Source organism: Erinaceus europaeus, chromosome 3, assembly GCF_950295315.1.
Source record: "Erinaceus europaeus chromosome 3, mEriEur2.1, whole genome shotgun sequence".
Lineage (NCBI taxonomy): Eukaryota > Metazoa > Chordata > Mammalia > Eulipotyphla > Erinaceidae > Erinaceus > Erinaceus europaeus.
Genome location: NC_080164.1, coordinates 72882826 through 72943985, shown reverse-complemented (window position 1 = coordinate 72943985; position 61160 = coordinate 72882826). Strand labels below are relative to the sequence as shown.

Genomic DNA, 61160 nt, shown 5'->3' with positions numbered 1-61160 from the left:
TGCACCATGAATCCACTGCTCCTGGAGGCCACCTTTCCCCCCTTTTGTTGCCCTTGCTATTGTAGCCTTGTTGTGGTCATTATTGTTACTGTTGATGCCTTTCGTTGTTGGATAGGACAGAGAGAAATGGAGAGAGGAAGGGAAGACAGGTAGGGGGAGAGAAAGACAGACACCTACAGACCTGCTTCACCACCAGTGACGCGACTCCCCTGCAGGTAGGGAACCAGGGGCTCAAACTGGGATCTTTATGCCGGTCCTTGAGCTTTGCGCCATGTGCACTTAACCCGCTGCACTACCGCCTGACCCCCAATAAATAATATTTTTTAAAAGTGCAGTGACAGCTAAAAACAAACACCTACACACACACACACACACACACGGATAATCCTGAAGGAACAGAGATGTCAAATACTGAAGTTGAGAGAAAGAACTTAAAAGTTAAAGAAGCTCTACCCACCCCACCCCCCAAAAAAATAATAATAACACAAAGGAAAAAAAGCACTAAAACAAATGAAAAGATAAGAGAGTTATGAGATAACATCAAGATAATCTCACAGGGATACCAGAAGAAAGAAAGAGAAATTTTATCTGAGAATTTCCCCCAACTGTAAGGAGAAATACCATCATGATCCAGTGGGCTTGGAGGGCTCCAAGAAAAATGAAGCCAAGTCTAAGTTCACCTAGATGCATAGTAGTTAAAATGGCAAATACCAGAGATAAGGTTGCTAGAAAAAAGGGAACTACTCTAAGACTATCAGCTGAATGGTCCAGGTGGTAGCACAGTGGAAAAGATACTGGAATTTGAAGCATGAGGTCCTGAATTCAATCCTTGGCAGCAAATGATGCACTAGTGTTCTCTCTATATCTCCTCCTATCTCCCTCATTAATAAGTAAGTAAAACCTTAAAAAAAAAAAAAAGAAGACAAAAAGCTGATTTCACAAAAGAATTTACAAAAGCTAGAAAGGACTGGCAGGATATATTCAAAGTACTGAATGGAAAAGGCTACTGCCCCAAAACAGTTTATCCTGCTAGGTTATGAATCAAGCATGAAAAAAAAAAAAAAGCATGAAGTTAGGGGGGCTGGGTGGTAGCACACTTGGTTGAGCACACATGTTATAATGTACAAGGACCCAGGTTCGGGTCCCCAGTCCCCACTGCAGGGGGAAAGTTTCACAAGTGGTGAAGCAGTGCTGCAGGTGTCTGTCTCTCTTCCTCTCTATCCCTCCCCCTCTTGATTTCTGGCCATCTCTACCCAGTAAATAAAGAAAATAAAACTGAAAAAAAAAGCATTAAGTTTTTCAGACAAACAACTGAAGGATTGCCAATAATCAGACATGTCACAAGGACTCATGAAAACATAGAAAAAGCCACTAACGAAGGGTGGGGGGAGGGAGAGGAAGAGAACTCACTTTCCCCATAGGGGGAAAACAAAGCCAGGAAAATAAGTAAAGTGGAAGAAAAACTATGGACAGAACTGAGGTTAATAAAAGAGTATGAATGGGGGAGGAGGTGGTCCAGCAGACTTTGGTAGAGGGATATTGATGTTTTGGTGGGGTTGTGGTAGGGTAACACATTTTGAGATGAAAAATTGTACTTCTAAAACATTTACAGACTTGCAAACAACGTTGCTTCAAAAACAAAACTACTATTAAATTTTTTTTTAAAACCAAAAGAAGTAAAGAAAGTTGAGAAAATGACATGGATAAAATGGAAGTAACAAAAAGAGAAAGTATTTTTATTTAGTTTAGGAAATGGTTTATTGGTTTGAAAAGTAACTCGAACTGGAAAGACAAACTGGGTGCTAAGCTTGGGGTTGGGGGTAGTTCTGATTTTACACAGAACACGATTAGGCAATACAGAAAATGTGACTTAACTATCTATACACATTTAGATGTTTTCCAGGGAAAACCATGCAAATTGATGTGAGGGAGGGACAGGTATGCATGGTTAGGAAACACATAACAATCATATATGTAAAAAAAATATTAAAAGCATTCAAGGCAGATTTTAATAGGCTGGAAAATGAGCAAACTTGAATATAAGACAAAAGTTATTGAGGCTCCATAACAGTAAAAAAAAAAAAAAAAAAAGGTTTCCAAATTTAATAGTAGACATAAAATATACAAGAAGTTTGACAACCCCCAAATAAGAAAAAATTAAAGCAGGCAAGACATATAATGAATCTTTCAAAGGATAAAGAACCATGAAAGCAGTGAAAGGACAATTGTCATATCCAGTGGATCCTCAATAAGACTGTAAGCAGATTTCTCATCAAAAACTCTGGAGACCATCAGGTAGTGAGTGAGTGGATCAATATACTCCAAGTGTTAAAAGAAAAAAATTGTCAACCAAGAAACATATCCAACAAAACCATCTTCAGAGATGAGGGAGAAATTAAGGCACCCCCAGATAAGCAGTAGCTGAGCAAATCTGGATTTGCTGTGTAAGGAGTCCTATGTGGTGAAATTGAAGCACACTAGGCAGCTGCTCAAAGCCAAATGGAAAAAAAAAAAAAAAAAGAAGACAAAGTCAAGATCTCAACAGTAAATACATGGACAATTATGAAAGCAATGGACATCTAACATCACAAATGAACCAACTATTGATAGAAAAGGGGCAGCAAAGAAACCCAAAAGTCTGCATAATTTAGGAAGCTAATAATGTATTCAAAATAATTATTTAATTTTGTGTTATCAATATCAAAAGAGGTGAGGACAGAGTTGCAAAGAATCAGAGGATTTTTATTATTGTTGAAGTTAAATCGATATAAATTTAAATGAGTGCTATAACTTTAGGCTGTTACATGCAATCTTTATAATAACCACAAAGAAAATAGCTATAGGGCAAACACAAAAGCAGATGAGAAAGGAATTTAAATTCCACAAAAACAAACAAAAAGAACCCTAAATAATGCAAAAGATGAAAGCAGGGAGTTCTTCTCATTGCCATGCATGAGGACCTAGGCTTAAGCCCCTGGCCACTACATAAAAATGCCTGCAGGGGAGGAAGCTTCATGAGTGGTGGACTGGTGCTTTGGTGTCTCTCCTTCACTCTCTATCTCCCTAACCATCTCTATATGGAAGGAAGGAAGGAGAAAAAAAAAGAAAAGAAAGGCTACTGAGAGAGACTGAGTCCCAAATAACTCTGGTGTCAAAACAACAACAAAGTAATAATACAAAGAAGACAGTAGTTTCCAGAAGTGACGGACATATGAAGTTATAGGGCATGTAGAAAATAAATAGCATACTGACAGAAGTTTCTCCACATCAGTAATTGATTTAAATGTAAGATTAAACTCTACAATCAAAAGACTGGCAGGATGGGTAAAAACATACAACCCAATGATAAGCTCTACAAGAACAATCAAGATACAAAAGTCAAACAGGTTGGAAAAAAAAAAAGATTTTACGCCAAAAAGCAACAAAAATAGACCAACCATATCAAATAAAATATACTTTAAATTTAATAAAGATTACAAGATACAAAAAAGGTGCTATATATAGTAACAAAAGGGCCAACACAGCAGGAAGATACAATAATTATAAACATTTATATAGCTAACAATCATCAAAGTACATAAAGTATAAATACCACTTAAAAGAGAATGACAGCAGACCTATCAAAGAGAGTCCTGGGCAGAGAAAATGACCAGGTATATAGGGAGACATTACATAATAGTAAAAGGGTCAATCCACCAAAAAGACATGGAAGTCCTACGGGTGTATGTACCAATTAACAGAACTGCAAAATATGTGAAGAGAAATTGGTAGAACTGAAAGAAACACAGACAATTCCATAATTACAGTTGAAAACATTTCAACACTACTCTCACAACTGATAGAACAACTTGACAGAAAATGATCGATCAAGGATAGAACTTAACACCAACAAGCAATAGAATTTCATTAACATTTACAAAACATTTTGCACCCAACAGTAGAATATACATTCAAGAGTCTACATGACATATACCAAGATAGATCATATATCCTGGATCTTAAACAAACTCCATAATGCTGTAACACAACACACCAACTAGAACATTGGCTAAAATTAAAAGGTCATATATTGTGGCCTGGAAGGCAGCACAGTGGATAGTGTTGGACTCTCAAGTATGAGGTCCTGAGTTTAGTTCCTTATGTTGCGTGTGACAGTGATGCTCTAGTTGTCTCATCTCTCTCTCCCTCTCTCATCATGCACTCTCATTCATGAACCATTTTTTTCTTAAAGGCCATGTATTATAGATTATTTATAAATAATTCTACACACAAATATGTGGAAAAGATTACTGGTTACTATAGGAGAGAAATAGTGAGGAAGCAGATGTGTGTGACTCTAAAGTGGTTGTATAAAGGAGATCTTTGTGGTGATGGAATGGTTCCTTTTATTGTGACTGCAGGGATAAAATGTGTTTAAATAACACAGAACTACCCATACACATTATATCAGTGTTAATTTCCTAGCTTGATATTGCACCAATTACACGAGAAAGAACATGAGGGCTCTCTATAATGTCACTGCTACCTAAAGAAAAAACCTCAAGTGGACCAGGAGGTCATTAAGAGCATCAGATTTACATACATGAGATTCCAAAATTTAATCTCTGGCATCACAAATGCCATAATGATATTCTGGCTTTCTCTCATGTTAATAAATAAATCTTACACACACATACACAGGATAAGTTCAGTGGGAGAGAGTATGCTTCACAAGTGTGATGCCTTGTATTTAATCCCAAGTACTCAAAACTCCAACATTCATATCTAACTAGCAGGGTCTTCATTGTTTTTAGCTGTGTGTGAGAGACTAAAGCACCACCCCAGTATCTAGAATGTTCCACTTTGGTCTAGGTTTTCTAGTTATGTGTGCTGGGGATCGAATCCAGAATCTCATGTATGGAAGTCATATGCTCTACCACTGAATCAACTCCCTAGATCAACAGTTTTTGTTTTTTTAAATCTCTTCCACTCTTTTAAAGGTATTAATATAAACTTCATGACTTCACCCTTTGATAACTATTATTATACTGAGGTTGGAGAAGGCAAGAACCAACCCTTAAGTAGAACTGAGCCAATCAAACTGTGTTCAGATTTTGAACTTAAAGAACCTTGCCATCTACAAAGGGCTCTGCAAATTGAAAAGTCCTCTGACAACAGGATCAAAACTGGTTCCTGGCCAAGTCCAAATCAGTTGAGGATACAAGGCAAACAATAGAAACCACGAGACTCCTAGCCTGTGGGAATACCTAATGAAAAAACACCCCTATAGAACTAATTTGGGTGAACAGATTTCTGCTTTTTGTTTACTGATCCTACACCATATGCTTAGAAAGGGAGATAGGAACTAATAAGATAGCAGCTCAGCTCTAGAACACAGGATTTGCATGCTTGGGCCCCAACGGCGCCAGGCTCGACTGCCGGTACCACTATATGTCAAAGCTGAGCAGTATTCTAACCATATGTACTGGGTTGTTGGAAAAGTTATGGTGCATTTTTGCATAGAAAGACATGTCATGACATCTCTGACAACCATATATATTTACACATACAGCCTGGGAGGTGGCACTGATAAAGATTTGGACTCTCAAGCACAAGGTCCCATGTTCAATCCCTGGCATCACATATGCCAGAATGATGCTCTGGTTCTCTAATAAATAAATATTTTTTTAAGACAGAGAGAGAAGAAAGGGAAATCAAGATGTAGCAGATGCTTGAAGCAAATCTACTAGAATTATGGCCTTCACCCACTGAGGGTGTAGGGATCTTAGCAGCACTGAAAGGAGAGTCCTCTTGGATTCAAATTCACAAATAATCTGGGAGTTGGAATTCATTCATTCATCTCTAAGTGCTCCTTCTCTTTCCCTCTTGTCTGCCTGTCTTTCCTTCTGAAATTTCATTTATTTATTGGAAGGGGTTGAGGAATATTATGTACAAAGGGATTTCAACCACTTAAGATCACCTGATTCAGGTCTAGCCAAGAGCCAAGTGTGACAGCAGCAATCACTCTAGGCCTGCTGGGAAGTAAACTGAAACATGAAAGTCAAGCCATCTCCTCACCTCTAAAGTTAATCTCTGCTTTTGGTTTCCAACCTCAGAAACCTACACACTGCAGAGTACAACAGACACTGGCATCAGAGTATCTGGGTTCCAGTTGGTTCTGCTGTTGCTTCTGCCATGAGACTTCCCTGTGACTCAAGTTTCCTTACGTATAAAAGAATTACAGTACTCACCTCACAGCTCCTGGCATTAATGCGATAACTGACTTTCTATAATACTTTAGCTATCACTTTCTATGTCTTCTTAATTAGATGATTTCTAGGATAAGCATGAGAAGTCAACTAAGAACAAGTTGAAGTAATCCAAAGAGATTATTATTTTAATTGTTTTAGTTAATGTAAGAATAGGACCATCACAGAAACTCAGCTCTATAATCCATTCAATCTAAGACTATTCTAATGGAGAATAATTCAAAGACAGAAAGTCTTCCTCCATCAGGCCTTTTCTCATAGCACAAAGACATCTTCCATATAGCATAAATATGCATATATAATGTAAGAATTAAACTAAAGTCTTGATCCTTTTACATTTTCAGCCAGTGATAGTATCTTTGACATCATGTATTCCAAGCCTGCTAAAGGTAGAAGAAAGATCCCTTTTACATTTCAACAAGTACAGAATTGGGGGAGCATCTCTACAAACCTCAGCCACTCTGCCTTCAGTCTGTACTTCCAAAGGGAAGGATCAACAATCTCTCAACTCTCTTCCCGTTTTGATATTCTCCAAGGCTTAAATCCAAATTTCAGAAAGTCATGCAGAGGAAGCAGTTTAGGACTTACAAAGGACTTACAAAGGATATTAATTTATCCTTCCCCCTGCACTGTATATACCAGGTCAGGATCTGGAGCAGCTCCAGCAGCAGCAGTCTTGTTAGCACTATCTAGGCTGTCTGCTCCCCTAAATCAAGAATAGTTGTTCAGGGATCTCTGCCTGAATGATTCCTACATGTTTCATACAGTTGTACACAGTCTGGCTGTTACTGCTTTTGTGCTGTTATGCTACCTATACAGTTACCCATTACCTCTGGCTATCTTCAGATTTCATATAAAAATAAATACATAAAAATTAAATGCCTCCTAAGCTTCAGAAATCAGTTATCTACCAGTTAATGCAAGAATGCAGCTGCATTCTGTCAGTCATTACTGAGACCAGTTCTGCAGATGGTCAGGAAGAGAGAGTATGGCAGTTAAGAGACTGTTCCCACTCCAACCACACAGACCCCTCCAAGAGTGTCTGTAGCAGCCCAATCTGTCTCACCTGAGACTTCTGCATACGAGACACTTCTTTCTGGCTGGCTGCAACTCAGACTGGCAGAGAAGATTCCTAGACTGAACACAGGTGGTCTACTTTGGGCAAACACCAAACCAAATTAGGATCCTGGACAATTCCAATATAACATGCTGTGAGCCTTGTCTACAGAAACGTATGAGCATTTTGGGTGCCTTATTTGTTACACTGGCTGAAAACATTGTAGAGTATGGAAGGGAAGGGAACCTGCTCCAAAGGATAGGTTCTAAGTCAAGTCTAAAACTACCTTTATACACAAGTATTATGAGGTTAGATGGGGCTCAGAACTCTATCTTCAATTTCACTTCAACAACCTCTATCCCCAGGGTACAGGTTGTTATCAAGAGCCCTGCACAATAAAGTGACTTCTAATAATTTTCCCAGTTCTAAGCACGAAGACAAAAATTGTTGCAATGGAATTAGAAGAAAAACACTGAAGTATGGCCTTCATTGTCTTGCTGCCTAACCTTCCTGGGACAGTAATAATGTTAACTTAGCTGGTTATCACTACTTCGCTTCTCATCTCCAGTTAATAGTTCCTTAGATCCTAGATGCAAAGTCTTAAGTCCGAACTTGTCAACAGAGGACTTACTCGTATGTCCTTCAAATCACTTGCTACTGTTTCACTCCATGCCTGTGTTCTAGATGCAGGAACTACCTAAAGCCTGATGAAAGAATGTAACCAGTTTTCACCTCCTGGTCACTACTTTCTCCACATCTCTAGTGGTCAAAGGGACAGAAAAGTAGTAATGGTTATCTTTGCCCTATAGTAGATTTAAAATGAGACATTTCCAGGTCTCAGCAGTCTACGGATTTTCTGATATGGCTCTTGAGTGACAGTTGCATGAGGCATAGTCTTCCATGGCAGCTCAGTGAAGATGATAGAAATGTCCAAAACAAGCCCCTCTGGCAATGAACCACCAGTTAGTGAACCTGGATAATATGCATCTTCAGCAAACAGCTCTCCATCCTAATTCCTGTAATCACAGATCATGAGGCAGGTGTTTCTCAAGTAGGCATGGGGTAGCACAGACTTCCAAAAAAACTCCTTTATGAAATGCAGTGAGAAGTCCAACACTGACTTTGGGTGCATTCCAGCTAATGCTGGGGAGAAGTGACTTTGATCCATGTAGGGATCTGCATGAGGAAACGGGAGATTCTGGGAACCAGATCTGTAGATGCTGGAGGACACTGCTCTCCTTGCTGGCACCATATCACCTAGTGTAATGGCTTCACAAGGCTCAACCCTGAAGACAACTGGCAGGGAGGCAAATATGACTATCTTCAGACAAACTGACAGCTCTGCAGGACAGCACATGTGTCCAGGGATCACCACGCAGAAACCATCACCAACCTGGTAAAGAAGAATACATCTCATGGCATCTTCAGGGTGCTGGAGGCAGACGCTATGGCAAGAGAGGTAGTAAACAACAGTAAGAAATTTGTCAGGTTAATAGATTTCTATGCCCTTCCCCTATCACTCCATTCCTGAGAGTTTACTATCAAGAAGTAGTTCTCAATAGAGAAAAGCACAGTGACATGTGTTCTAGTAGGCAAGTGTTAATATAACAATGGACTCTACAATTAGAGACTGATATGCACTTTTTTTAAAAAGAGCACCACTCAACTCTGGCTTATGATGGTGCTGAGGATTGAAATAAAAAAATAAAAATTTATTTTAATGAGACACACACAGAAAAATACAGGAAGAGAGACCAGACCAAGCACTACTCCACTCTGGTTTATGATGGTGCTAGTATTGAAATTGGGGCCTCAAAGCCTCAAGTATGAAAGTCTTTTTTGCATAACCATTATGTATCTCCTCAGCCCTGGCACTTACTACTTTTAAAGGCAAATGAATTGTGTCCTCTGAGCCTCCTTATTCTAATCTGTAAGATATGTATAAGTACATACTTTTCAGTGTTGTGAGATTTAACGAAATAATATGTATTAAGCATTTATAATTTAAAATGTATTCAATTATAAAAGTTAGCTGTTATTGTACATAAAGACAGGAAGAAATGTAGGAAAAATAGTTGAATTGTTAATGATGACAGAATTAAAGTGATGTCATAAAATTATTGTCCTGGTGGTCCAAGAGGTGGTGCAGTGGATAAAGCATCGGACTCTCAAGCATGAGGTCCTGAGTTCAATCCCCCGGCAGCACATGTACCACAGTGATGTCTGGTTCTTTCTCTCTCTCCTCCTATCATTCTCATTAATACAGAAATGTTACTTTAAAAAAATATATTGTTCTGATAACATATTTTAAGTTTTAGACCTATCATTTTAGTTTTTGCCTGTTTTAGGGTGGAGAAGAATGTGACGAATTGCTGAGTCCTGCAATTCAGAAAAAGTGAAGTAATTTGTCCAGGATCACATAGTTGAAGACGGAAAGACTGGCCAATGTTTTCTCTGATATCACAGGAAAGTCAGCATTATCACAGAATAATCAGCAAGTCTTAATCTAATAATATCTCCTTTGTCTGTAAGAAAGAAACACCACAATAGCCTTCCTAGTAATTATACACCCATTTTTTAGAGTTTTTTTTTTTTGGATCTGTTGTAATAGACTTTTTTTTAAAAAAAAATTTTTGTTATTGGATAGAGACAGACAGAAATTGAGAGAGAAGGGGGAAGTAGAGGGGAAGAAAGACAGAGAGACACCTACAAACCTGCTTCACCGCCTATGAAGCAACTCCCCTACAGGTAGGGAGCTGGGGGCTTGAAACAGGACCCTAACCAGTCCTTGCACTTTGCGCCACGTGCGCTTAACCCGCTGCGCTACCACCCGACTCCCTATACACCCATTTCTACTGAGATGAAAATGCCACTAGGTGGAAGTCAGATGGTTGGCTATTCTTCAACACTAACTTAGTGCTCCCTGAAACCACAGCAAGCTAAAAACAACCTAACAGAGGTGATAGGTATCACATGGGGGGATCAGTGGTGTCAGCAGTGGCAATACGGCATCAATAGAGGTTTATACTGCCCAAGAATGACCTACAAGGATTTGTAGGTCACTTACATCAAGTCATCAAAGAACTAATAATTTCTGTGCTATTTAAATATTTCAGAATGAGAAAGACAAAAATACTTCCCATTATATTATACAATTAGACAGAAAAGAAAACACAACATTTCATCTTCTGTTATCTATCATGGGCAATTTCACTTTATAGATTGTTATTTCTGTAATGTTTGAAATAAGCATAATTACTTTTGTGACTGAAAAAGTAATAAACGAAATAAACATTAATCCCCCCACCCAGTAGACGGCAGGGAGAGGTGTTTATAATTCCAAAGACTGTTAGGTAATACTCTATGTAATACTTTCCCTTAATGAAAAAGAAGCAAAAAAGAACTTCTAGAGGGGGCCGGGTGGTAGCACAGAGGGTTAAGTGCACATGATGCGAAGCGCAAGGACGGGCATGAAGATCTGGTTCAAGACCCTGGCTCCCCACCTGCAGGGGGGTCACTTTACAAGCAGTGAAGCAGGTCTGCGGGTATCTATCTTTGTCTCCCCCTCTCTGTCTTCCCCTTCTCTATTGATTTCTCTTTGTCCTATCCAATGACCACAGCAATAACAATAACAACAAATGATGGGCAACAAAAAGGAAAAAAAAAAGTCTCTAGGAGCAGTGGATTCGTAGTGCGGCCAGGCATCGAGCCCCAGCAATAACCCTATAACCCTGCAAGCAAAAATAAAACAAAAACAAAACTAGAACAGTGGGACTCTGTCACTTGCCAATAGCACTCATTATCCAGTTCCTAGACAGGGTTTATAAGGTGGGAATGACAAATAAGGCAGCCATAGCACAATATCTTTTCCCCACAAAGGAAGGTTTTGGCCAAAATAATGAGTACTGAAGGAAAGCACAAGCAATACTGAACTTAAACCATTATTTTTTCTTTAACCTCCAATCTTTGGGTGGCTCTCAGATTGTATTTTAGAAGAGAATCATTTTATTAAAAAAATGGAGAAAAAAAATGAATGGAATCAGATCTAAGAGGGACTGATGGTGACTTCCTGGGTTATAACTATTTAAGTCCAATTGCCAGGTTCAAGCTCCCACTCCTCACCTACAGGGGAGAAGCCATGAGGCAGGTTTTTGCCTCCTTATTCCCCCCACCCCACTCAACTTCTCTGTCCTGTCAAAATAATTTAATTAATTAATTAATTAAATGAAAAAGGGCCAAAAGGAGTAATAGATTTGGCACTGAGCCCCAGAAATAATCCTTTGGGAATGAAAAAAAGAGCAACATTATTTCCTTAAAAAAAAAAAAAAGAGTGGGAATCAGGTGGTAGCACAGTGGGTTAAGCGCAGGTGACACAAAGCGCAAGGATGGGTGTAAGGATCCTGGTTCCAGCCTCCAGCTCTCCACCTGCAGGGAGTCACTTGACAGGCCGTGAAGCAGGTCTGCAGGTGTCTATCTTTTTCTCCCTCTCTCTCTTCCCCTTCTCTCTCGATTTCTCTCTGTCCTATCCAACAACAACAACAACAATAATAACTACAACAATAAAACAACAAGGGCAACAAAAGGGAATAAATAAATAAATATTAAAAAAAATAAAAGTGACAAGCTGGAAATCTATTGGTCACAGACAAGAGTATTAGTCAAAAAGCTTCTACCAGCAAACTCTAAAGGATGAAAGAGAGTAAGAGGAGAAAAGGAATGAGAACAGAAAGGCAAAACAGTATATACCTGGTAGTACAAAGTCATATATTTAATTCCCACAACAATCCATAGAGTATTATAGAAAAGGAGACTCTAAGGCTTTGGGGTCCTGGTGCATGATGGTGGAAAAGGACCTAAGATGGAGGTGAGAGTGTTTTGCAGACACCTGTCACAGGGAGATGAGACATTTTACCCAAGTGTCAACAACTGTATTGTAATCCATTAAACCCCCAATAGAGAAAGAGATAAGAAAATAAAGAGATAAGAAAAAGCAGAAAATTAGACTCTAAGAGGTTCATGACCTGCTCAAAGTTATAATCCCTCAAGACTAGATTTGAACCTGGCCTGCCTATAAATCCAACATATGGGCAGGTTCTCCAGTCAATTAGCTGGCCCCAAACTTTCCAACATACCTTGTGTCCATACTCTTTCCAAGAAGACTTACCTGTGTGCTAGAGGGCAGCACATGGGAAGTGGATTCCTCTGACAGTGCCGCTCCTGAACCCATAGGGCTTAGTGTGGTGATTCTGCTTGGCTGACCACGCAATGTCAGAGTGATAGTAGTTGGGACCTTCAAGCCTGAGAGAAAAAAGGTTTTTTGTTACAACCTGGAGTTTTTTCCTGCACATTATATACTCCTCTCAGTCCCCCCACCCCCACCCGACACACACAAAAGTTGGGTCATCTATGTCCTTTCAGTCCATCTGAAAGACAACAGAGTGCACACAGCTGAATCCCAAAGGGTCACTGTGAGGACCCAGTTGGGCTAGGTTAAACATCACATCTTGCCCAGGTGTGATGTGACTGTTCTAGAGGATGGTCCCATATCTCCAAGCCCCATAGTTCTCATGAGAGACTCACCTGATGCTTGGTTAGAGATCTGAGCCAGGCCAGGGAGGCTGCTTGCCAACTTAGCGAGGCCCCCATTGGTCAGCAGCTGGTGGATGGCTGTGGGTTTCCCACCAGAATTGGCACCCAAGGAGGAGAGAGTGGTGGCTACAGGAATGGTACGGACAATGGTGCTGGTGCCTGTGGTGATGGTACCCAGGCTCTGCATAGGGGCAGGCAACTTCACACTGGTGGCCTGTGGGACACACAAGTCCAGGTGATCAGAAGTTGTTGTCCAACAGCAACATTTAAGTGCAAAGGGTCCTCAGCATATTATTAAAGGCTACCAAGTATTGAGTGCCTACTACAAGTAAGGCTCTCTCCCAGGTCTGTGGGACTATGTGAAAGCTTGGTAGAGCTTAGGGAAGCTCTCCCCATCCTTGGATGGAGGTCTGGAAAGACACCCCATTGGTTAGCCTCTCTCCATAGAGATGAGCCAAGAAGGAAAAGTCTTCCAGACTCAGCTTTCCCTTGTTAGACTCTCAAGCTCACAGAAAGCCTACACCCTCTCTCACTTAGTTTCTCCCTGCTAGCAGCAGGCCACATGGCTGCCTGCTTTTAAGGTTCATTCAACGTTCACACATCCACCTCACTTTTGATCACAAAGGAGAAGACACTCCATCAAACACCTCCCCAACACCAGACAGTAGCTTCAAAACTCTTATTTCCCTATGGTCTTTGATATCTATGACTTATATCAAGCCTTGTTTATCGTCTCTCTATCTCACCTTACTGGTTTAACCCCTATGTTTTTCTCAAATGCCTTTAGATAATTAACCCACTTGCATCATGGAGAATAATTGTTTTGACCTTTATGTATCGCATCAATTCTTGTCATACCAGCCCCCTACCATAGGGGCAAGCTGACCTTTAAGAAACCTGTAGTTTCTGACATATTTGAAAAATGTTCTTTGTTTATTAACTTTCTATATAAACCCAAGCCCACCCTCAAATAAATGAGTGTTTGTACTAAGATACTCCCCAAGTCCTCTTTATCACACAATCCCTAGAGCTGGTGATAGGGCCTCGGTAAGCTTACCTCCTGGCTGGAGCCACCCCACGTGAGCCCCAGCACAGGTCTTTTTCATACTCAGTCCTCAAACAACTCTGTGAGGGGGTCATTACTATTATCCTCATTTTATAGATACAGTAACAAAGATACAGAGAGGTCAAGATACTAGCCCAAGGTCACACAGCAAATTATAGAATCTTAACCTTTGGAAGCTTCCAGGTAAGAGCTATAATGAGGTGAAGTCAGGCTATGTTTTTCCTTGACCAAAACTTCAGTCCCCAGTTTCTTTGCCAAAACCAATTAAGCTTGAGGAGGCCTCCTCCCCAGTCCTGCCCAGCCCAGTGGAAGGCAGATGTGTACCTGTGGGGCTGGACCTGGAGAGGGATTTGCTGGTAGACCAGAAGTCTTGCTGCTGATATCCTGCAAACTGAAGCTGAGACCTTGGAGGAGGCTGCTGGCTGATGTGGCCCCTATAAGAATACACAACAGCCATCATTAGCATAAACTCAATCACTTTTCCCAAGAGTAAGCATGCTTGCCCACTTTTTTTTTAAAGAACTTATTTATTTATTCATGAGAAAGATAGGAGGAGAGAAAGAACCAGACATCACTCTGGTACATGTGCTGCCGGGGATCAAACTTGGGACCTCATGGTTAAGAATCCAATGCTTTATCCACTGTACCACCTCCTAGCGCTAGCCCACTCTTAACAACCAACACACACATACACCTGCTATACTGCACACATTACAGTGTGCTAGGACCCAAATTCAAGTTCCTAGTCCCTGCTGGTCAAGCTTCATGAGCAGTGAAACAGTGCTACAAATGTGTGTCTTTCTCTCTCTCTTCATCTATCTCTCCAATTCCTCTCAATATTAATTTAAAAAGGGGGATTGGGGCTGACATAAGTGGTTGATTATACACATTACTATGCACAGAGACATGATTCCTCCTGTAGGGAGGAAGTGTCACAAGTAGTGAAGCAGTGCTGCAGGTATTTCTCTATCTCTCCCTTCCCTCTCAATTCCTCTATCAAAGAAAAAAGAAAAATGGTTGCCAGGAGTGGTAGGTATATGGTGCAGGCACCAAGCCCCCAAATCAACTGAGAGCAATAGAAATAAAATAAATAAAAATTAAAAAGATGTATTTGTTATAATTATTATTTTAACCAAAGCACTGCTCAGCTCTGAATTCTGGTGGTGCTGGGTATTGAACCTAGGACCTTTAGGGCCTCAGGGATGGAAGTGTTTTTGCAGAACTACTAAGTTATCTCCTCAGCCATTATTATTATTAATCAGAGAGCTGAGATACCAGAGCACCGCCCCATCATATATGGTGCTGAGACTTTGATCTGAGCATCATGCAAGTTCTATGCTCTACCACTGACTTAGCATTCCAGCCTTTAAAGACAAAGAATTCTAGGGAGTCAGGCGGTAGCGCAGCTGGTTAAACACAGGTGGCACAAAGCACAAGGATCGGAGTAAAGATCCCAATTAGAGTCCCTGGCTCCCTACCTGCAGGGGAGCCGCTTCACAGGCGGTGAAGCAGGTCTGCAGGTGTCTGTCTTTCTCTCCCCCTCCTCTCTCCATTTCTCTCTGTCCTACCCAACAATGACAACATCAATAACAACAACAACAATAATAACTACAATAACAAGGGCAACAAAAGGGGATAAATATTAAAAAAAAATAAAATAAAATAGTGGTCCCGGAGGTGGCGCAGTGGATAAAGCATTGGATTCTCAACCATGAGGTCCCAAGTTCGATCCCCGGCAGCACATGTACCAAAGTGATGTCTGGTTCTTTCTCTCCTCCTATCTCTCTCATGAATAAATAAATAAATAAATTCTTAAAAAATAAAATAAAGACTAAGAATTCTGAATGCCTGACTTGTACTTCCATATACAAACAGACCAATGGCCTCAAATCAGAGGAAGATGCTTCTGAAGAATGTCTGCAGTGCCTTGATTCTGCTGGCATCAGATAACTAGCTTTTCAGGATAAGATAGGGTTAGAGAAAGTTAATCAAGCATAGGTAGAAAAAATTATCTCGGGAGTCGGGCGGTAGCACAGTGGTTAAGCGCAGGTGGTGCAAAGCACAAGGACCAGTGTAAGGATCCTGGTTCAAGCCCCCCGGCTCCCCACCTGCAGGGGAGTCACTTCACAAGTAGTGAAACAGGTCTGCAGGTGTCTATCTTTCTCTCCCCTTCTCTGTCTCCCCCCTCTTCTCTCCGTTTCTCTGTCCTATCCAACGTTGATGACATCAATAACAACAATAATAACTACAACAATAAAAAGAAAACAAAAAGGGCAACAAAAAGGGATAATGAATAAATAAATTAATTAATTAAAAAAAAAAAAGAAAGAAGTATCTCAGGGCCCGGTGGTGGAGCACCTGGTTGAGCGCACATGTTACAGTGTGCAAGGACCCAGGTTCAAATCCGCAGTCCCCACCTGCAGAGGGAAAGTTTCACAAGTGGTGAAGCAGGGCGGCTGGTGTCTCTATTTGTCTCAGTTTCTGGCTGTTTCTATCCAATAAATAAAGGTAATAAAAATTTTTTTTAAGTTTAAAAAAAAAAGAAAAAAGTATCTCATTTTGCTAATACTCACTGTGACACTATTTCCATGTTTTAAAACACCAAATTAAAATGCAATACATATAGCTCCCAGCAATTATTTCTTCTTCTTTTTTTTTTTAACCAGAGCACTAATCAGCTTTGGGTTATGGTAGTGCAGGGGACTAAACCTGAGACCTTGGAGCCTCAAGCATGAGGGTCTCATATATATATATAACATTTATTTATTCCCTTTTGTTGCCCTTGTTTTTTTGATTGTTGCAGTTATTAGTGTTGTCATTGTTGTTGAATAGGACAGAGAGGAATGGAGAGAAGAGGGGAAGACAGAGAGGATGAAAGAATGATAGACACCTGCAGACCTGCTTCATTACTTGAAGCGACTCCCCTGCATGTGGGGAGCCGGGGGCTTGAACCGGGATCCTTACACTGGCCCTTGCACTTTGCGCCACCTGCGCTTAACCCACTACGCTACCGCCTGACTCCTAAGCACGAGGGTCTCTTTGCATAACCATTATGCTACCATTTGCTATCTATTCCCGCCCGTAATTATTTCTTCTTATAGTCTAAAATATACTTCAGCAGTCTATAATATTTACTCACTATAAATGTGGAGGCCAAGAATTCTCCCCTCTTGAAGCTAATTCCAGTTTCATACCTAAACTCTATGATAAGATTCAGACCTAAGGCATATTCTCTAGATTCAATGCCAAAGATGCTTTCCCAGAACCACCCTTCAGCAGAAACCCAAAAAGACCTTGCCAAGAGGTGGGAATCCTGGGCTACCTGGTAGGGTGCTGCCAGTGGAGGTGGCCACCAGGCGGCTCTGGAGTGTATGCAAGGCACTGGGTGTAGTGCTGCTGGAGACCACAGAGGAGGCTGGGCTGGTTGAGACTCCCCCTTCAGAGGCATTCAACCTGGAGACAAAGACAAGAACGCCATTACCTAAAGACCAAGGGCAGCAAATGCCAGCAAAAAAAAAAAAAAAAAAAAGACCCAGAGTGGAATCTAACAAGGATTTCAGCAATGGACAAAAGACTAGAACCTCAGTTTCTTCATCTCACCTTCTGAAATGATATCTAGATAATCTAAAAGTCAGGTCAAAAAGGGCTTTAGGCCTTTAAGCAAGAGCTAGGGAACATTTTGTAAACTTTTTTTTTTTTTTTTGGGGGGGCAGGGTTAAAATGAAATCTGAGTTTACCCAAAAAGAAAACAAATCTTCCATTCAAAAAGAAGTTACATTTGGAAAAGTGGTAGAATCTACATTTTACTATATTCCCAAGGCACTAATTAGACCTGAAAACAAGTAAAGAGAACGAAAGGAACAGAGCCCACAGAGACAGACCATGAAATACTCACTTGGCTGTGGTGAGAAGTCCTGTGAGTTCCTTGGCCCCTGCAGAAGCTTGCCCCAGTGTCATTGTGATAGGCTTTCCTCCCGTGACTAAAAAACAGAAATCCCCAGAGGCATTGGTCAGTCTGTTTTGGTTCCTATCTTTCATGCTAAATGCAAGATAATATGAACAGGGGCTAGGTGGTAGCACACCTGGTTGAGCACACATTACAAAGTGTTAAAGACTCAGGCTCAAGTCCCTGGTCCACACCTACATGGGGAAAATTTCATGAGCATTAAAGCAGTCCTGGAGGTCTCTCATCTTTCATCCTTCCCTCTCAGTTTTTCCCTCTCTATCCACTAAATAAATTTTTTTAATTTAATTTAATTTTAAAAATATAAACAATGGCAGAAAGATGAAAACTATTTAACTACACTAGAATAGTGAGACTTGGGATTTTCTCCCCCTATTTTCAAAACTTTGTAAACGTTTTATTATCTTTAAACAAACAACAGCAAACAATGTATAGTTAGTACTCACTTATCAATAGATTCTTAGGCACCTTGACTTTAGATCTTACATAAAATGACATGCGGTATAATGAAGAGACACTCCCGTGTTGTTTTATTTAACACTGTGTTTACGTCTCATCATTATAGTGAAAGGATGAGGGAAATGAAGTTAATGGAGACCCTACTATAGATGACACTTGAATCCTCATTCAGATCAGGTGACTGCCCACATTTTCTCCATGTGCAGCTGCAAACCATCCATGCTCAGGACACCTTGCACTTAAGTAGAAGCTGAGCTACCAACCAGTGGCCACCAAGAGCCAATTTCCATTTGAACAGGTCAAGAAAAATTCACCTTCTGGAGTTCCAACTTGGGATGGAGTAGACCCTCCAACAGTCTCTCCTTGGGAAATAAGGGACACCTTAATCTTCGGTCGCTTGGAGCCCTTACTGCCAGGAAGTGGACTAGAGGGATGATGGCGCTTCAGCTGAACCCTAAGATCCTCTTTCTCAGCTTCTTCTGCTTGTTCTGATGAAATAGGAACTAAGAGATAAGAATCAAGGTGAGATGCTTCATAATCCAAAAAGGCCTGATACGCACTGTCAATCAGTACCAGTATGAATAAGGCTATCTGTGGGGCTAGCCTACTTATGAGGTCGTTTCAGAAGAGACTGCCACTTCAGTCTTCATTCAGGCTCCACATGTAGTGGAGCTCCATCTTGAACCTCTAAGTGGATAGCTCATCCCCATCACTTATGCTGTCCTGAAGTTAGAAGGAAGAGGGCTCTGAGGTGGTGGGAACAAAAATAAGGATGACATTCTGACCCTGCTATCAAAGGCCAACGAAAATAAAGAACTCACATCATAGTGGATTCTCAAAGATATGATAATTTTCCTGTTTCAAGCATTAACTAAAACCTGAAAAGGAAAGCAGGTAAAAGACAAGTAATTACAGGTTTTATGCCATTAAGTAGTTGGTGTCTTATAGTAGTCAAGATGGAAGCCAGATGCAGAGAGAAAAACACAGAAGGAAACTTGGGTTCACAGGTAATGGGCCACAGTCACACACAGGAGAAGCAGTGAACCAGTGACAGAACCACAAGAAATAAGAGAAAAACACAAATGGTAAAAAGGAAGAATGGATACAAATAAAGACTGCATAGTCAACAAAATAAGAATAAAGGAAACAGAAAAAGAGTAGAGAGACGAGAATAGGAGGAAGCTAGGGATTGCAAAATGCAGAAATGGGCAAGCAACAGAAAAGGGAAGAGATTCAGACAACGAAGGGTGGAAGGTGAGAAAAAGAATAATACTCACCAAAGAGACAGGAGGAGGTGCCAGGAGGAAGAGCTTTCCTCACCAGCATATTTTGTTTCAGAAAAGCAGCAAACTGTGCTAGAATGAATCAGAAAGAATTACAGAATCATAGCCAGCCAGAGAAAGGAGAAAGAGAAAGAAAAAGATATGAAAATATTCTAGAAATGTCCAATAGGATTTTTTTTTTCTAGATTTACTGCATGGGTTTGAAACCTGACTATGATTCAGTAGCTTCACAGAATTATCTAATAAATGTACCTGTTCCACTTAAAACTCAGATAAATCATATCACTGCCACAATTTAATGACCTACAGCAAGCCCAAGTGCCAAGAAAAGGACACAGCACAGTAAAGTTTCCATAAATGTTAGCTACTGCCATTCCCCCTTCCCTACCTACTTGGGTAAGATCAAGGCTGTTGCTTTACTCATAACATTCTTTCAATTCAGCCCACCAACCAGCATTCCAAAACTCTTACGATTCTCAACTAATTGATCCCTCCACAAGCACAGAGAAAAATTACTTTCTAAAAAAGCCTAAGGGAATACCACCCACTACGAAATTGGCTCTGATTGCCACTTAAGAAAACTAAGTTCAAGGCTGGGGAGATAGAATAATGGTTATGCAAAGAGCATTCCATGTCTGAGGGAGGTCCCAAATTCAATGTCCAGTGGCACCATAAGCTAGAGCTAAGCAGTGTTTTGATTTAAAAAAAAAAAGGGGGGGTGGCGGTGGTGGTGTGGTAATACACCGAACTGAGTGCACTTCTCATCATACACAAGGACTGACCTGCAGGGGAGAAGCTTCACAAGTAGTGAAGTAGGTCTTCAGGTATCTATCTTTCTCTCTCCCTATTGCCTCCTCCTCCCCTCAACTTCTCTGTCCTATTGAACGAAACAGAAAGAAAAAATAAGAGGAAAAAAAAAAAAACAGTGGCCAGGAGTGTTGGATTTGTAAAGCCCTAGTGATAACCCTGGTAGCAATTAAAAGAGAAAGAGAGTAGAAAACTAAAGTCAAGGGCTAGGGAGATAGCATAGCACAGCAAAGTAGTTATGTGAAAAGACTTTCATGCTTGAGGCACCAAAGGTCCTAGGTTCAATCCCCAGGACTACCATTTTCAGAAATGAGCTGAGCTCTAGTAAAAACAAACAAAAAGCATTCTAGGGTCACAGAACATCATACAATTGGATTCTAGTAGTCTCCTGTCTTTTTTTGCCTTCAATGATTCTCACAAACTCCTGCTCCTTATAAGCATCTGAACACTCTAAGTGGTTTGGGTCTAAGTCCATAATTAACTCTTTAGCTTCCCTAAAGTAAGTACAGGAAAAATGAGCATATCAGCCTCCTGTCACCTTCATCTCACTCTACTTTAAAACCAGTTCTAGCCATTGCCTCTTTCCAGGTAACTGAGAACTTAACGATATTTGTTCCTGAATACACCATCAAACACAAATGGCTAAGAGGCAGAACCTCAGAAATGCCTAAGTGGATCATCATGATGGCAGGATAGAGACACTATTTCTTCTCTTTCTAGCCACTGAACTCTTCCAGCATCAAGTACTTTCTTTTTTTTTACCAGAACACTGTTTATCTTTTTTCTTAAAAAAAGATTTTATTTATTTATTTATCAATGACAAACATAGGAGGAGAGAGAAAGAGCCAGACATCACTCTGGTACATGTGCTGCCAGGGATTGAACTCAGGACCTCATGCTTCAGAGTCCGATGCTTTATCCACTGCACCACCTCCCAGACCACAATCTCTGGTTTATGGTGGGGGGAGGGGGCATTGAACCTGGGTCTTTGAAGCCTCAGGCATGAGAGTCTCTGCATAACCATATGCTATCTACCCTCCACCCACCATTGAACTCTTTTTTTTTTTTTTTTCTTTTTCACCAGAGCACTGCTCAGCTCTGGCTTACGGTGGTGCAGGGGATCATTGAACCCTTTCCTATATAGTTTCTTAAGGAGTAGTCACTGCTCCGGAAACTCTCATTTCAACCATATGAGCACTTCCCAGCCTAGTCTAAAACCTATCTGCAAAGAGTGCTAATAAACTTCAATAAGGGGAGTCGGGCGGTAGCGCAGTGGGTTAAGCGCATGCGGCGCAAAGCACAAGGACCAGCATAAGGATCCCGGTTTGAGCCCCCGGCTCCCCACCAGCAGGGGAGTTGCTTCACAGGCAGTAAAGCAGGTCTGCGGGTGTCTGTCTTTCTCTCCCCCTCTGTCTTCCCCTCCTCTCCATTTCTCTCTGTCCTATCCAGCAACAATGACATCAATATCAACAACAATAACTACAACAATGAAACAACAAGGGCAACAAAAGGGAATAAATAAATATTTTTAAAAAATAAATAAATAAACTTCAATGAGTTTCATAGAAAATATCTTAATTCTTCAAAGTAAGGTATGCTACCAGGTAAATCACCCTAGAATCTTATGAGTAAATCTAGCTAATCATTCCTGTTCACATGATCTTCAGAGCTCTCTGATTGTATAAGTGACTGGACATAGCATGAAACAGAACATAGATTTTTCTAAGTCGGGAATTAGAAAAAAAAAATTGACGTGGTCAACTCAATAGTCTAACTTGATCAAATATGACAATAAAATGATTAGTGGAACTATAGAAGCTCACTAATAAGTCTTTTTATGATGGTGTAACCTAGAAAAACATTTATTTCAACCCAATTTTTTTGGACAGAAATGTGGGAACGGGTGCATCTCACATGCCCCAGAGAAAAGCTGCAAATTCACTACTTCCCACTAGCCACATGACATTTAGTGCAGAAGACCAAATCCAAAACAAGCCTCGCTATACCTTGGGCTTGTTTGTGAGTCAGCACAGCTTCAGTCCGCTGCACATGTCTTTTCAGCAGCTGAGAAGTCCCAATCTGACTAGACTTCTGAACAGAGGCCACTGTGGTCACTTTGGTCTTGGGACTGGATGTAGGGCTGCTGGACACACTGGAAAGGTCCTGGTGGAATGAGAAGGACAAGAACGAAGATGATGTTTGGATATGACTATCAATCAGTATTGTCCCCCTAAAATTCACTGGCCAGAAATTCTCCCTGTGGGAATTTCTGACAAAGCAAACAGGCAGCCTCAGTAAGTAAAAGAACCAATTCAACAGTCCTGACTCTCCAGTAAAAGTGCTTCCTCCCTCTTTCATTACCTCTGAGCCCGAGGGAGATGCAGGCAGCTTGGCAGCTGGGGAGGCAGGTCGACTGGCCCGATCGGGGATCTCAAAGGCCAGGTCTCTGCGGGTCATGTCCCGGGGCTTCTTCTTTTTCTCAGCATCCAGATCTCGAGGTTCAGAGCCCACATGTCCTTCAGCACGAGTGAGTACTCCTGTCAGAAAGTCTACTATCTCATCCTGGAGTAAAAAGTAAAGGCCCATGTCTGAGTATGCATTTTGCTGATATGAAATTCCCTAGTGGTTGCAATGGAAATAAATTCACCTTGGTTTTGGCATTAAATATACTGGTCCTTCCCTCCACACCATGCAAAGCATGGCATAAACCCCAGCATTAGTTAAAGACCACCATAAGCCTGTGCCCTGACACCTCTATGAGGTAACACCCTGGAGTGACTCTAATACTACTTCAATAAAACCTCCTCCAGTACTTCACTTGTATCTTTGTTCATTACACCCTCTTCTCACTTCTTCCCTTTCCTTTGCTTTCAGCCTGGCAGAGGTCCCAGTGGATACCCCTCAACCTTCAGAGACAAAGTGGCTGCTGCCAAAAAAGATGAAGCCTAAAAGGTTACAGAATGGCAAGCCTAATTGAGGAAAGCACAGAAATTGACACTGTACCTGAATACATCTGTCTACCATGCTCTGAGTTAATCCTTCTGACTTCTTCTTTGCTTTGCTTATTCTAAGAAACAAAAAAGAAAGACATTTACTTTCTAATCCTCCTAGGACGTCACATACAAATTAGATTTCTCTTTTGTGTTAAGTTTTTTTCTATGCACAGGAAGGCTATTCTAGCCCTCAAGCATGTACCTCAGTTTCCACATATGCAAAATAGGGAATCTCTAACACCTTACCCAGGATGTTGTAAGCGCCACACAAACTAATAAATATGTGAAGAACCAAAGAATGTATGGAGAGTGATTGGAATGGTGTACTTTAGAGCTAAACCTCTGGTTTAAAAGATAAATTCCACCAGGGGATCAGCAGTGCCACACACTTGATAGAGTATACACATTACTGTGCACAAGGGCCTGGGTTTAAGCCCCAGTCTCCAGCTACAAGACAGAAGCTTTACAAGCAGTGAAGCAGTGCTGCAGTTGTCTTTCTTTCTCTCTTCCCCCACCCCTGTGAATTTCTCTATTTCTATAAAAATAAATAATTAATTTTTAAAAAGAAGGGGGTAGCAGGGAAGGGAGGGAGGGAGGGAGGAAGCAGACCTGCATCATTGTTTGACCTGGTTATATATTTGGTCTTAATAGGCACACCATTGCTCAGTCCTCTAAATAATAAAAAATAGGAAGTTTTATCATATGCATTGTCCTTCAAAGAAGAGAAGAGGCCCCATAAAGATCCAGAATATGTGCACTTAACCTGGTGCAGCATTACCACCCAACACTCCACCCCCCATTTAAATGTTTTTTAATGCCCCCTTTTCACTGAACCAGATTGATCTGTAGTTACATTGCCACCTTAGAGGTATCTCTGCAAACTACAAGTCTATTTTATAGATCTGGGGAAACCTACTCACCTGAGATTATCATCAGCTCCTCCAACCACAACCAAACTGTTCTCAGCACGAATCTTCTCCCGGAAATCCTCCATAGCTTCAGGGTGACACTGCAGGGAATTCTGACCAATGACAAAGAGGACTGGCGTCTTCATATCCAATAGAGGATCATCCACATCCTAAAATAGGTACAAGTTTTATAGTTGTTCACTGTTTACATGAATATGTAGACAAGTTCCCTTAGGAGAGTCAAGTTCCCTTAGGAGAGTCAACTCTGCAAGCATAGTTGCTAAGCACCAACATTGGACATGCTGATGTTCTACTGATAGTAATCAGCTGTACCCCAGCCACACTTACCCCTCTAGGACCATCCACAGTAAGCAGAGGAAACCCAAGGCAGACAACAGCAGTGACATACTCCATCAATGATACCTAAAAATAACGGAGTAGTTTGTCTCAAGGTCAACTAACTTCACTGCAGCTACGTCCTACCCAGAACCCAAGGGTGGTTCAGAACATTTCCTCCTCCCTGATCTAATTGCTATCTATACACAGGCAGAGTGACAGAGGGAAAGCTCAGAAAATCAATTTCTTAGAGTCCCTTTTTACTTTTTCCTTCACTAATAGCAAATTGGATAATACCACAGTGATTGATCATTTCCCCTTAATGAAGAAAATTTCCTTTTGAACTTAACAAACAGCTCCCAGACACCCTCAATTTCTCGGAGCACTAAGTTTTGTTATCCTGGGAATAAGGGAACATGGGGAGATGATCTTATTCCTCTTGTGGCCACGGACATGATACTTGGCTAAATTATACAAAACAGAAGAGACTATTTACTTGAATCATTTGCAAATTAGAGATTTGGGAAGGTCAACTTTATGTATATATACATAAAATAAAAGGTCCCTTCAAGTCTTAGAAAAGGAAGCACATTGAAGCCGCATGGTGGCGCACCTGGTTGACTACACGTTACAATGCGCAAGGACCCAGGTTCAAGTCCCCAGCCCCCATCTGCAGGGGGAAAGCTTTGCAAGTGGTGAAGAAGGGCTGCAGGTGTCTCTGTCTCTCCCCGATTCCCCCCATTCCTCTCAAGTTCTGGCTGCTTCTATCCAGTAAATAAAGATAATTAAAAAAAAAAAAAATTTTAAAGGAAGAACATGAACACATCAAGTTCTAGGGTTATTAATTTTTTTTACCAGCTAGAATTATTATCTTGGTTTTTACTTGTTTGTTTTGTTTTGTTTTGAGGTAGATTAACAGTATGGTACTCATTAGGGAGAATGTTTTAAAGAAATATGTTGAACTATATATAGCTTTAGGGACTTTCTTCAAAATAATTAGAAGAAAATTTGGGAAGAGTAAGGTAAAAAGAGGCTATGAGTTTATTACAATGGGGTTGTAGTCCAAGGTGTTTATTAATGTTATATTTTACTGCTATTATATATACTATACATATACACACCAACTAGAATGCATGATTACATATAAGCAAATCATGTTATAATGTATCATAATGTATTAATTTATTATTTGCTATTATACTATTTTACCACTTTAAGTTTCAGCTTTATAGTCTGCCTTCTATAACTCAAAAATCAAGTAAGTAGAATCTAGCACAGTACCTGAAACATAAAAAGTAGTGACAGTAATACTCTAGGACAAATTTCAAGTAAAATGGAATTACTTACATGACAGGTCACCAAAGCTCCGGTATTCCAGCCAATCAAGATAATGGGTTTGTGGGGAAAATGGCTGTGAATCTTTGTGGGAAGAGAAAGAAGAGAGAATAAGGCAGGAAGCCACAGCAGCTACAGAACAAGTTCAGAATACTGTGTGTGACACAGTGAACAGAAATAGAGGCATTCTTACCTCTAGCACTTTACTTCTCACTGCTCCAATCATATGCTCAAGACATTGTAGAACTCCTACCCCACTACCATTGTTCAACAGATGTGTAGTTACAGGGATGACCTGGGGGAGGTGGGGGAGCCAGCAGAGGTTGAGTTCCAAAATTTCTCTAAACTGTTCTTAACCTAACCCCACATTCCTTCAACCCTGGACAGCAGCATTCAAGTTAAAAAAAAAAAAAAATGAAAGAAGACTTAGGGTATGCTCCACAAAAGCTAACTCATTTTAATCTCGTGAATTTTGCCTGTGCATCCTCCAAATCTATACCCCACTGAGTATACTCGTCTTGCCCCAAATATCCACCATAACATCACATACCTTGCCTAAGCAGGAGAGCTGAGACTGCCAGAATCGGTGACGACGTGAGGTGGGGAACACAGAGCTAGAGGGCCCAGAAGAGGCAATGAGGATGAGAGGCGAGCCAGGGAGTTTGCTCTAAGGAGGAAGAAGCCCACAAAAAAGAAACAAACAAACAAACAAACAAAAAAAAACCAGTGACCAAGAAGTGTTTCTCCACAAAAAAGTATCCAAATATCTTTGCTATGTCAAGCAATTCTAGTTTGCTTATGAAACCATTTAAGAAATATAAGTAGCCAGTTACTGTTTAAAGATAAATAAGTTATTGTTCTCAAGTAGATTCTAAAACTAGATTATAAACATTTTATTGGTCACATTGTTAAATTCTAAGCTGCATGACTTACTGGTTTATTATGAGAAAGCACCCCCACAGCGGGGTCCCAAGGTCTCTTTAGCAGTAAGGACAAGGCCTCAGCTCCTGCAGCCCCAGTCTTTGTATTGGACGACACAAGCATCCGGTCAATCAAAGTAGGGATCTAGAAGCAAGAAAAGGAAAAAAAAGGTGTTTCCACTATAAACCAGAAGACCTGCCCACCAACAGCCTTTTAAATAGGAGGGCAAACTCCCACTATATTCCTAAAAGACTTAACTATACCTCTCAAACCTTTCTTGAAGGTAAAAGTATAAAGTAGACAGCAAGGTCGGAAGTAGACAGCATAATGGTTATGCAAACAGACTCATGCCTGAGGTTCCAAAGTCCCAGGTTCAATAACCCCGCACCACCATAAGCCAGAGCTGAATAGTGCTAAAGAAGTAGACAGCAGTCTCATGCAAAGGTAAGTAACTAAAATTATTTGCAAGACAATCAGGTGATAGTGATACAGACTTAAAATGTATTCCTATCCTTTTTCCTAAAGGACTCTTCAACTTTCAAGAACCTTTCTTAACAAAATAAATTAAAATACACACAGAGATAACATAAGACAAATTCATTCTCAAAAGTAACCAGCAAGTGGAAACGATCTAAATGTATATACAGAGGAGTTAAGAAAGTCTACATATAAATATTAAAGATTAATTAAAAATATATAAAGAATTTATAATAACAAAGAAATAATTTTGCTAAAATGTTAATGGTAATAATAAATATAAAAACTATCTTTGCACACCTGGTTGAACACACACATTATTCCCTCTCTATCTCCTCACTCCCTCTCAATTTGTCTCCATCAAAAATAATTTTTTAATTGAGGGTATTAATGGTTAATATTCAATAGTAAAATACAGTAGTTGGTACATATATAACATTTTTGTTTCCTACGCAACAATCTAATCCCCTCTAGGTCCTCCTTTTTTTTTTTTTTAACTGATTGACTCTGGCTTATCATGGTGCGGGGGAATTAAACCTAGGATTTTGGAGCCTGAGGCATGACAATCTGTTTGCATAGCCATTATGCTATCTACCCCCACGTGAAATCACCATTTCTAATAGCTGAGTAGTATTCCATTGTGCATATAAGGCCACAACTTGCTTAGTCACTCATTGTCACTGTTGTTGGGACACCTGGGTTGCTTCCAGGTTTGGGCTATGACAAGTTGTGCTACTATGAACACAAGTATACACAAATCTTTTTGGATGGGTATGTTTGGAGCCTCAGGATATATCCCCAGGAGAGGAATTGCAGGGTCATAGGGTAAGTCCATTTCTAGCCTTCTGAGAGTTCTCCAGACTGCTTTTCACAGGGGTCGGATCAATTTACATTCCCACCAGCAGTACAGTAGGGTTCCTTTGTCCCTACAACCTCTCCAGCATTTGTTGCTGCTACCTTTTCTGATGTATGATATTTTCACAGGGGTGAAGTGGTACCCCACTGTTTGTTGTCTTTACAAAATAAAATTTAAAAAATTATTTTATTTTTATTACTATTTTTGCCTCCAGTGTTATCACTGGGGGGACTGATGCCTGCATTACGTACGAATCCACTGCTCCTAGAGGCCATTTTTTCCCATTTTGTTGCCCTTGTTACTGTTACTGTTGTCATTGCTGTTGTTGGATATGACAGAGAGAAAATGAGAGAAGAGGGGAAGACAGAGAGGGAGAGAGAAAGATAAGACACCTGCAGACCTGGCTCACCACTTGTGAAGCAAACCCCCTGCAGGTGGGGAGTCCGGGGCTCGAACCGGGATCCTTAACTCTAGTACTTGCACTTTGCGCCATCTGTGCTTAACCTGCTTCATTACAGCCCAACCCACGGCACTACAGCCCGGTCCACTAAAAAAATATTTTAAAAAGACTTACTTTATGAAAGACAAACTAGAACACTGCTGCAACATGTATTAGCATGTATGTCAGTTGTCTTTATGAGTTAAAACTAACATTCTCTTATTTTAGACTTTTGCATTTGTTAAAATTTCTCAATGGCCAAGTGTAAATTTTACTGGCTCTGTTGGTCACAATTTAGAGTGAGAAAACTGAGACACTAATCCAAGATTATCCTGCTAATTAGTGATTATATTGAGATAAGTCAGGCTGTCTGCTCCAGACCTGTACTCCACCACAGTCTAGTCCAGTAACTGAAACCACAATAAACTAGAAGTCTGACTGGGCAATGTTAGCTAAACAAGAAAGAAGGGGAATGCAATGATACAGTTTATTTAAAAAACAAAACAAAACAAAAAACCAAAACACTGAGGTCAAAATGTTACTAATGAAAGTTCATCCCATGAGGAGAAACCAAGACCAGTTTATTTCCCTACTCTGAAGCATCCTCCACTACTGCACACACACTCAGAGCACTGTGAGCCTGCTTCTTGTTCCCTTCTCAACATTCCTCCCTGATAAATCCTAATCTTATTCATAACTTAATCTCTCGCTCACCTCATTTCAGAGATAACTCAAACCACAAGTTGCAGGTTTGTAGAAGTTAAAAATATATTCTGGTTTTCAGATACCATACATCACACTGAAAGACAAAGGGACTACAGATGTTTAGACAGCAATCTGTAATGACATTATGTCACCTTTATTTTTTTAAATTGCTACCAGGGTTATCACTGGGGCTTGGTGCAAGTACTACAAATCCAGCTCTCCTAGAGGTTGCGCCCGCCCCCCCATGTTTTTCTATTTTACTTGATAGCACAGAGAGAAATTGAAAGAGATGGGGAGATGGAGGAAGAGAGACACCTGCAGATCTGCTTCACCACTCATGAAGTGTCCCCCCTGTAGCTGGGGAGTGGAGGCTTGAACCCAGGTCCCTGCACACAGAAGTGTGTGCACTCAAATCAAGTGTGCCGCTGCCCATCCCCCACCACATCACCTATTTTTAATTGCGTATCTATTAATTTCAGTCATGACTCCCAAGTTAATCACACAATGACCATGGCAACTCCATCTCCTCAATCTACTTACCTTCCCTTTTAAAGTCTGCAAGGCATCCAGGTATGCTGCCAACATGGGCAGACTCAACGTCTCCACCAGTGTGGTGTGCAGCCACTGGATCAGTTTGGTGTCCCAGCTCACACTTGCCAGAGCCTGTCGCACTCTCCTTGCACATTTGTCCACAGCAACACGCCGAAGTACTGGTTCATTGCAAGCCTGAAAGATATAAGTAGAGTGATAAAACATGAGGATCACCTTCTTAGCAACAAGTCAGTAAGTCAATGAGGCCTAAACTACAGAGAATCATTGTGGGCTGGTCTCTGGAGTCTTACCCCTTCATTGGCCAAGCGGGCAAGTCGGTCAGATTGTAGAGCTTTGAGGATCTTGTTGAATAACTTGTTCTGAGCCATTGTCCAGCCAGTCCTGTAAGAGGAACTCTGAGGAATTAAGGTCAAACTCTGGAGACACTCCTCATATGCACTATATAAAGAAATGCAGTCCTTGGTTTTTATTTCCACTACAAAACAGTATGCCAATGAATCCCCTTGGTATACATTTGTGCTAATATACATACAAGTGAAAAGTAGCACAAATAGTCTTTTTAGTACTAGCAAAGCTATTTTCCTAAATATTTCCTAAAATAATTCCTCTAGTACATAAAAGCACACCACCACTGAGCATAATTGAACTTGATACGCTAATTCATACCAAAAAAGCAGACAGGATAATAAGCATTTTAATATACCTTTAATGCCACTTATAAGTTAAAAGGTTTATTCATTTTTCCACCAGGGTTTAGTGACTGCTTGACGATTAAATCCACTACTCCCAGCAGCCATTTCTTTCTTTTTTGACAGAGATAGAAAGAAATGGGAGGGTAGAGGGAGACATCTGCAGCACAGCTCCACCACTCCTAAAGCTTCTCTCCAGCAAATGGGGACTAGGGGGCTTGAACCTGGCTCCTTGCACATAGTAATGTGCACTCTACTAAGTGTGTCACCACTGGACCCTGATAAAAGGACTATTCACACTAACTTTAGGAACAACTGTGTAATAGAAATATAACAACTGAAGTGGTTATTCTCCCACACCACTCTAATCTCTTTCTAATCTAATCTCTTTCTCTTCCCATGTGTATTTTTCTATCACATAACTAGCAAATGAATTTTTTAATAGTTTTTCTATTTAAGTTACCAGTTTACTATTCAGCATATGGCAAACAAACATACATCCATCTTGCTTATTGACTGCTTTATGATTCCTCCTCCAAGTTAGCTATAAACTCCCTACAATTAGAAACACATCCTGGGAGTAGGGCTGTAGTGCAGCGGGTTAAGCACAGGTGGCACAAAGCACAAGGACCAGCGTAAAGATCTGAGTTCGAGCCCCTGGCTCCTCACCTGGCAGTGAAGCAGGTCTGCAGGTGTCTATCTTTCTCTCCCCCTCTCTGTCTTCCCCTCCTCTCTCTATTTCTCTCTGTCCTATCCAACGACAACGACAACAATAATAACTACAATAAGGGCAACAAAAGGGAATAAATAAAATAAATATTAAAAAAGGAAAAAAAGAAAGACATCCTGTTGCTTTTATCCTAATTCATCACACCTAGCAATGGTATAGAGCTTGAAGATCCTCCTCCACCCAATTCCTGGCAATCTTAATTACTCTAATACTCCAACTCTGGTCAGTAATCTTCCCAAAAATACTAAGTGAAAAGTAATAGAGAAGTGTGGTCCCCACCTGCAGGGGGGAAACTTCATGAGTGAAGCAGTGTTCCAGGTGTCTCTCTGTCTCTATCCCTATCACCCCCTTCACTCTCAATTTCTGGCTGTCTCTATGCAATAAATAAAAATGAGAAAGAGATTGAGATCTACCAAGTTAAAAAAAAAAAAAAACTACCCCAAAATAAGATGTGACTGAACAATTTATCTATGAAAGATCAAAGGTTGTCATAAGAGTAGTTTTGTAAAAATGTTATACATTAAGTAACCTGTTATGTAATCACTCTTAATAACAAATAAAGTTTCTTTTTGTTGTTGTGAGTGGAGCTGTTCCATGCCAACTTTTTCAGATAAAAAGACAGAGACTGTATCACTGTACCATCATAAACCAAAGTTGAGCAGTGCTCTGGTAAAAAAAAAAAAAAAAAAGTCAGGTGGTAGTGCAGCAGGTTAAGCACAGGTGGCGCAAAGGACAAGGACTAGCGCAACGTACAGCAGAAGGATCCTGCTTTGAGCCCCTGGCTCCTCACCTGCAGGGGAGTCGCTTCACAAGCAGTGAAGCAGGTCTGCAGGTGTCTCTCACTCAACCTCTCTGCATTTCTCTCTGTCCTATCCAACAACAACGACATCAACAACAACAATAAAACAACAAGGACAACAAAAGGGAATAAGTAAATATTTAAAACTTTTTTAAATTTTTAATTAATTAATTTTAAAAGAATGAGAGAGAGAGAGACAAAGACATTACAGCACTGAAGATTCCAGTCCTACATGTGGGGGAACTAGTCTCAAACGTGGGCCAAGCCCATCACAAAGCAAGGACACTATTCAAAGAGTGCAGTTTTGAAAGCTCCAAATACAACTTTAGGTTCAGCATGCTTTTGAGTTTTCTCAAAGTCGATCACATTGCAAACTTTAGTTCCAAGAACACAGAATGAGCTATATAATTTACTTACGAAACACCAACTGTGTCTCTAAAATTACCCTATTCTTTATTATATAACAGGACACTTTCTCTATTTGTTTTTCTTACTCTATATTTATTCTGAAAACCAAAATGATGACAGCAAAGATAATGATGTGAACAAAATGGGAGTGGGACTATAGAGCTATTCCCATATACCAAAGGCAGCTGAAATTTGAAAGCCACACTGAAAAAAATAAAAATTAAAACCACACTGATCAGAGGTTAAAATCCCAGGAAAAGTTCTTAAGAGTGCTGCTAGATATATAATAAAGTGATTCCAAGAATTAAAATATGTTCTGTGTATTTTGTCAACTTCGTGGGAGGCTACAAAATTAACTGGGTAGAAAAAAAGAAAAAAGATCTAACCCAAGATTAAGATAAAGAGCATGCAAAAGATATAATTAAGGAAAATTTAAAAAACAGGAAGCAGAATTTTAAATACAAGTCTAAACAATCAGTGGATGGGAACTTTGGTGAATCCACATGACCCCCTCCTAAACCTATTCAGTTTTCGTAAGTGGATAAAGTGGTGCACGCTCAAGCAGGAGATCCTGAATTTAAGTCCCAGCAGAGTATATGGTGAAGTGATGCTCTGGAATTCTCTCATATATAAATAAGAGAAATTGTGATAAATAAAAAGAACTCTGATACCTTCAATTGTAATTACTCTCCCTGATACTATTTTAAGAAAGGCTAATTCAATACTTGAATGTATAAAGTTTTTAAATAAAGTTCAAACAAGAAGAGATAAAGAATATCAAAGATGGGGAGATCACAATTTTTTTATAAAATATTTTTTTAATATTTTATTTATTAGTGAGAGGGATAGGAGGAGAGAGAGAAAGAACCAGACATCACTGGTACATGTGCTGCCAGGGATTAAGCTCAGGACACCTCATACTTAAGTGTTCAGCAATTTTTCCATTGCACCACCTCCCGAACCACTTTTTTTCCACAATTTTTTAGGTTAAGAAAATTTTCATAGAAATCTTGGCCTTTGACAAACATCTGGGGGAGACAGCTGGTCCAATTTCTTTGGAAACATTATCAGAAAGCATAAATCATTTTCATACCCAAATCAATGACTTTAGTGTGTAGACACAAGAATGTGATGGAGGCCAAAAATCTGCAATTTGTTTCTATAAGTAAATATTTCAGTTTTTGTATGCCACAACGGATTTGTCACAAACTATTTAACACTGACATTAGTAGTACAGAGGGGTGGGGAGACAGCATAATGGTTATATAAATGGCTTTCGGTAATTTGCTTTTATGCCTGAGGCTCTGAGGTCCCAGGTTCAACCTCCAGCCCAACCATAAACCAGAGCTGAGCAGTGCTCTGGTCATTCTCTCTGTATCTCTCTCTCTCTCATTAAAATGAAATAAAAATATCTTTAAAAATAAAATAAATAAATAAATAAACGGCTTTCATGTCTGAGTCTGAGATTCCCAGGCTTAACCCCTAGCATCACAAGTCAGAGCTAAGCAATATTCTGGCCAAAAATAATAATATAAATTAAATAAATAGCACAGAACAGGCATGACTACTCCAATAAAATATGTAAAGAGACCAGGCAGTATTGTACCAGGTAGAGTGCACACATCACCATGCACAAGGACCATGGTACTGCCCTCAGTCCCCACCTGCAGAGAAAAGTGTGCTATAAGTGTTTCTCTATCTTCTCTCTCTCCACCCTTTGCTACTTCTCTGTCAAGAAGGAAGGAAGGAAGGAAGGAAGGAAGGAAGGAAGGAAGGAAGGAAAGGAGGGAGGGAGGGAGGGAGGATGGATGGAAGGAAGGAGAAAGGAAGAAAAAAAGGAATGGTGAATTCATTGTTCAGGCACCAAGCCCTGGCAATAACCCTGGTGGGGGTGGGGGTGGGGATGAACAGACCTGAGATTTAAGATTTTATCTATCTTTTGTAATTTCCCCCAAACACCTAAAAACTGAAAGACCATTCTTAGACTATGGGCCATACAAAAATAGGCAATGGGGGGTGGAGAGTAGAAAGCATAATGGTTATGCAAAGAGCATCATGCCTGAGGTTCCAAAGTCCCAGATTCAATCCCCAGCACCACTATAAGCCAGAGTTGAGCAGTGTCCTGGTTAAAAAAAAAAAAAGCAATGGGTTAAATTTGATGCATCAGTCAGTTTGCCAAACTCAGTGGCCAGTCACCTAACTCAAGTTGGACGTGCTAAGATCGACCCAGTCTGGAAAAGAGAAATTTCCCATGAGTGGTCATCCCACTTCCAGTTATCTTGTCCATCTCCAAAACTCTCTCCCTTTACACTGTCTGAACTGGAAGACGCTTTGAAGAGGGTTAAACCGGGAACAGCTGCTGGCTATGATAACGTCACCCCAGAACTCATTCTTAACCTGGGTCCCGCGGCAAAGAAGTGGCTCGCTTCATTCCTGTCCCACATCTTGGAATCTGAGTCTATGCCCAAAGTTTGGCGTCGTGCGAAGATTATAGCGGTTTTGAAACCAAAGAAAGACCCAACACTGGCCGCCAGCTATAGACCAATTTCTCTCCTCGTGTGTTACAAACTCCTTGAGAGGCTGCTTCTGTCAAGTATTTCTCATCTTACAGAGAAATTCCTATCACCCGCCCAAGCTGGTTTCCGCCCAGGAAGATCTACCTGCGAACAAGCCCTGGCCCTCTCAACTTACATCGAAAATGGATTCCAGAAGAATTTAAAGACGGGTGCTGTCTTTGTTGATCTCACAGCAGCCTATGACACGGTCTGGCACCGTGGTCTCCTAGTCAAGATCTCAAGATGCCTGCCTCCATGGGTAGCCAACACTATATCGTTTCTTCTCCAAAACAGAAGATTCCGGGTGCATCTGGGTGACAAATCTAGCAGATGGAGACTTGTCTCAAGTGGCCTCCCCCAGGGCTCTGTTCTGGCTCCTACGCTATTTAATATTTACATCAATGACCTCCCAGAAACTTCTTCAAGGAAGTTTATCTACGCCGATGACATCTGCTGTGCAACTCAGGCATCCAAGTTCGACATCCTCGAGGAAACACTCACGAAAGACATGTCTCTGATATCTGATTACTGTAAAAAATGGCGACTAATCCCTAGCACTGCAAAAAACGGTATCATCTGTTTTCCATCTACACCATGCCTCGGCCTTGCGTGAGCTTAATGTGCAGCTTGGCAGTACGAGAATCCGGCATGAAGCCCAGCCAGTCTATCTTGGCGTTACTCTCGATCGCACTCTGTCATTTCACGAACATCTCATAAAAACTGCAGCAAAGGTGGGCGCGAGGAATAACATCATTGCAAGACTGGCCAGCTCCTCATGGGGCGTGAGCACTTCCACACTACGATCATCATCTCTGGCATTATGCTATTCCACTGCAGAATACTGTGCCCCAGTATTGTTCCGTAGCCCCCATGTCCACTTGGTCGATTCCAAATTATATTCCTCCATGAGGATAATTTCTGGAACCATCCGTTCCACCCCGATTCCATGGCTGCCAGTTCTTAGCAACATTGCCCTGCCAGATATTTGTCAGGATGCGGCATCATCTAAGTTCATTTCCCACGTCTACGCTTGACCGGACCTGCCAATATACGCGGATATCTTCGCCCACCCTGTCCAACGCTTGACGTCTCGTCACCCAATCTGGTCTCCTACGGCTACACTGAACTTCTCTGTTCCAGTCTCTTGGAAACAGAGTTGGTAGTCAGCTGAGGTAAAGAACAAACACCTCATCACAGACCCCTGCAAGCGTCAACCCGGCTTTGACCTAGCACGTTATGATTGGGCCCTCCTCAATCGCTATCAAACAGGCCATGGCTGGTGCGCCGCTATGTTCCATCGCTGGGGAGCCAGAGACAACCCGAACTGCTCCTGCGGCTACAGACAGACTATGACCCACATAGTCAATGACTGCCACCTCTCCAGATTCAAAGGAGGTCTCGAAACTTTACATCAGGATCAACCTGACGCTGTTGACTGGCTACGGAAGAAGGGCAAACGCTAGAAGAAGTCAGTTGGCCAACCTAGACAGTTAAATCAAGCATACCTAGAACATCAGACATTACTAGAGAAAGTCAAAATTAGCCTGGTGAGGGCAAACGCTAGAAGAAGAAGAAGCCTGGTGAGGACTTCAATGTCTATTGAGAAAGAAAGTTACCTTACACAGTATCTACTGAAATAATGAAGAGGAGGAAAAGGAGTGCTAGCAAAGAAGATCAAGTTTCTTAGTCCATTCATAGATCAGAGTAAGCTCTCTAATAAAAAACAGATTTCTAGGAAGCTATAGTTCATAAGTTCTTCACATGGGAAACTATAATTTTAAATGCTTTTAAACAGAAAGAAAAAAGAAGCAGCTATTTAACAATCTAGTCAAGAAAAATGACAAGATGATTGAAAGTAGGGTCATACAAAAGTACAAGCTCCAAAAAAAACTGATCTAGGATTACAGAAAAGGTCATGAAATAGTGACCTCTGAAACTGAAGCAAATATCATCAAATAATAAAATTAGCTGTGTGCAAGAGGTCTACCTGAAGAGATGACTTGTAAGTCTGTTGTTAATGAGAGATGGATGCCTCCAAAATTTCACTAGACATCAAAAAGCAAACCATCTGAGATAAGCTGAATATTAATTACTCAAAGCCATCTGGCAATGTCCTAACAGAAAGACAGAGATCCAGCACAATGGTAATACAAGACTCTTATGCCTTAGTCTGTGAGGTCCCAGGTTCAATCCTGAAACCCACCATATGCCAGAGCTAAGCAGTGCTCTGGAGTCTCTCTCTATCGCTCTTAAAAAAAAATTTTTTTTTTTAAAGATAGAAATCCATATGGAAAATGGCAGAAACTGTCAGTGTTTCTCTGAATGGGTAGTAAAGATACATAGGTCTACTCTGCCCATCTTGTCTTAAGAAAAGGCAGGTGCTTCCAATTACCTGTTTGAAAGAGGGGATTTAGCATTCCTGGAGTAGTTGGTTTCTCAGACTCTCCCACTAAGAATGAAAAATCTGGACAGATCACCCCAGTGTCTCATTTGCCTGGAAATTATAACTTCCTTATAAATTAAGAAACTTGAGTTCTTGTTTATTCATTGTTGTCACAGCGGTTTTACTGTTCTGGGTTGATTTTTTTCAAATAGAGATTTAGCACCAAAGCTTCCCCTAGTACTCAAACTTGGGTAAAGTCTGTGGCAAAGCAGATACCCTCCCATGTAAGCTCTGGTTCTCTCTCTTCTGTCATTAATAAATAGTTTTTTAAAGGACTAAAGGAGGAGCTGAGAAATAGCTCACCCAGTACAGCACACACCATCCCATACCTGAGGACCTAAGTTTGAGGTCCTGGGACACTATGGGAGCAGCATGCATGACACCCAGGGAAGCTCCATGGACAGTGGGACAGTGCTGTGGTGTCTCTTTTTCTTTTACTATCTCATTCTCTTCCTCTCCATATGCAATAAATGGGGGGGGGGAGTCCACCAGGAGCAGTGGGATTGCACTGCTCATCTCTGATTCATGGTGGTGCTGGGATTTGAACCTCTGCTACCTCAGGCAATAAAATCTGCTGTATAACTGATGCTATTATCTCTCTGGCCCTGCAAGCCTATTTTTGAAAGTCATTTAAATCAAACATATTAGCTCTTTATGACTCCAAAACATGCTTATTATCCTATTTACAAGTCATATAAGCACAGCATCTTACAGTTTTCTGCTTATTCATTTTTTCTTTTGTATCTGTATTTTTTCTTTTGTATCTTTTTGTATCTTTTGTATTTTGTATTTTTCTTTTGTAACTCCTACATAATAACTTTCATTGTTATTATATTTAAAATTTAATTTATTAAACATTTATTATTACCTACATCATCCTAGGCAATGTCCTAGATACCAGTGATGTGAAGACAGCTTAGATGCAAACCCTGCTCTCAAGGTCACTGTATATATAGCAAGCTGAGAATTAGAGTGTAGAGTTAGGAAAACATTCTAACATGTGTGGCTACCAATGAAATAACCTCTAATGTGTTTCAATGAACACAATGATTCAAAATAATCAGTATGATGACCATCAACCCTACATTAATAAGTCCTCCAGAAGAGAGGCCTACCTGTTGACGTGCTCCTCCCAGTCCTCTGGTGGGGGAGGAGCATCGGCATCAGTCCTGGCAAAGATGACATGCCGTTCACACTCGTTCATCACACTACGTGCCTTCTGATTGTCATAGAGTGGCACAGGAGTTGATGTGACTGTCTCCACATCTATTGGCACTTCGGATTCACTGCAAGCAGGTGAGGAAATAAAAGCAAAGTACATGTAAATTTAAAAGAAATTAAAAACAGAACAAATTGCATGAATTTTACAGGTGTTTAATCTGGTGGGGGAAAAAAAAACTTGTTATCATCAGCTCTAAAGATACATAAGCTATTACACCAAGAATGTTTTGACCTTTCCCATACTTTCTAGATCTTTGTCCTTTGAAATGCTGGTTTGTACTGATAAAACTTAGGGCAAAATAAAAGAAAAAGTAGGAAGTGTGGGGGAGAGATAGTATAATGGTTATGCAAGAGTCTTGTGCCTGAGGTTCCAAGGTCCCAGATTTAATCTCCTACACCAGCATAAACCAGAGTTGAGCAGAGCTCCAGTAAAAAAAAAAAAAAAAAAAGCTAGAAAATGCATAGGACTTGTACACTGGTTCCAACAGTATCCATACCAGTAGTACAGACACCACCAGTATTCAGAGTGAGCAGAGTTCTGATCAAAACAAAACAGAACAGGGATGGCAGGTGAAATAACTCAATTGGATGGTACATACTGCTTTGCCATGTGCTCAATCCCAATTTGAGCCTGGCTCCACTGCATTAGAGGAAATTCTGATGCTGTACTCTCTTTCACACTCCCCTTGGGTCCCTGAAAGTCATCCCAGAGTGGCAGAGTGGTGAATCTCTGGTGATGACAAGACAAAAAAAAAAATTAATGAGGGGACTAGGAGGTGGCTAAGTGGTAGTGTACATGCCAGGCATATGCCTAGATGAGGCCCTGGGTTTGATCACTGGAACCATAATGGAAGACCCCAGGTAGTACCGAGGACGGAAATGGGTGGAACTCCATGGACAGTGGAGTGCTTTGGTAATTGTCTTTCATTTTGTTTCTAAAAACATATATAGAACTGGTCTGGATAGGCGGTTCAGCAGTATCACTCACACATAAGCCCTGGGTTCATTCCCAGCAATGCATAAAAAATAAATAAATAAAAATTAATGAAAATGAAAAATTAAGTTCCTGTGGTCTAGGCACAGTGGATAAAGCACTGGATTCTCAACCATGAGGTCCTGAGTTCAATTTCTGAAAATACATGTACCTGCGTGATGTCTGGTTCTTTTTCCCATTCCTGTCTTTCTCATGAATAAATTCTTAAAAAAAAAATTAAGTTTCTGTGCCCCAGGAGGTGTCACAGTGGGTAAGGTGTTGGACTCAGACATGTGCTCTTCATGTTCAATTACCAGAGTCACGAGTGTCAGAAGGATGTTCTGGTTCTCTAAGTATATACACTTTATTAAAAAATTAATTTCCTGTGGTCTGGGAGGTGGCGCAATGGATAAAAGCACTGGATTCTCAAGCATGAGGTCCTGAGTTCAATCCCCGGCAGCACATGTACCAGAGTGATATCTGGTACTTTCTCTCCTCCTATCTTTCTCATTAATAAAGAAATAAAATCTTTTAAAAAATTAATTTCCTAAGTAACACTAGTCACTTTACACGCTCACTAAACACATGTGATTAGGATTTATCATACTGAATAACATTAATATAAGAACTTTTTTCACAGGATGGAGTCCTGTTGGACAGTGCTGATCTAGAGTTTTAAATTACTCATATAAGGCTACAGAGATAGCTTAAAAGTTATGCAAAAGAATTTCATACCTGAGACATTAAATGTCCCAGGTTCAATTCTCAGCACCACCATAAACCAGAGCTGAACAATGCTCTGAGGAAAAAAATTCAGAAAGCTTTCCTTTGCCTTAGCAATTCATAGTTAATTACATGCTGTAAAAGCCTATGATTATGCAGATGACCTGGAACATAAACACCTTTGCTGTTTAACTCATTCTACTTGCAGTTTAGAACTGAAACAAATAAGGGGCCAGGTGGTGGCACACCTGGTTGAGCGCACACGTTACAATGCGCAAGAACCCGGTTCAAGCGCCCATCCCCACCTGCAGGGGGAAAGCTTCACAAGCAGTGAAGCAGGGCTGTAGGTGTCTCTCACTCTCTGTCCCTCCCTTCCCTCTTGATTTCTGACTGTCTCTATCCAATAAATAAATAAAGATAATAAAAAAATATTTAAAAAAAAAGAACTGAAACAAATAGAAATGAACATCTGAAGGAGCTTTTATATTTCAAATTATTACTAATGGGGGCATGGAGGGAGGTGGTGGTGCACCTGATTGAGTGCACGTGTTACAATGAGCAAGCAGGTTCGAGACCCCAGCCACCACCTGCAGGAGGAAAGTTTTACAAGTGGTAAAGCAATGCTGCAATGTGTCTCCACATTCCTTCTACATTTCTGGCTATCAAATAAATAAAGATTTTAAAAGGGGAGAGGGCACATTCAGTTAAGTGTGTATGTTACAATGAGCAAGGACCTAGATTTAAGGCCCTGGCCACCTTGCAGGGGTAAAGCTTCACCAGTGGTGAAGCAGTACGGCAGGTGTCTTTCCCACCCCTGCTCTCCATCTCCCCTTTCCCTCTCAATTTCACTGTCTCTATCCAGTTAATGATTTTTTAATGTTACTACTGAAATCATAGTGTTGTGAGAGTCCTTAACTGTAACTTTTTTCACTGGAAAAAAAAAATTTGTGAATCAAACTGGCTATCTACCAAACATCACTTTAACGTTTTTTGCCCCATGATCTTACTGTATTCATTTCCAGTGACTAGAATAATCACATCTTTATGAATTTAAGTAATGTGCAACTAGATTTGGTGGTGGGTGAAAGAGCTCATTATCTTTTCTGAATCAGACATTGGGCTGGGTACAAAGACCTATTATGCCTAAAAAAGAACTCTTGCAGCCTGGGTGGTGGTTCAGGGAGTAAAGCATTGAATTTATGAGATCCCCAATTCAATACACATCAGGGCAGGGTAGATAACAAACTGGCTATGCAAACAGACTCTCATGCCTGAGGCTCCAAAGTTCCAGGTTTGATCCCCCATACCACTATAAGCCAGAGCTGATCAATGATCTGGTTAAAAAGAAAAAAAGTACTGATATAAAGAAATAAAAGAAATGAAAAAAAAAGTACTGATTTCAGGGGGCTGGGTGGTAGTGCATACATAGTATGAAGCTCAAGGACCCACACAAGGATGCAGGTTTGAGTCCCCAGGTCCCCACCTCTAGGGGGGACATTTCACAAGCTGCAAAGCAGAAACCCTAGAAGCAGGGGGAAAAAAAAAATCTTAATTTCATTTTTCCCATTAAGCCACCTATCCCAGTGACCTCAGCTGGTCCTCTAGCTATGAAATGACATCTCAAGGCCACATATTTCTCTCTACCTGTACTATTCTTGTCTCTATCCAAGCTATCAGAATCTCTAACACCTATTAGTACAATGATCTCCAAACAGGTTTTCTTTATTCCACACCTGTATAGACATCCATTCAGCAAAAATTCAGTGATCGTCTTACTACTATTAGAATCAAATCTCTACATGAGCTAGTAATAACCTTATCAGGGAAGCTCTCACATAGCTCCTACTTGTATATTCATTGCAACTGTATTAAAGAGTTGAAGAATCTGAAAGAGAGTTCACCCAGTAGAGCACATGCTTTGCCATGTGTGAGGACTATGTTCAAGCTCCCAGAACCATATGGAAACACCATGGGTGGCACCAAGGGGCAGCTCCATGAATGGTGGAGCAGTGCTGTTGTGGTGTCTCTTCTCTAATTGAAACTGATGGGGGGGAGGGGACTGGGGGAGGTCCCAGGGAGCAACAGAATCATGCAAGCATGAGATCCTAGTGGTAAAGAAAATTAAAAATTACCAAAAAAAAAAAAAAAAAAAAACTTGCTAGAACATGCCAAACTCCCACTTTTAAGATAACTGAGACAGGTAGACATACTTTGTAAGAGGAAAGAATATTTTGAAGTATTAAAAAGACCCAAGTCCACAGAATCTTAGTTTATGAAAGAAAAGCCAGCAAGATAGCTCACCTGGAAGAGCACCTGCTTTCCCACACAAAGACCCCAGGCTCAAACCCCCAATATACCATATGATGTACCACAGAACTGGGGGATGTTTCTGTGGTGTGGTATCTCTCACTGTCCCCAGTCCACCATCATATATATATACACAAACACATATATGGAAAATATTTCAGATTCTGGGGTTTTTTTTTTTATGTTGTTGTTTTGCCTTGTTTGGTTGGATTTTTTTTTTTTTTTTTTTATTTTACCAGAGCTCAGCTCTAGCCTATGGTGGTGCCGGGGACTGAACCTGAAGAACTCAGAGCCTCAGGCATGAAAGTCATTTGCAGGGCTGGGCAATGGCACACCCAAATTAGCTCAAACATTACTATGTACAAGGGCCTGGGTTCATGGTCCTGGCCCCCACTGCAGGGGGAAAGCTTCACAAGCAGTGAAGCAGATGTCTCTCTCACACTCTCCCATCTCTCCCCCTGCCCTCCTGATTTGTCTCTGTCCTAACAAATAAAACTTGAAAGGGGAAGGAGGAAGAAATGGTTATGAGGAGTAATAGCTGCCTCATACAAGTTTGGAACCCCAGCAATAACCCTGATAGCAAAAAAAAAAAAAAAAAAAAGTACTTTGCATAACCATATAATCTCCCTCACCCATTCTATTTGAAGGTTTTCAGATTTATCCTATGCCAGAGGCATCAAGATTATGTTACATTTTTCCCTATAATCAAGAGATTCCCCATCAAAACATTGCCCTAGGAAATAAAAATGGGGACTGTGTGGTGCACCCAGTTAAGTGCACATATTTCCACAGGCAAGGACCCAGGTTTGAGACCCCACTCCCCAACTGTAGGAGAGATGATTCATGAGTGGTGAAGCAGGTCTGCCAATTGAACACACATGCTACAATGAGCAAGGATGCTGGTTCAAGTCCCCAGTTCCTACCTGTGGTAGGGAGCTTCACAAGTCGTGAAGCAGTGCTACACTCTTTTTCTCTTTCCCTCTCCCTTCAATTCTCTCTGTCCTATCCAATAAATAGAAAAGAAGCAAAAGAAGAAAGAAAGAAAGAAAACATGGTCATCAGGAGCATAAAATTTAAAAAAGAAATAAAATAAAACCACAACACCTTTTAAAAATGTGTATTTTTTTTAAATGTGTACCTCTATCTCATTAAGGTCAAGAGTAGAAAAACAAAATCATCTCTATTCCCTAAAATCTGTGCTTGGGGAATGACTAAGCGTTAGGTTGTATTAAAACACTTCCCAAAAATGTTTGTAAAATTATGAAAGGCATGATTTGATCAAAATAGAAGCAAACAAATCTTCAAATAGAATTAAAACCTCGGAGCTCAAAAAAATTGCCAAACATGTTTATTTAAGTCAATTGCAACTGTATCACATATTACACAGTACAGTTATGAAGAAATGCCTACAACACAGGCCTTCTGAAAATATAAGCAGAACTAAGTTGGGTTTAAATTAACCCCTGGGGTGGTCCGGGAGGTGGCACAGCAGATAAGGTCAAGGATGACGTCCGGAATTCGATCTCAGGCAGCACATGTGCCAAACTGATGTCTGGTTCTTTCTCCTCACATTAAAAAATAAGATCTCAAAGTAAGTAATAAACAAACAAATAAATCTGACTCCTGGGTTACAGCTCCATTGCACGCAGGCGGTAGAGGGGTCTGTGTGGAATACAATTGGTCTACCAACAGACCTTCATGCCTAAGGCAAGAGGAGGTTCCTAAACTCAATTTTGAGCACAACTATAAGCCAGAGTTGCAGTGTTCCAGCTGGGGGGTAGGGGGGAGAGGAACATGCTGAGTGAAGGCACACATTCAGCCAGGGTTGAATGCACACATTACAAACCACAAGGACCAGGGTTCAAGACCCCAGTACTCACCTGCTGGGGAAGCTTCACAAGAGGTCAAGTTTCTCTCTCTCTCTCTCTCCCTCTTCATTTCTCTCCTATCTACCCTAATAAAATAAAATAAAAAACACACACAAAAAAAAAATCTAAAACTTAGAAATATGCTCCTAAACTCTGCAGAAGCCAGGAAATGAATTACCATAAAGTCACCACTGTTGGGTTGAGTCAGAATACTTAACTAAATAGAATAAGTGAACTTCTGTGGTGCTTTTAAAAAAAAAAAAAAAAACTTTGATGGGTAGAAACTTAGAGGAAAGGAGAGACAACTGCAGGCTTGCTTCACTGCTTGTAAAGCTTTCCCCCTTGCAAGTGGAGGTAGGGGGTGGAACCCAGGTCCTTGTGCACTGTAATGTATTCGCTTAACTAGGCCCCTCTGTGGTACCTATAAAAACAAAGATCTTTTTCTTCATCAGTTAAACAATCCCCTCCAGTGTCCTCTTTATATTCAAATCCTACTGTCTAAGAGGAATGGGTTGTTTTCCTTTGGCCATTTTGCTTTCCTAACTTGTAACTTGATTACTGATGTCTGCATGTAGTAGTCTCCCGATAACCTTCATGCTGTTAACAGATGCCTAATTTCGATATCCCAGTGCCACACAATTTCCCACATACAAATAAATAATCCCCACCATCTGATTAACAAACAGTCCAGGGAGAGCTCTCACAGTCCCTAAGATAACCCAGACTCACATGGTAGTTTCATGCTGCCTCCGGGGAGTAACAAAGAGCATGCGGGTGGGGCGGGCACTACTGGCATCTGGGTGGGCACTCCACGGCTTGGCATAGCTATGATCCAGAAAAACCAGGTCCAGCTCCCGTTCGTGCACTGAAAGCTGGAAAAGCAGAGAGGTGCCCATGCGGCGAGCTGATGTCTGGAAGTCCCTCTCGGCGCCCCTATGGGCCATGTCAGTAGAGGGGCAGGAAGTCAGAGAACAGAGGTCCGCATGCTAGTCACCTGCAGTGAAAAAGGTTCAGCTTAAGTCAATTATTTCTTAACATGGACACTAGATGTCTTCCAGCCCCCCGGACGAGGGTCATTCCTATGCTTCTCTCATCAGCACGGTACATCCGCCGCACCACACAGGGAGGGGTCCTGAGAGCCCATGACCTTAAGATTAAGCCAACAAACAAAAGGCCAGGGTGCCCGGAATGCCCCGTGCCCATCTCCACAATATCCGTTCACTGATGGGGAGCTAAGTGACTTCACAGGGGACAGACACGTGGACTTACTAGGCCGGCGCCCCGGGTTCCTAGCGGGTGGGTGGGGAGGGTCTGGGCGCACAGCAGGCGTCAGCAGGGGCCGTGGTCCGCGAGCTAAGGGGTCCCTAGGGCTCCGCACCCCTCCCTGGAGCTTAGCCGGGGCCTCAACGCCCTTCAGTTAGTTTTATGTTCAAAGTTTTGCAACAGCTCCCCCACACCGCTCGTCTTTTACATGTTTTCGCATCAAGTGAACGCCCCCTCGCAGAGCCAGGGTCGCAGCAGTTCGGGCACAGCAGGCCCCGCAAACCGCCCGCTGCTCCGGGACCTGGGGCGGGAGGGGTAGGAGGGCGAGCCGCCGAGTCTCGGAGGCCCCGTCGCCTGGGCAGGGGCCCCTGTTCGCTCCGGAGAAAACCGGCCCCACCCGGGTCCCAGCGCGTCGGCGACGAGGAAGGAGGAGCCGCCGCACACCCGCCCCCCGCCCCCCGCCCCCCGCCGCCCGCCGGCTCCGCCCGCGTCCTGCCTGGGCCCCCCACGCCCGCCACCCCCGGCCTTGCCCCCCCCACTCCAGCCACGGGTCCCCGCATGGCCCTGGCGCCCTGAGGCTCCAGCTAGGCCTCCTCCCGCTCGAACCCGGACCGCGACGCCCCCTGGGCCGCCGCCGCCGCCACCCCCACCCAGGCCGGGCCTCCCCTCACCCGCAATCGTAGGCCGCGCGCTCGGCCCGGGCCGGATCTCTGTGCGCGTGCGCAGTACCGCCTCCACGCTCCGGAGCTCAGGCTCCACACAACACCCGGAAACGGATTTGTTCCTGGGGCGGGAGGGGCGGCGAGGGCCGGAAACCCGTACTGGCCGCAGCTGTTGCCACGTGACGAGAGGAGGGCGCCAAGGGTGTAAATGGATCTTTGGGACTGAAAGTCAGCGCTCAAACGAGTTTTTATTTCGCCTCTGGCATTTTTAGCAAGGAAAGTTAAAACTTTTTTTTTTCCCCAGAGGCATTGTATTAGTAATTTAATGTTGATTTACAAAATTATGAGATAACAGGGGTATAATTCTACACCGTTCCCAGCACCAGAGTGGTTCTCGCAAGGTCGCAGATATGGGTTGACTATATCTTTTCTTTCTTCTTTTTTCTACCAGAGCACTCACTGATCAGCTCTGGCTTATGGTGGTGTGGGGGGATGAACCTCTCTCTACCCCAAATTCTCTCTCCTCAGCATTTGTCTTGGGCCAATCGTCTGTGTTTGTTCCTTCGTTTGTTTTACCAGAGCACTGCTCAGCTCTGGCTTTATGGTGTTGCGGGAAATTGAACCTGGGACTTGGGAGCCTCAGGCATGAGAGTCTCTTTGCATAACCACTATACTACCCTCCCCCAGCTTCTGATTATCTATGCTTCCATCATCCTATGCACATTTTTGTGGTTTCTTTCCTCAGCACAAGCTTTTGTTTATTTATTTTTTGAAAATTATTTGTCAGTTTGAGATATGATAAATGGTAGTTTGTTTCATTTCTTTGTTCATTAATGGCCTCTTGGAATTTTTTGGCTTGAATCCAAACTGCTAAAAAGAAATGGCATGTCCTTGCATTTCTCTAATTATTAGGAGACTTTTTTAGGGGCCAGGTGGTGGAGCACCTGGTGGAGTGCACATGCTACAATGCAAAGACCTGGGTTCAAGCTACTAATCCCCACCCGTAGGGGGGGAAGCTTCACAAGTGGTACAGCAGTGCTGTAGGTCTCCCTTGCTATCTCCCCTGCCCCTCTCAATTTCTCTGTCTCTACCCAAAATAGATAGATAGATAGATAGATAGATAGATAGATAAAATTTAAGAGATTCTTATACGTTTTTATTTCCCTTTGACTATTGTTTGATGTAAATTCACCCCATTTTTCTTTGAAGTACAGATATACTTGCTTAACTTTGTGCTATCCCACTTTGCTTTTACATAAGACCTACATCAGTACTTAATTTTGTTAACTGAACAAAATCTGAAGAAGATATTTTATTATGTAACAATAGTTTGTACATGCATAACATTTTCCAGTTTTCCATATAACAATACAACCCCCACTAGGTCCTAGAGAGGACTTCTGTCACTTAAATCTGCTTTGATTTCCCTATTCTTCTCATATCTACTGATTTCTATTCTCATCTAAGTTGTGTGACTTTGACAATAATTTTCCCAAGATTAGAACTGTATAAATAGATAATGGTGGGGCCAGATGGTGGGCGCACCTGGTTAAGCTTACACATTACAGTGCGCAAAGACCCAGGTTCAAGCCCCCAGTCCCCACATGCAGGGGGGGAGCTTCACGAGTGGTGAAGCAGGGCTGCAGGTGTCTCTGTCTCACTCACTGTCTCCCCTTGACCTTGCTATTTCTCTGTCTCTATCCAATAGTTAAGTAAAACTTTAAGAATAAATAAATTTTAAAAATAGATAATACCATATATCTGATCTTGAATCAAAAGGATGAGAAAAATAAAAAGGAAATGAAAATCAGTCAAAAAGATTTGTTTTTACAGCCTCAATTCACTTGCTTCATTGCCCCGGCCAGCGGGGCGGTGAACAGGGGCTAGGAACCTCGGAACCTGGAATGACAGGGACAAGAGACACGAAAGAATGACAGCAAGACAGGATTCTGATCAAGCTGCAAATTTTTATTGTGTTCACAGGTATTATAAGGCTTTGGGGAAGGGGGGGAATGCTGGAGGAGGGGGGGGAGCAATTATCAAAGTGGAATGTTCCTTGCAACATACAATGGCCGAAACCATGTTTGTTACCACAACTATGTGTTGTGTCACTTGATTTCTGATAAATGGTCTACCTGAGGGGAAATGGCCTGCCCAGGGGGAAATGAAAACTTGTCTCGAGGGCTTCCATTGTTTCAAAGCTTATCAAGCAAAAAAATGGCTCCTGGCACTTCATACTCTTGATTGTTCTTTCCTCTTACTCCCTTGATTCTCTAGAACCAAGAACCCTTCTGCCTTTGTGAAGACACCCCTATTGCTAGGCAACAGATTCAGGGTTCTACTTGTCTCTGTAAAGGGAGAGAAGCCTTGGGCTAGGAAGGAAGCTTCTCTACGTACAGAGGAAGATAGGTAGAGAAGATGCTGCGACTTGTTGTGCAGTCAGCCAAGATAAAACCACCCCGAGCTCCCCCTCCTCAACTCTGCCTGTCCGTCTATTTCAGAGGTGAGTGCCAAGGTCCTGAATGGCAGAGGAGACCCCCAACAGGCAAAAATCATCCAGTGAAAAAGTGGATGTATTGATATCTAATTACGTAAAAGATGCCTTGTGGGACAGAAAAGTGAGACATATCATTAGATCCTTCCAAATGCATCATCTTTATTTCTATTCTCTTATTAAGACAGCTCTCCTTCAGGCCCCCTCCCCATTTTTCATGGAATGGCATGAGGAAAAAAAAATGGCTTGCCAAAAAAAAACAACAACAACAATCTAAACAAAACAGACACAAGCAAAACTGTAAGACTTGTGAGAACTATGGTGATAACCATATCTTTGGGAGGTTCGATATGGAATTTTGGTGGTGGGTATAATAATAATCTTGATAACAAATTTGATAATCTTGTAACAGACTATTAGTAACCAATAAAAATTATCAAAAAATGGACCAGAAATGATGGGGCCGTATAGGCTCAAAGTTCCAAAGGAATAAAAAGGGAGGGTGGGTATTGCAGAGGCTAGAGCACTGAATTTGCAAGTATGAGGTCCTGAGTTCAAGCCCTGGCATTACATAAGTCTGAGTGATGCTTTTGTATCCCTCTTTTTTGCTAATAAGTAAATCAATTAAAAATTTAAGGCATTAAAAAACAGAAAGATTCAGTGTTATGCCACACCTGACAATGTAGACTTTAGAAAGGCCTACCTCTTTTTACCCCACTTGAATGCAGACTTCAAAATATTTCCTACTGCTCTGCTACACTGCTGGTGAGAATGCAAACTGATACAGTCCCTTTGAAAGACTGCATGGAAAGTACTTAAGTAAAAATGGAATTACCAGACTGGGGAGACAGCATAATGGTTATGCAAAAGCCTTTCAAGCCTGAGGCTCTGAGGTCCCAGGTTCAGTCCCCAGCACCACCATAAGCCAGAACTGAGCAGTGTTCTGGTCTCTTCCTCTCTCATGGTATCTTTCCCTCTGTATCTACTCCTTCTCACTAAAATTAAAAAAAAAAATAGTATTTAAAAAAGTGGAATTACCATGGTTCAGGAGATGGTGTAGTAAATAAAGCATTGGACTCTCAAGCACATGGTCTCAAGTTCCATCCCTAGCAGCACATGTACCAGGGTGATTTCTGGTTCTATCTTTCTCCCTTCTTATCGTTCTCATTAATTAATAAATAAAATCTTGAAAAAAATGGAATTACCATATGATCCAACAATATTATACTTAGATATTTATCCAAAGGACATTCAAAGAGTAATTCAAAGGAACATAAGCACTCCTATGTTCATAGCTGCATTATTCACAATAGCCAAAGTGTGGAAGCAGCCTGAACACCTATCAACAGATGACTGGCTAAAGAAGTTATGGGTTTATATTCCATGGAATATTACTCTGTGATCAAAAAGATGATATTATTTCCTTTGGGACAAAATGGATGGGACTGGAGGTGATTATACTTTGCAAAAAAGTAAAGAGATGAAAGACAACTACCAGATCATTTCACTCATATGTGGAATGCAGAGACATGATACACATGAACTTGGGAGTAAAAAAGAAACAGAAGCAATCAAGCTGTTTATAAGACTTGTAAGAACTATGATGGTTATCTTTCAGGGGTGGGAGGTTATGGTATGGAACTATAAATTGTAATCTTATAATCTTTTTTATTTAAATTTCTCTATTGAGGGATTAATGTTTTACAGTTGACAGTAAATATAGTAGTTTGTACATATATAACATTTCCCAGTTTTCCACATAGCAATACAACCCCCACTAGGTCCTCTGCCATCATGTTCCAGGACCTGAACTCCCCCCCCCACCCCAGAGTCTTCTTTGTTTGTTTTGTTTATTTTATTTATTTTTTAAAATTTCTTTATTAGGGCATTAATGTTTTATATTCTACAACAAACACAACAGTTTGTACATGCATAACATTTCTCAGTTTTCCACATAACAATACAACCCCCACTAGGTCCTCTGTCATCCTTTTTGGACCTGTACTCTCCCCCCCACCCACCCCAGAGTCTTTTACTTTGGTGCAATACGCCAACTCCAGTTCAGGTTCTACTTGTGTTTTCTCTTCTGATCTTGTTTTTCAACTTCTGCCTGAGAGTGAGATCATCCCATATTCATCCTGTTTCTGACTTGTCTCATTTAACATGATTCCTTCAAGTTCCATCCAAGATGGGATGAAAACGGTGAAATCACCATTTTTTAATAGCTGAGTAGTATTCCACTGTGTATATAGACCACAACTTGCTTAGCCACTCATCTGTTATTAGACAGCTGGGTTACTTCCAGGTTTGGGCTATGACAAGTTGTGCTGCTATAAACACAAGTATACACAAATCTTTTTGGATGGATACGCTTGGTTCCTCAGAATATATACCCAGGAGAGGAATTCCAGGGTCATAGGGTAAGTCCATTTCTAGCCTTTTGAGAGTTCTCCAGAACAATTTACATTCCCATAAGCAGTGCAGAAGGGTTCCTTTGTCCCCACAACCTCTCCAGCATTTGTTGCTGCTACCTTTTCTGATGTATGACATTCTCACAGGAGTGAGGTGGTACCACATTGTCGTCTTTATTTGCATTTGTCTGACAATCAATGACTTGGAGCATTTTTTTCATGTTTCTCGGCCTTTTGGATCTCTTCTATGGTGAATATTCTGTTCATATCCTCTCCCCATGTAATCTTATAATCTTGTAGCCTACTGTTAAATTTTAAAAACTGAATAAAGGGGATTGGGTGGTGGCTCACTCAGTTAAGTACACGTGTTACAGTACACAAAGACCCAGGTTCGAGCCCCCAGTCCCTACCCACAGGGAGAAATCTTTCCAAGTAGTAAAGCTGTGCTGCAGGTGTTGCTCTGTCTCTCTCTCCTTTCCCTTTTATTTTCTGTCACTATCCAATAAATAACTAGAGATGATAAATATTTTTCAAAGAAAATACTTTTTAAAAAACGAATTAAAAAATATTTCCTACCATTCATGCTAACCCATTGATGTCTTTGCAGATATGAAGAAGAGAACCCAGGAAGTAGAAGGGAATAACCCCATATGGAATGAGGTAAAATATATCAGGCAAATTCAGAGAAGAGTATGACAACTCCATTTGTGAGATTAGGTCCAGGTCATGCTCAGAAGTCCAGGAAAGGAGCATAAGGGAGCCTCATAAACTTTTCCTAGGGCTGAGGCATTTTAAGGGCAGCCTCTGACTTAACAAGGCTACGCAGAATTTATTCGCCTAGAGCTCTCCCTGGCTCTTCTCTGTACTCTGCACATGGACCTCAGTATGGCTCATCTTGACCAACCCTGCCATCCTGATATCCTCAGATACCTGGAACAAAGACAGCTTCCTGGGCAGGACCCCTGCTCATTTACCATCCATCCATCCATGTTCCCCTTGGTTCCCAAGCCCCTTGACTAATGACATAATACTTCATTTCAATTCATACACTCCCAAGCAACTTTCCCGGCCATTTGGTGAAAGGTGACAAATTCCGTCCTTTTAGGGAATTAGACTTGAAGGCAGTTTCTCAGTGTGAGAGGAAAGAGGGGCATCTTACTCTCCTACAAGGTTCTTCGTTTCCTAGAAGGATAGGGAGGGTGCATAAAAGAATGATGACCTCTCTGTACCTCCCACAGACCCTAGTCTGGCACCTCTGGAACCGCCCCCTACACAGAGACTCTTTCCTGCAAATCATCCTTCGAGACATGAGCTCAATAAAGAAAGAAAGGTGAGGCTGAAGGAGACTGACTTGGAGGATAGCCACAGAAGGTGCTGCATTCCCTGATCAATAAGTCACTCATGCAAGGACCAGAATTCACTTCAGCCAACCAAGGGGTGGTGGATTTCTAGAAGGGTAGGACAGCTGGGAGTGCAAATTGATTAGAATTAGTACAACTAGGAACTGGGGACCCTGGGAGCAGTTCAGTCTCTTCTGAAATAATGGGATCTCAGATGTTTGTGTTTCTCTGACCAATCCTGGCTTCCTGTCACAGCCCCACTCTATTACCAACTGAAACAGCCCACAGACTCTGAACCTATGGCATCCTTGGACAGAGAATCAGTTGGGCATAGCAGCAGTCAGGAGCCCATCCTCTCTGGCCCCTTGCTGGGTACTTCCCTCTTTCTTCCCTCTTGACAAGGTCATTATTGGGGCAGAGGACAACCTTCCTACTGGTTCAGGATCTCATACCTGCTTTTGGTCTCCCCAGGTTTATTGGCCTGGCCACAATACTGCTAAAACCCTTGGTGATGAAACCAAAGAAAGTTCTTTTCATAAAGGATTTGACCCTGCTCAGTAACTCCATGATGCCCACAGAGGTGAGTTGGACCCTGGAACATGGTTGGAGGAGTGGAGACAGTCAGTGAAGATGGTCTACTCCAACAAAGACTCAGTGACACCTCCCTTCCCTCCTCCCCAGAAGACTTCTACCAGGGAGTACCCAATCACACTGCCATCATCTCCCCAACTTCCCCATCTGGCCACCCATCTATTCACCTGTCCTTCCACTATTCTGTTCTCCCACATAGACTGATTGTTCAGTTAGTCATTCAATGAGTGTCAACACAGTGCAGGACTTGAGATACAAAACTTACTGAAGCCCATATCTGCAGGAATAGGCCCCACTCACATGACAGGTGTCCCAGCACATGTGTACAGGGGTCAGTAATGTTAATTCCCTGAGGTCAGGAAAGATGCATGACTCCACTTTGTAGCTAATGAAAAGCTTCATGGAGGAGCTGATTAAGACATACGCAAATAAATGAAGACCAGCCAAACAAGAATAAGCAAAGGCTATTCAGAACTTTCTGTTGCAGCAAAGGAGTGAGCCATCACTTGCATTTTGGCAGAAACTCAAAGGGAAACAGTATACTGGGGGGAAAATAATGTGGAAAAAGGGAAAGGTTCCAGTTATACTGAGTTGTCTGCTATTGCTGTGGGGAAACTGTAGGCTTGCTAACTAGCAGCTGGGCATCTTATTTGGCTGATTAGGAATGCACATTTGGCTTTCTCCTATCTGTTCCAAGCTGGAAGTAAGGGGAAATTTTAAGGAAACTATAAATTATGGACCAAGTCCTGGTCATTTTGGACTGATTGTTAGCGTTTGTCTTTCTGGATCATTGCTAGAAATAGTGCACTGACTTCTTTCTCTAGCTCCTCCTACCCTCTCAATTTCTCTCTGTTCCTATCCAATAATTTTTTTTTTAAAAAAAAGGTATTTGCAAGGGTTCCCACAGGATGTCACAAGATGGTAGAGGAGGAGAAAAAAGCTGTCAGCATCAGTTCTAGACTGGCTCCAAGTCACCTCTCCCCCTGCTCCCTACCCTGGTGCATCCTCTTCTGGCATTAACACTAAGTGGCTCCTTTAGTCTCCCAATCCATTTCCTATAGTCCATTGCTCTATTCCGCCGGTCTCCACCCCAGAGTATACAATCCCTCATGGTGTTGTGCTGTGCATGGCCAGCATCAACCTACCCAGGAGGACTGGGCATGAGCCAAGATAGACTGGGCCAGGTTCCAATGCTGTGAGTTGGTCAATTAAGTGTACATAGTACTATGCACAAGGACCTCGATTCAAGCCTCCGCTCTCCACCTGTAGAGACACTTCACAAGCAGTGAAGCAGGCCTGCAGTTGTCTATCTTTTTCTCTCCTCACTATCTCTCCTCCCTCCCAATTTCTGTCTGTCCTATCGAAAACAATTTAAAAAGGAAAAAATAGCTGCCAAGAGTGATGGACTCATAATGCTGGCATCAAGCCCCAGTGACCGGAAGCAAAAAAAAAAAATCCTAGTGTTTAGGTTACAGCTATGCTGCATTTGCCTTGCAGTGCACTGTTACCCTTCAGGTGGCCTATATATCCAAGAAGAATTATGAGAAGTCAGGTATGTCCTTCCATATTTATTCCATTCCTCCTCTAAGCATAGCTGGATGGGTTCATTCAGACTTTTGAGACCCATCTCTTAAGATCTACATAGAAAGATTGTGACCAAATTAGGATCTAGAGAATAGATCTTAAGATGCCTGTGCCATCTGTCCCTCCAATATGTCCACTTATCCCCATTAGACATAAGAATCTCCCTCCAATGGACTACCACTGGGAGGCAAGGATGGCCTAAGAGCTCCCATACATGGAAAAAGACCAGAAATCCATAGTTAATTACCAAGGGTAGGAGGGATCCATGGTATTTTAGGGAGGACATGTGCCCCTTATGGAACATATTGTCCATATTTCCAGTTAGGAGCTTTTCATCAGCGATAGGACAATGAAATGGGAAAACACCTCCTGAGTCCCCAGCCAACCAGAACTGTATTTCCTCAGGGGATGAAGACCCCTTGGGCATCACCACCTGGGAGGAAGCCAGGCAGAAGCATATGCTTCCCAGCTCCACCATGCATAAGCTTCTATCTTCAAGGCCTCAGCATTTTCAGGTGAGAACTTTCCAGGCTGAAAGCTCAACATGAACCCTCACAGGGTTCCCAGGCCATCCCTACCTCTTCTCCCCAAAGTGACAACAGAGGGCAGCACTTCAGACAGGTGTACAAGTCCTCAGCTGTTCACTGCCTCCCCTGCCACTCCAGGGGCCATTCTGGGGAACTTGTGCATGTGACTGGACCTGACACAATTCTTGACAGCAATAGAAGATGCTATTAGCTGTGCACTATTAGGGCCAGACAGGTTGTGGGGAGCAAAGCAGATGTCTGGATCCTGCTTTTCAGAAGTTCTTAGGATTGTTGGAAACACCAAGTTAGACACATGCCAGGTGAAATCAGACTAATGAAGAAAGCCTGAAAGGGTTTGTGAATAGTCCACAGGTTTCACTGTGAGTTCTGGCAAGTCTCATGACTTGCCAAATTGTCTGTGATCTCCTGCCTATGACTTAACTTATCTGCAATGCCTTCCAGCCTGCCTTTTGCTCAGGGGACTGGGAGGGAGCTTGATTGGTACTCTTCCTTACCCCACCCACACATCCACTCAATTAGGCAAAGTTCTAATTTCTGGTAACATCAGAGAATATCCATGTCTCTGCTGTCACCTCCATTTCCATCCTGAGTCATGTCTACTCTCTCCTTGGACCACTTCAATAGGCTCTTCCAGTCCATCAATCAGTCAAAGTGGTGTTTTGTTTTGTTTTCTGTTTTATCAGGGCTCTGCTCAGCTCTGGTATGGGGGTGTGAGGGATTGAACCTGGGACCTTTGGTGCCTCAGGCATAACTATTATGTTGCCTCCCTAACCCCCAAAATGGCTTCCAAAGAGGCCACTCATATTATGCCAAGCACTAGATGAAAAATGTCCTTCAGGGGAGTCGGGTGGTAGCACAGCGGATTTAGCGCACATGGTACAAAGTGCAAGAACTGGTGTAAGGATCTTGGTTCGAGCCCCTGGCTCCCCACCTACAGGGAAGTCGCTTCACAAGGGGTGAAGCAAGTCTGCAGGTGTCTATCTTTCTCTCCCCCTTTGTCTTCCCCTCCTCTCTCCATTTCTCTCTGTTTTATCCAACAACAATGACATCAATAATAACTACAACAATAAAACAACAAGGGCAACAAAAGGGAATAAATACATAAATATTTTTTTAAAAAGGAGGTGGTACAGTAAAAAAAAGCTTTGTGCTTGAAAGCATGAGGGCCCTGATGTTGCATGTACCAGAGTGATGCTCTGGTTCTCTCATAAATATATATATTTTAAAAATTCTAGTCAAAAATTAAACACACATAACAAACTGAGATATGTTCAGCTGCTTATTCTATTTATTTATTTATTTTACTAGAGCACTGCTCAGTTCTGGTTTATGGTGGTGTTGGGAATTGAACCTGGTACTATAGAGCTTCAATTATGAGAGAGTTTGCATAACCATTATGCTATCTACCCCCACTTTTTTTAAAAAAAAAAGATGTTTATTTTATTTCATGGAAGAGAGTGTTGAAAAGAAAGAGACAGAGCACAGTTAGATATCAAACAGGGAAACTCAGGCATTCAATTTCAGCTCTCTACCATTTGAATTATTTCCCCAGCCATTAGACTGCAGCTTTTTAATGTTACAAGCCCATACCAACTGAGAAGAGGAACTCTCTAGGACTACACCAGATAAGAGAGGAAGTAGAGAAGAGGAGCAGGGACCTCCCAACATTGGGCTTTCCTATTTTCTTCTCTGTAGGTTAGAGTGAAGGTGTTTGAAGCCCGACAGCTCATGGGTAACAACCTCAAGCCAGTGGTGAAAGTGGCCATTGGAAGTCAGCAGTTCCACTCACGGGTCAAGATGGGGAGCAATCCTTTCTTCAATGAGGTGAGCACATATTACTGAAGGAGGCTCTTTGACCAAGTGGCCATCCAGGATCTGGGAATTTCCTGCAGTTGGCGGGCAAACTCACTTTTTTTTTTCCAATTTTTTATTTATAAAAAGGAAACACTGACAAAAACCATAGGATAAGAGGGGTACAACTCCATACAATTCCCACCACCAGAACTCTGATAGCTTTCCTCACTTTTTATCTAGGGTGCTTTTCATCTGTTTGTTCCACATTGTCCTTGTCACTATGGAGGACCATGTACTATGATAGGCATTAGAGATACAGATGGAAAAATTCAAGGTTCTGCATTTGAGAAGTCAGTGGTTTGTGAGGTCTGTACAGGAACATGTAAACAATAATCATGGATGCAAGACTAGGGTTGGCAGTGATCTAGGAGAGCCATTAATGCAGCTGTGAAATACAGGTTCAGACCATATAGATCTTGTCACTGCTAGAGCCCCAAACTGTTGAATTGTGTCTAATACATGGTTGGAACTCCACAAATATTCTATGAATTATTTGATGAATAGAACAAAGAAAAGATAAAATCACAATCACAGCAGGAAAGAGTGGCTAGAGAGAACTCAAGGAAGGCTCCCAAACCTAATAAGGATGGTTCTACAAGATAAAGAGAGACAGGGTGGGGAAAGGTAATTTAGGGAAAATGCATATAACCTGAAAAGTAAAAGGAGTAGAACTTGTTGACAAACATTCTTAGGAGTAGCCAGAGGGCAGCCTGCACAATGGTCTGAGGTTTCCTTATAGAGGGTACTTGTGTGTGTGTGTGTGGGGGGAATAGCATAACCATTATGCAAATAGACTCTCATGCCTGAGGGTCTCAGGTTCAACAACCCCCAATACCACCATAAGCCAGAGTTGAACAGTGCACTGGTTAAAAAAGAAAAAAAAAAAAGAAGAGAAGAGAAGAGAAAGAGAAGAGAAGAGAAGAGAAGAGAAGAGAAGAGAAGAGAAGAGAAGAGAAGAGAAGAGGAGAGAAAAAATAGAAAAGATGATACTTGGGAGCCACAAGAGACTTCATGGCAGTTAGCTAGGCATCAAATTGCTCACAACTAGTTCTCCAGGAATCTCTTAACCCTGCCCTCCTCTATCTGAGCAGAAAACCTACAAGAAGCCTGGTTAATCTCTACTTCTGGAGCAACGTGTAGCTAGTAGCAAACTGAAATTTATTGAAATGGGTAAATGAATGGAAAGAGATAAGTTATTCTGACATTTCAGGCATACTCAGTCATTGGACATAATGCTGAAAGGTTTATTCCCTTACCCCCATTCTCTTTTTGCAGATCTTCTTCTACAATTTTCATGAGATTCCTGCAAAGTTCTTTGATGAGACCATCTTAATCCAGGTGAGGAGTCAGGTGAAATGGGTCCACTTTCTAGCCCCACTTCATTCCTGGGAAACACCTTAGTTCCTAATTCTACTCTTAGTGCCAGAAGCACCAATTTTCAGTTGCCTTCCTGACCCCAAAGCAGATCTCTACCACCTTCTTCACTCCTTGAGAGCCTAAAGCATTCATTCATTCATTCATTCATTCATTCATTCATTCATTCATTCATTCAACAAATGTTATGGAATGACAACTGCTAGTTTGAAGCAAGCAAAGCAACCCCTTTCCATGTGCCAGCATTCTTACACAACTGAAGGGCCCCCTCTAAGTGTGTTTCTTTTATTTATTTATTTATTTATTTATTTATTTATTTTTAAAAAAGAGACATTAACAAAACCGTAGGATAGGAGGGGTACAACTCCACATAATTCCCACCACCAGATTTCCATATCTCATCCTCTCCCCTGATAGCTTCTCATTCTCTATCCTTCTGGAAGTATGGACCCAGGGTCGTTGTGGGTTGCAGAAGGTGGAAGGTCTGGCTTCTGTAATTGCTTCCCCGCTGAACATGGGCATTGACTGGTTGATCCGTACTCCCAGCCTGTCTCTCTCCTTCCCTAGTAGGGTGGGTCTCTGGGGAAGCAGAGCTCCAGGACACATTGGTGGGGTCATCTGTCCAGGGAAGTCTGGTTGGCATCATGCTGGCATATGGAACCTGGTGGCTGAAAAGAGAGTTAACATACAAAGCCAAACAAATTGTTGAACTATTGTGGACCTGAAGGTTGGAATAGTGCAGATGAAGTGTTGGGGGGTACTCACTGCAGTCTCTAGTGTACTTCGGCTTTCAGGTATATATTTTGCCCTAGTTTATGGATACGTGTGAACATATGCTCTATCTCAGGGGACCTGGTCTGTATCTAGGTTTTGGGACTTTGTTAGGAAGTGAACCACCTGGAATGGAATTAGAGAATAGTGTGAAAGGAAAGGTCTCACCCGAGTAATGAAGCTGAAGGGTTGTCATTCCACACGTGAAGTCTCTGGACACAGTGTGAAGTGAAGCATGCTGGGGTGGCACTCATTGCGTTGATTAGGTTGCGATGGCAGATGCAATATTATTTTATATGAATTGAGAGAAGCATGCAGGAAAGTGGGCCCCATCCTAAGGTTCCAGGACTGGGGGAAACATAGGCTCTATAGTGGAAATGTGAGGTTCCTGCTGTCTTAGGGTTCAAGAAGACAATGGATAGTTATTACTATCATCACATTATTTGGTAATTGGGTTAACTTTGAAAGGTCCCTTCGTTAGGTTTTGCTGTATAATACCCAGCATCTTGTATATATCTGTGCCACCAGTTGCTTCTGTTCTCCCTGGTCTAGGCTTTTGAGAGAGTCAACATATCAAAGACTCAGCCTGTGTATTAAAAAGATTCAGTCTGTGTTTTAAAAAGTTCAAGACAGTGGTCCAGGAGGTGGCACAGTGGATAAAGCACTGACTCTCAAGCATGAGGTCCTGAGTTCAATCCCTGGCAGCACATGTACCAGAGTGATGTCTGGTTCTTTCTCTCTTCCTATCTTTCTCATGAACAAATAAAATATTTTTTAAAAAGTTCAAGACATACAATCAATTTTCCCCTCTCATATTAATTAAATAGTGATTTATATGACTGCGATTTAATAGGAGTGTACATAAACACCACTCCCACCACCAAAAGACTGTGTCCCATCCCACCCACCCACCCACCCCCACTCCCTGCCTCGGGAAATCGAATGTCCACCCTCCCCCTCACCACAGGGTTTTTTACTTTGGTGCCCTACTAATGTGTGTCATTTTAATTTACTTATTATTTATTGTATAGAGACAGACAGAAATGGAGAGGGAAGGGAGAGATAGAGAGGGATAGACACCTGAAGTACTGCTTCACTGCTCTTGAAACTTTCTCTCTACAAGTGGGGGCCAGGGATTTGAACCTGGGTCCTGGTGCACTGTAACAAGTGTGTTCAACCTGGAACACTACTGGCCCCTTCAAATGTCCCTGGCCCCTTCAAATGCCTCTTAATGTAGTTTCCAACAAGTGGGAGCCCAGTAATAAATATGTCTCTATCTCTCCTTAAATGTTTTATTTATTTTAATGAGAGGTACAGCAAGAGGGGAGAGACACCAGAGCACTGCTCAGCTCTGGCTTATGGTGGTGCTGGGGATTGAATATGTGATCTTGGAGCCTCAGGCATAAAAGTCTCTTTGCATAACCATTATGCTGTCTCCCCTGTCCTGTGAATGTGTTTTTCCCGTGACTCCTACGTTCCCAGCATAGGGATAAAGAGAGCAAGAAGACCTCTCCTAACATGTTCTTGGAAACATAGGCACACGAAAAACAATCAGGA

The 61160-nt window shown here is 41.7% G+C and overlaps 2 protein-coding genes across 4 annotated transcripts in view; one reads left to right on the top strand and one right to left on the bottom strand.

Annotated features, from left to right (window-relative positions):
- Positions 1-3446: 3446 nt before the first annotated feature.
- On the bottom strand, positions 3447-46726 carry KANSL3 (KAT8 regulatory NSL complex subunit 3). 3 transcript variants are annotated; one of them, XM_007538404.3, is made up of 22 exons: positions 46646-46726; positions 45441-45705; positions 38735-38905; positions 30286-30376; positions 29984-30169; positions 26979-27110; positions 26596-26712; positions 26239-26340; positions 26058-26129; positions 24723-24797; positions 24387-24544; positions 23477-23540; positions 22835-23035; positions 22480-22636; positions 19661-19738; positions 18698-18886; positions 17856-17940; positions 17283-17413; positions 14285-14394; positions 12886-13108; positions 12470-12603; positions 3447-8750 (listed from the first exon to the last, which is right to left on the bottom strand). In XM_007538404.3, exons 2-22 carry the CDS (start codon positions 45653-45655, stop codon positions 8730-8732), a joined length of 2712 nt encoding a protein of 903 aa, XP_007538466.2. In that variant the 5' UTR covers positions 45656-45705; positions 46646-46726; the 3' UTR covers positions 3447-8729. The 3 variants fall into 3 exon arrangements, with proteins under 3 accessions (XP_007538466.2, XP_060043509.1, XP_060043510.1); XM_060187526.1 differs by lacking the exon at positions 46646-46726 and adding an exon at positions 45981-46637; XM_060187527.1 differs by lacking the exons at positions 19661-19738; positions 46646-46726 and adding an exon at positions 45981-46635.
- Positions 46727-49006: 2280 nt separating this feature from the next.
- Positions 49007-61160, top strand: part of FER1L5 (fer-1 like family member 5) — a 70622-nt gene continuing 58468 nt past the window's right edge. Inside the window, exons 1-8 of the mRNA XM_060187525.1 lie at positions 49007-49139; positions 52149-52201; positions 52780-52871; positions 53353-53461; positions 54970-55024; positions 55462-55571; positions 57300-57428; positions 58734-58796. Of these exons, the coding sequence (XP_060043508.1) occupies positions 49055-49139; positions 52149-52201; positions 52780-52871; positions 53353-53461; positions 54970-55024; positions 55462-55571; positions 57300-57428; positions 58734-58796 (696 nt within the window). The 5' untranslated portion in view covers positions 49007-49054. The remainder of the gene's footprint in view (positions 49140-52148; positions 52202-52779; positions 52872-53352; positions 53462-54969; positions 55025-55461; positions 55572-57299; positions 57429-58733; positions 58797-61160) is intronic.

What these genes read in the sequence shown, in the direction of transcription:
- KANSL3 (XM_007538404.3), bottom strand. Translation starts at nt 45,655, where the DNA reads ATGGCCCATAGGGGCGCCGAGAGGGACTTCCAGACATCAGCTCGCCGC. An exon ending in TGCAGACTTTAAAAGGGAAG is followed by an intron (nt 27,111 to 29,983) that starts GTAAGTAGATTG and finishes TCTTGCTTCTAG; the next exon opens with ATCCCTACTTTGATTGACCG. An exon ending in GATCTCTAACCAAGCATCAG is followed by an intron (nt 12,604 to 12,885) that starts GTGAGTCTCTCA and finishes TTTTTCTCTCAG; the next exon opens with GCTTGAAGGTCCCAACTACT.